This window comes from Triticum aestivum, chromosome 7A, assembly GCF_018294505.1.
Source record: "Triticum aestivum cultivar Chinese Spring chromosome 7A, IWGSC CS RefSeq v2.1, whole genome shotgun sequence".
NCBI classification, from domain to species: domain Eukaryota; kingdom Viridiplantae; phylum Streptophyta; class Magnoliopsida; order Poales; family Poaceae; genus Triticum; species Triticum aestivum.
The window spans coordinates 675981429-676051973 of NC_057812.1; the positions used below are offsets into that span (position 1 = coordinate 675981429).

At 43.9% G+C, this 70545-nt stretch overlaps 4 protein-coding genes, 1 long non-coding RNA gene and 1 pseudogene across 8 annotated transcripts; 1 reads left to right on the forward strand and 5 right to left on the reverse strand.

Annotated features, from left to right (window-relative positions):
- Positions 1–24034: 24034 nt before the first annotated feature.
- LOC123149204 (glyceraldehyde-3-phosphate dehydrogenase GAPCP2, chloroplastic) lies at positions 24035–29445 on the forward strand. 2 transcript variants are annotated; one of them, XM_044568791.1, is made up of 14 exons: positions 24035–24273; positions 24797–24858; positions 25135–25193; positions 25289–25327; positions 25528–25628; positions 26414–26526; positions 27139–27238; positions 27340–27486; positions 27592–27652; positions 27761–27858; positions 27941–28083; positions 28686–28769; positions 28850–28939; positions 29027–29445. In XM_044568791.1, exons 1-14 carry the CDS (start codon positions 24196–24198, stop codon positions 29070–29072), a joined length of 1221 nt encoding a protein of 406 aa, XP_044424726.1. In that variant the 5' UTR covers positions 24035–24195; the 3' UTR covers positions 29073–29445. The 2 variants fall into 2 exon arrangements, with proteins under 2 accessions (XP_044424726.1, XP_044424725.1); XM_044568790.1 differs by having other exon boundaries at positions 24045–24285.
- A 1706-nt stretch (positions 29446–31151) lies between these two features.
- On the reverse strand, positions 31152–32143 carry LOC123154603 (probable E3 ubiquitin-protein ligase ATL44). The gene has a single exon (XM_044573287.1). It carries the CDS (start codon positions 31903–31905, stop codon positions 31384–31386), a length of 522 nt encoding a protein of 173 aa, XP_044429222.1. The 5' UTR covers positions 31906–32143; the 3' UTR covers positions 31152–31383.
- Positions 32144–34307: 2164 nt separating this feature from the next.
- Positions 34308–39282, reverse strand: LOC123153709 (putative disease resistance protein RGA4; annotated as a pseudogene).
- Positions 39283–43133: 3851 nt separating this feature from the next.
- LOC123154605 (uncharacterized) lies at positions 43134–45632 on the reverse strand. Its single transcript, XR_006476940.1, has 3 exons — positions 45445–45632; positions 44397–45289; positions 43134–43407 (listed from the first exon to the last, which is right to left on the reverse strand). It is a non-coding gene; the product is annotated as an uncharacterized lncRNA (long non-coding RNA).
- A 4103-nt stretch (positions 45633–49735) lies between these two features.
- LOC123154604 (uncharacterized) lies at positions 49736–53333 on the reverse strand. 2 transcript variants are annotated; one of them, XM_044573289.1, is made up of 4 exons: positions 52929–53333; positions 51583–51976; positions 51285–51416; positions 49736–50380 (listed from the first exon to the last, which is right to left on the reverse strand). In XM_044573289.1, exons 2-4 carry the CDS (start codon positions 51861–51863, stop codon positions 50281–50283), a joined length of 513 nt encoding a protein of 170 aa, XP_044429224.1. In that variant the 5' UTR covers positions 51864–51976; positions 52929–53333; the 3' UTR covers positions 49736–50280. The 2 variants fall into 2 exon arrangements, with proteins under 2 accessions (XP_044429224.1, XP_044429223.1); XM_044573288.1 differs by having other exon boundaries at positions 51583–53333.
- A 4238-nt stretch (positions 53334–57571) lies between these two features.
- On the reverse strand, positions 57572–70175 carry LOC123154606 (ABC transporter G family member 41). Of its 2 annotated transcripts, none has more exons than XM_044573290.1 (23): positions 69789–70175; positions 69603–69688; positions 69403–69487; positions 69073–69232; positions 68408–68484; positions 67364–67417; positions 67193–67283; positions 66430–66731; positions 65800–66081; positions 62877–63190; positions 62382–62542; positions 62148–62251; positions 61916–62069; positions 61557–61682; positions 61386–61462; positions 60949–61281; positions 60452–60742; positions 59686–59769; positions 59148–59281; positions 58661–58894; positions 58403–58574; positions 58058–58312; positions 57572–57961 (listed from the first exon to the last, which is right to left on the reverse strand). In XM_044573290.1, exons 1-23 carry the CDS (start codon positions 70119–70121, stop codon positions 57692–57694), a joined length of 4179 nt encoding a protein of 1392 aa, XP_044429225.1. In that variant the 5' UTR covers positions 70122–70175; the 3' UTR covers positions 57572–57691. The 2 variants fall into 2 exon arrangements, with proteins under 2 accessions (XP_044429225.1, XP_044429226.1); XM_044573291.1 differs by having other exon boundaries at positions 57573–57961; positions 61386–61459.
- Between the last annotated feature and the right edge of the window lie 370 nt (positions 70176–70545).

Consider the following 70545-nt stretch of genomic DNA (forward strand, 5'->3'; position numbering starts at 1 on the left):
CTCGTGCTTGCTTGTTTGTTTGTTGTTATTGTATCATATAGGTTGCTCACCTAGTTGCACATCTAGACAACCTACTTTGATGAAAAGTTTAATTTGGTAAAGAAAAGCTAAAAATTGTTAGTTGCCTTTTCACCCCCCCCCCCTCTAGTTAACCATATCGGTCCTTTAAATTGGTATCAGATCCTTGTCTCTTTATTAAGGACTTTACCGTCCGAAGAGTATGGTTGATACCGTAGACGGTGTGGAGGAACACTCCGGTGTGAATCCGATCTCGTCTACGGGCGATGGGGGAACCTCGGTCTCTCGTGAGGAGTTCAATGTGGCCTTGGAAACATTGAAAACCTCCATGGCGACCGAGCTTGAAAGCATGTTTACTAAATTCCTTGAAGGGCTTAAGCTATCCACCGCACCGTTGAAAGTGGGTAATCCCACCGACAAGGTGACGGATGCTACCTCCGATAAGGGGGAAGCTAGTAGCGAAAAGGCTCCTTCTTCTAGTGGTAAGAATGGCACCGGCATCTTTGCTCATGTGGAACCACCACTTGTTTATGGTGGACCGGTTCCTTCCACTCATTTGAATCATGCCTGTCATCCCCCTAAGATTGTGAAAAATGAGGAATTTGATTCTTGGGTTTACCGCTTTAAACGTCATTTAAATCATGTGAACACTAATCTTTGGAGAATCATTGAAGAAGGTTTCTATCCGCATGATCCAAGCAACTTCACTCCTCGAGAAGCCGCGGATAATCAATTCAATGAGAATGCTCTCTTCATCATTCAAGATGCAATTCCACTCGAAAATCTACCTCATCTTCGGCCCTTCGCCTTGGCCAAAGACGCATGGCGTTGTGTTGTCTCACTCTACCGGGGAAGCGCAAGCATTCAACGCTCCAACTATGAAGTGGTGCAAGATGAGGCCGATGAGTTTGCAATGAAAGAAGATGAAGAACCTCGTGAGCTTTATCAGAGAGTAACCAAACTCGCGGTCTCACTCCGAGATCACGGGAGCAAGGACACGGATGACAATTGGATCAAGCGCAAATTCCTCAAGGCAATGATGCCCTATCACAAGGCCATGTCCTCCGTCATTCGTCAAAGGCCGGACTTCCACACTTTGACCTCAAGCGAAGTGTTGGATGATTTTGTGGCCATGAACATTTTGGACAAGATCGCCGACAATGCGGTGCTTCGTTCTCAAAGGGCAAAGAAGTCCAACCTTGCATTGAAGGCCAAGCTCTGCGTTGAAGAAGAAGAGGAGGAAGAAGAGGAGAGCAATCCCGAAGATACAAAGTATGCATGTCATGAACACATGGCACTTGCGTCAAGGTAATTTTGGAGCAAGAAAAACTCAAGGCCAAACTTCAACAAAAACAACTCAAGTGGCACAAAGAGCAAGCAACGTGTAAGGACTTGCTACAATATGTGAGTCATTTTGTTGCGGAGTGCCTGTATGAGAAGAGGGAAGACAATTGTGGCAAGCTCATCCGAAAGGACAAGGCCAAGTCATTCCCCAACAAGAGCAACTTCACCAAAAAGACTCCCCCCAAGGCATTGGTGGTACAAGAAGAGTACAATGAGGATGATGACGATGATGAAGATGGTGAGTCGGTTGCCATGGCCTCTGTTGCCATTGCGACGACTCCACGGGTGTCTCTCTTCGACTCACCAAATGAGAGTATCACCGCCAAGTGCCTCATGGCTAAAGCTACCAACAAGGTAACCGCCAACATCAAAACTACCATCATTAATCATCCTTCTTCGACGGATAGCATTGATGAACATGAGGGAGCTAATGTGGAGGTGAATGAGTTTGATGCCTTTATGGACAAACTTAAGGGTAAATCCAAGAAGCACTTTGTTGCTCTCTTGGAACAACTTGGTGAAGCCAATGACATGATCGAGGCTCACGAAGATACCATCTCTAAGATGGAAGGGCATAGTCGTGACTATGTCGATGAGATCTCGGATCTTTCCAATGCTCTTGAGGAAGAGCGTGGTCATCGTTTGACTCTTGAGGAGTCACACAACGTTGATCATGCTAAGTTAAAGAAATATTTTGATCATGCTCTCATTGTGTCTCGTGTGCTAAGATCCGAGAAGGCCGAACTTGAGGTTGATCTTGCTAGACTCAAAGAGGAGTTTGATCTACTTGACAAGGCTCACAAGGTCTTGCAGGGTGCTCATGCTAGCCTCAAAGAGTCTCATGATCAACTTCAAGTAAAGCTAACCAAGGAAAAAGCCACTTTTCCTCGTATGATGTTAATTGATAATGAAAATGCTACTAACCCGTGTTATGAGCATGTGCATCTTGTTGAGGAGAATGCTAAGCTAAAGGTGCAACTTGAGAAAGGTCTTGCGTCTTGCATACAAGGCAAGAAGAACCTCAACGACCTCTTGACCAACCAAAAGGGAGTTGTGGCCAAGGAAGGGATAGGGTACGTACCCGAGTCCAAGAACAAGAAGAAGAATGACAAGACCAAACGACCTCCTCCTCTCATGCAAACCTTTGTGAAGGAGGGAGAGGGTGATTCCAAGGAAAAGAAGAACAATGTGAAGGGTGACTGTGTCAAAAAAGGGCAATGCCACTCCTCCCATCAAAGCCGGCGACTTTAATCCTTCTTATGTGTTATGTCGGGCTAGTGATGGGCATGTCTATGCCAAATTTGTTGGTTCCCCTCATGAGTACATTGAATGGTCTATTTGGGTTCCAAAGACCCTTGTTACTAACATCAAAGGACCCATTAAAAAATGGGTACCTAAAACCAAGCATTGATCTCTTGTAGGTGTTTGCTTCCGGTGGGGGATCATGGTTGCTCGATAGCGGAGCCACAAATCATATGACCGGAAGCAAGGACTTGGTGGTGGACGTGCACAAGATTCCATCTATGCCCACCAATGTCGAGTGGGGTGACGCCTCATCTTCTAAGGTATTGGGACTTGGCAAGGTAGTTATTTCTCATGATCCCACGACCGAGAAGGTCATGCTTATTGAGTCCCTTGCATACAATTTACTTTCCGTTCGTCAACTTGCAATCATGGGCTTTGCCAGTTTCTTTGATCTCGATACCGTGGCCCTCTTGTGGAGCAAGACTCTTAAAGTAGCCTTTGTTGGGCATGTCGAGAACGGTCTATATGTGATTAACTTTTCGGAGCGACCCACTAAGACCGCGACATGCCTAATGGCTAAAGTTGATGTGGGATGGCTTTGGCATCGCCGCTTAGCCCATGTAAATATGAGATCTTTGCAAAGCCTTCTCAAGGGGACCATGTCCGTGGACTAACGAATGTTAGTTTTGCTAAAGATCATGCTTGCAGTGCTTTTATTGAAGGAAAGCTACATGAGAAGGCTCACCCTCCCACGACTATCATTTACTCAAAGAGGCCTTTGGAGCTCCTTCACTTGGATCTCTTTGGGCCTCCATCCTTCGATAGTCTTGGGGGTAGGAAGTATTGCTTGGTGATTGTGGATGACTACTCAAGATACACTTGGGTGTATTTCTTCAAGAGGAAGAGCGAGACCCAACAAACCGTCATTGACTTTGCAAATGAAGCACAACGTCAACACAATGCAAAGATCTTGACAATAAGAAGTGACAACGGCACCGAGTTCAAGAACTGCACCTTGGATGAGTTTCTTAGTGATGAGGGGATCAATCATCAATATTCCGCACCTTACACCCCTCAACAAAACGGTGTTGCGGAGAGGAAGAACCGGACGTTGATGGATGCGGCAAGGACCATGATGGCGGAGTTCAAGTCTCCATACAACTTTTGGGCTGAAGCCATCAACACCACATGTCATGCATACAATCGGCTCTACCTCCGCAAGGGCTTGAATAAGACTCCATATGAGATAATCACCAGTAACAAGCCCAACCTCAAGTATTTTCGGGTGTTTGGGTGTAAGTGTTTCATTCTCAAGAAAGGTGTTCGGCTGTCTAAATTTGAAGCTAGAGCTTATGAGGGCATATTTGTTGGTTATGCTACAAACTCTCATGCTTACCGTGTCCTCAATAAATCCACGGGACTTATTGAGGAGACGTGTAACGTGGAGTTTGATGAAAATAACGGCTCCCAAGTGGAGCAAAGTGGCACTTGTGATGTAGGTGATGAAATTCCTCCTCAAGCCATAAGAAGAATGGGTGTTGGCTTTATCCTACCCATTGAGGAACCCCTTGTGGCCGAAGGAGAAGGACAATGCTCCACTCAAGTGGAGCCATCACCAACCCAAGGCCCACATGCTTCCGAAGAACAACATGTAGGCCCTCATCCTCAAGAACAAGACCAAGGGCAAGATCATGTTCAAGACGGTGTTGACACACCAAGTGATGCCCAAGGTCAAGTTCTCTCCTCTGAGCAAGGACCATGATGGCGGAGTTCAAGTCTCCATACAACTTTTGGGCCGAAGCCATCAACACCGCGTGGCATGCATCCAATCGGCTCTACCTCCGCAAGGGCTTGAACAAGACTCCATATGAGATACTCACCGGTAACAAGCGAAACCTTAAGTACTTTCGGGTGTTCGGGTGTAAGTGTTTCATTCTCAAGAAAGGTGTTCGGTTGTCTAAATTTGAGGCTAGAGCTTATGAGGGCATATTTGTTGGTTATGCTACAAACTCTCATGCTTACCGTGTCCTCAATAAATCCACGGGACTTATTGAGGAGACGTGTAACATGGAGTTTGATAAGAATAATGGCTCCCAAGTGGAGCAAAGTGGCACTTGTGATGTAGGTGATGAAATTCCTCCTCAAGCCATAAGAAGAATGGGTGCTGGTTTTATCCTACCCATTGAGGAACCCCTTGTGGCTAAAGGAGAAGGACAATGCTCCACTCAAGTGGAGCCATCACCAACCCAAGGCCCACACGCTTCCGAAGAACAAAGTGAAGGCCCTCATCCTCGTGAACAAGACCAAGGGCAAGATCATGTTCAAGACGGTGTTGACACACCAAGTGATGCCCAAGGTCAAGTTTTCTCCTCCGAGAAAGTTCAAGATCAAGAACAAGCTCAAGACGTCACTCAAGATGATCAAGTGACCGCTCCTCAACTCACCACCGAGGAGGAATTGGAGCGTCGTGCCGCCAAGATTGCTTCCAAGCTCTCCATCAAGGGTCATCTCATGAAGAATGTACTTGGAAGCATTCAAAAGGGGGTAAGCACTCGTAGACAATTGGCAAACTATTGTGAACATCACGCGTTTGTCTTTTGTGTTGAACCCCAAAAGGTATATGAAGCACTCGAAGATCCGGATTGGCTTAATGCCATGCATGAAGAACTCAACAACTTCAAGTACAACAAGGTGTCGAGATTGGTGCCAAGGCCAACGGGGAACCACAATGTCATTGGAACCAAGTGGATATTTAAGAACAAGCAAGATGCTCATGGGACCATCATTCGCAACAAGGCAAGATTGGTGGCACAAGGCTACTCCCAAGTCGAGGGTATCGACTATGGTGAAACCTTTGCTCCCGTTGCTCGCCTTGAATCCATTCGTTTGTTGATTGCTTATGCTTCTCATCACAACTTTAAGTTGCAACAAATGGATGTGAAGAGTGCCTTTCTTAATGGTCCTATTAATTAGTTGGTCTATGTCAAGCAACCCCCCGGGTTCGAGGATCCCTACTTTCCCGATCATTGTATCAACTCGATAAGGCACTCTATGGCCTTAAACAAGCCCCACGTGCGTGGTATGACCACCTTACCGAGTTGTTACAAGACCGTGGTTTTGAAGTTGGGCTAATGGACCCCACTCTTTTTACTAAGAAGGTCAAAGGGGAGTTGTTTGTGTGCCAATTATATGTTGATGATATTATCTTTGGTTCACCTAACAAAGCTTTCAATGAGGAATTTGCCGCTCTCATGACCTCAAAGTTCGAGATGTCTTCCATGGGAGAGTTGAAGTTCTTTCTAGGGTTCGAAGTGAAGCAAAGAAGAGAAGGAACCTTCATCAACCAAGCCAAATACACTCAAGACATGCTCAAGAGATTCAAGCTAAGTGACGTCAAGCCGGCTTCCACTCCAATGCCCACCAAGTGCCAACTTGACATAGATCCCAATGCAAAGCGGTGGATCAAAAGGTATATCACTCCATGATTGGATCCTTGCTTTACCTTTGTGCATCTAGACCGGATATCATGTTGAGTGTGGGAATTTATGCACGGTTTCAAGCCGCACCTAAGGAAAGTCACTATGTGGCAGTCAAACGAATCTTCCGATATTTGGCTCATGCCCCAAACTTTGGCTTATGGTACCCAAGAGGATCAAACTTCAAGCTTGTAGGGTATTCGGATTCTGATTGGGCGGGAGAAAAAGTGGATAGGAAGTCCACTTCCGGAGGGTGACAATTCCTTGGTTGCTCTTTGGTAAGTTGGTCTTCCAAAAAGCAAAGTTGTGTGTCTCTCTCGTCCATCGAAGCGGAGTATGTAGCGGCCGGTAGTTGTTGTGCATAACTCCTATGGATGAGGCAAACTTTAAAGGATTGCGGTGTCACTTGTGACAAAGTGCCTCTTTGGTGTGACAATGAAAGTGCCATCAAGATCTCTCTCAAACCGGTGCAACACTTCAAGACGAAGCATATTGAGATTCAGTATCACTTCATCCGGGATCACATTAGGCGAGGAGAGATCGAGCTCAACTATGTCAACACTCATGATAACCTTGCAGATATTTTCACGAAGCCCTTGGATGAAGCAAGATTTCGCGAGTTAAGGCATGAGCTAAATATAATTGATTCGAGCAATGTGACTTGAACCCTTGCACACCCCACCATGCTCAATTTGTTGTCTAGTTTAGATGTAGGCATGGACATAGGGGGAGTGTTGTTCTCTCAATGAACTCTCCCTCCCCCCATTATGCATAAATTGATCAAGTCTTTCACATTAGCCATTGTTGATGGTACTTGTGTTTCAAAGACGAGTTTTGGTCATGGGCCCAAGGTTAAAATCTTCGTGGCGCCATACCTCTTGACTCAAACGTAGGTGGCCTCGGCCACCGCCCTCTCTTGAAGAGGTGTGTCTTGGCCTTTGCTGGTGTGCTCTCTCTTCTTGCCTTTTTGTTTTTCTTTCGAGCTAAGTCGTGTTGTTTGGTTGCCATGGCGTGCTGGGCGGTACTACCGCTGGTGGTGCGCGGTACTACCGCTTATAAGTGGTACTACCGCCCCCAGCGCGGTACTACTGCTAAGGGACGGGACCGGGGGGTTATATCGGGGCAGGGGGAGGTTTCTTCTCCCCCATACCCATTCGCTTTGCCCCCTCATTCCTCTTCCTCTCTCCAGCCTCACCTCGCCGCGGGAGGGCTCCGGCGGATCTTCGTCTCCGTGGCGTCCCTCTCCATTTCCTTTGGTGGAGTCGATCCCCACCTCATTCTCTTGCCATGGATGCCGGTATTGCCCCTGTTCCTTCTCTCATTTTGTCTCGTTTTCAGTTCTTGCGTCTTAGGGGCAATGGTGGTTGCATCTCTAGATTTTTGGCTAAATCTAGGCTTGAGTAGGTTGGGGAAGGCAACTAGGCTATCTAGATTAGAGTTTGGTAGGAATATTTTTGAATTTGGCAGGCCGGTAGTGCCGGATCTGACCATGGTAGTAGGGAACTGATGTTTCCCCGCCTCGAGCGGTACTACCGCTCCCTTTGGAGCGGTACTACCGCTTGGGCGGTACTACCGCGTGCATGTCGCGGTACTACCGCTGCCTACCAAGTTCCATCATGTTCCTGCCATACCTTGATCCTTTTGTTGTGTTTGTTGGCTTATGCTCGTTCTTTCTGGTTGTTTTGCGTGTTCTTGTGTTTGGTTCCAGGTGATGAACATCCTGAGCATCAAGCTCGCCGTGTCAACCCCGGGCGTGCAACGTCAAAGCGCTACCGCATCTCTGAGCTAGCAGGTGGTTCCTCTAGCACTCAACCGCCACCAGAAGGCGCATCCGCAAGTGCTCCTCCACCACCTCAGTAGTCGAAGAGATCCGCCAACAAGCCAAAGGGAAAGACTGTGACTGAGATGGCTGCCAAGGAGTTTTGGGAAAAGCGTCGCCGCAATCCCTATGAGGTGGACCAAGATCCCACTTTGGTCAACCGCCCATTCTGGAACCGCTTTCAGTTTGCCATCTATTTTGATGTGATCAAGGCCAAGAAGAATCTCTATGTTGATGTTCGCTCCATCGACACTGATGCCATGGAGAAGGACCCTGAGTACTTTGGAGAAGCCCTTCAGATGTGCAATCAGCTGAACATTCTCAGGATCATGCAGTTCAACAAGGATTTCGATGCAGATTTGGTGGCTCAATTCTTTGCTACCATTCATCTTCGAACGGATGCCGACAGGACTCTGACTTGGATGACCAATGGAAAGTTGCTTTCTGTCAAGTGGAAGGCCTTCATGGAGTTACTTGATGTGGAAGATCGCGGGCTTGAGACTTCAGTAGGTTTACGCCCTCACCGCAATACTACATCCACTCACAGGCAAGCCCTTTGGCCCTACTGCACTGTGAAGGTTCACCCAGTGACTAAGAAGGAAACCTATGAGCTGTCTACGTATCTGGACATTCTTCATCATGTCTTCCGTGAGACTCTCTTCCCTCGCATTGGGAATCTAGATATGGTCCACTCCTATCTCGTGGACATGCTTCTTTTCTGCCAGCATGAGAAGGAAGCAAACACTGGAGAGAGCCTGGACATTTCTCATGTTATGTGGTCTGAACTTCTCTCTACCGTTTCTGAGCGCAAGTGCCCGATATATGGTCCATTCATTATGAGGCTCATTGACAAGGCCTGGGCACATGTCTATCCCAGAGTGATGCTGGAAACTGGAGACTTGATTTCTCATGAGATCAAGCGTTTGAGGAAGAAGGACAATTGGGGCACCCCCAGTGCCTAAACCCGAGGGTCCATCGACTGCTGCTGCTGCCATGGAGACTAAGGGTGGGGCTTCCACTGATGATCACGAGGAGGACTTTGGGCCTTCTAGTGCAGAACCTTCTTGGGCAAAGAAGCTTAAATGCAAGATGAAGAAGCGTTTCTGCATGGAGTCTCATGGTCAGTACATGACTCATGTGGCGGAGAAGCAGGCCAGGGTGCGCCACAAGGAGCTCATGCGTCACCTGGGTGCGACCGTTGCCAGCGGTTCTGAGGGACAGATCACTGAAGAGGAAGAATGGATTCACCAGCATTGCCCTTGGACTGATTCAGATGCCGAGCAGTTTCCGACCAACGACGGAGATGCAGATGATCACGCTGAGATGTGATGTTCGAGATCCTCAGCTTGCCATCACCTGAAGTCGTAGCGTCGCTCTTTGACCTTTTGGTGTCTCGATGCCAAAGGGGGGAGAGTTTAGGGATTTGTGTTGTTGCCGTGCTGCGAGTGTGTCTTTGTGTTCTCTCGTTGCCTTTGTTTCATTGTCTTTGGTTGGTTTGGTTTGGTGCCTGTGAGACCTAAGTTCTAGACATATGGTGTGAGACATAGGCTCCCTATTGCTACCTTATTACTTATGTCTATTCAGTACTGTCGCATCTTATGAGTTGCATGCTTGTCCTGTTTTATACCCTACTCTCCTTTTGCATGTGCTTAGAATTGTTGGACTATAAAATATAGAGGGAGTGTTGATCCGGATGTGTGTGTCTTGCATTCCAAAAGGCTCCACTAACTAGGTGCACACATTCAGGGGAGCCCGTCTATATTTTGTAGTTCTAAGTATATCTCTCTCGATGTGGTTTTGGTGATTGATGACAACGTGTTTGCGGACTAATCGTGTGCTTTGAGTATTTCAGAGATTCATCCTTGGCACGAGACGATTTCTTCCCCTCGGAGTGTCATTCAAGACGGTGTAGCTCTTTCGTTTCTCTTTCGGTGGACTAGTTGCGTAGAGGGCACCGTACTATCAAGAGGGGGTCCGTTGGGGTATTGCTTGGGTGGAATCAACATGTACACATCTGCTTCTCACCCTCAGAGCTCTTTCGCTTCGATGGAGAGATCTTTTCTCTCTTGTGTCTTGTCTGGGTCCCAGCGGTAGTACCGTGCAACCCAACGGTAGTACCGCTGAGGGGTCACAAGCGGCAGTACCGCTCCGCAGCAGTAGTACTGCCGGTGACTCCGCAGCAGTACTACCGCTGGCCTGCCTGGCCCTATCGCCTCGTCTTCAGCTTCGACGGAAAGATCTTCTCTCTCTTGTCTGGGTCACAGTGGTAGTACCGTGCTACCCAGCGGTAGTACCGCTGAGGGGTCACAAGCGGCAGTACCGCTCCGCAGCGGTAGTACCGCCGGTGACTCCGCAGTTGTACTACCGCTGGCCTGTCTGGCTCCTACCGCCTCGACTCGAGGGCTCTTTTTCTCGTGTCGGGTTTTGCGGCACTAGTTGCGGCAGTAGAGGTGGTAGTACCGTTTCGCAGCGGTAGTACCGCCCTTACCACCGCGGTAGTACCGCTCTAGGTCCAGGTCCCTGCTGCTCTCCTCTGCGCGGCAGTACTGCTAGCTGGAGCGGTAGTACCGCTCCCCCAGCGGTACTACCGCCCTCTGCGGGGTTGGTTGGTGGGGCAACGGTTGGATTGTTGCCCCCACTATAAAAGGGGGTCCCCTTCTTCCCCGTTGACCCACCTCTTCCCACTCAAGCTCCATTAATGCTCCAAGCTCCATTTTCGCCCGATCTATCTCTCTAGCCAATCAAACTTGTTGATTTGCTCAGGGGTGGTTAAGAAGGCCCCGATCTACACTTCCACCAAGGGATTTTCGATTTCCCCACTCATCCCTAACGGATCTTGTTACTCTTGGGTGTTTGGGCACCCTAGACGGTTGAGGTCACCACGGAGCCATAGTCCATTGTGGTGAAGCTTCGTGGTATTGTTGGGAGCCTCCGATTAAGCTGTGGAGATTGCCCCAACCTTGTTTGTAAAGGTCCGGTCGCCGCCTTCAAGGGCACCAATAGTGGAATCACGGCATCTCGCATTGTGTGAGGGCGTGAGGAGAATACGGTGGCCCTAGTGGCTTCTTGGGGAGCATTGTGCCTCCACACCGCTCTAACAGAGACGTACTTCCCCTCAAAAGGAAGGAACTTTGGTAACACATCCTCGTCTTCACCGGATCCACTCTTGGTTATTTCCTACCTTTACTTGTGCAAGCTCTTTAGTGTTACTTCTCGTGCTTGCTTGTTTGTTTGTTGTTATTGCATCATATAGGTTGCTCACCTAGTTGCACATCTAGACAACCTACTTTGATGCAAAGTTTAATTTGGTAAAGAAAAGCTAAAAATTGTTAGTTGCCTTTTCACCCCCCCCCCCCTCTAGTCAACCATATCGATCCGTTCACACATGCTTGATTTTCATTATTTTCCTATAGTGATATGGTGTGTTCGTGATGTTGGCCCAACCCATGGGTTGAGGAGCTCAAGCTACAAACAACTTTTCTAGGTTTCTTGGCTAGTGGGTAGCTCTTGTTCTTCTGCAATTATGTACCTCCAACATCGGGTTATCATGTTGACTATTAAGGGCATCATTAATTTTGTAGAAGTGCATGCTCTAGCTAGCCAATGCAATTAACAAACCAATCTGATGAAAGAGACTAGGCAATACATTTATACGTCAACACTCCTCTCACGGGTGGCTCCCTCGGGCCCAAACGTGGACCAAAAATGGGCTGCAATTTAATCGCGTCAGTCGGGTCTTGAACTCTCAAAACCTCTTGGCTTTGATACCATATAGTTTGGCAATGCAACACTCGATGTGTTGATCATGTACAATATGCATGTATATACAAGATGGGCCACGTCCTCAATCTATACAAGGAAACATGAGGTGGGCTTGGTGTACAAGGAAACAATCTATACATGCAATATCACGTATTCAACAAATTTAATGCAGGGCAAAATCTTCCTTTCTAGTAAAACTATTGACGACTCAGTTCTAAAATGAAATATGTTTATTGGATGACATATAGCATTTAGTATTCAATTGGTAAGTGCCATGCGTTGCTACGGGAAACAACACAATTATGTTGAAACAACATCAAGAGGTGCTTAGAGAACATAATTCAAGTGATTTGTTAGGGGAGATTGATATTAAAACAACATCAAGACATGCTAAATACTTGAAAAAGAATTCTCTTTTAGCTAAGTAAATGAAATTTGTCTAGCAAAAAGAATCAATAAATGTATGCATTTCCCCTCTTCTAAACAAAATTGTTGGTAAACTCTTCGCTGTAATGCATGTGCATGCTATCATAAACACATCTTCCGAAGCCCATATAATTATGTGATTCATCTCGTAAAATGAAAAAAAATAGTGAGATCGTACTATCTTTTTACAAAAAACAATGTCATAGCTTCTAAATCGCAAATAACAAGTGATTGGAAATGGCCATTAACTTTTGGTTCGATACCAATTTTTTCTACATATGTTTGTGGATTGTGGTACTGGAACTTTTTCTAGTCAATTCGCGTCCCGCACCTTGATCCAAGAGTACATAGTTGCTCCAGAAGGCCACCAGCTACAGAAAAAGGGACAAAGATAACTAACAGTCGGAAGGAAACACTCGCCAAACTCAGCAAGACCAGAGTGAAAAAGAAAATATTTGCAATCGTTGTAACTAGCACTCAAACAAAATATGATACTCTCTAGTGTCAAAAACGCTCTTGTATTATGAGACGGAGGGAGTAAGTTCTAATGGGGAAAAAAGGTAAGTGTACTCAAGGTCTTGGCAGAGGGCATATATCAGCAAAACAGAAGGAAGATGGTATAGATAATCCACAGAGGAAAAACATCTTGATTGTAGAAAATATAGGGGAGCAACGTATTCAGAAAAATGGTAGATAAGATGGAATTTTTGCCTGAAAGTGATGGCCCTGGAATAGCCATTACTGAGCTATGCATCCATCTGTAAGTGATGGCCCTGGAATTTTTGCCTGTAAGTGATGGCCCTGGAATTTTTGCCTGTAAGTGATGTTAACCTTAATAAAGTAGTTGAAGATGAAAACTTATGGAATCTGACCTTCTTCGGGGAATATTCGACATACAAAGTTCAACTTGATGAATCGATTGCTTCATGAATGAAGCAAGACGTGTGGAACAATTGGGTGCCGTGTGGCTTATTGTTTAAGGCCGTGTTTAAACGGTTGATTAGTTAGATAGGAGATGATGGCCCAACCGTGGATATGCCAACTATGCAAAAGGGATTCAAAGCCACCGGCGTATCATTCTTTTTTAGTGTAGATACACGTGGTGCATTTGAGCTGAAAGCAAGGCTTGGTTGGGAGCTTATCCACATGGACATCATTGATTGGAAGAACTACAACTCTGTCAGAGATTGGTGTCACCCCATGGTTAACAACGACGAACAAGAGATCAGTGGCACCCCATGGTGGCCCCTTCGTGTATCGAATCAAGTTTATGAATAGCAAATACAAATAGGATGTCATAAATATTACTACTTCCGATCCATAATAAGTGTCGCAGACTTGAACTAACGCCAGTTGAAAACTACGACACTTACTTTGGAATTTGGATTAGAAGCAGTATGTTTTTAGATTACCACTTAAAAGAAGTTCTCAATAGTATTATGTTTAGGGTTTTGAATGGTTAGTTTGTGCGGGGTGAGGCAAATGTGTTGGTTGAGGTCTTGTGATCGAAACGCGCTTATTTTCATCGTAACTCCTCTTTTCCCGCAACCCTGGCATGTGGGCCCGTGCCTTGAGCCGACGGGGTCAGGGTTATTTTGGTTAACTATCTTCGGTCAACATGCTTTGACCTAACGAAAACGATGGGTAATTGCATTTTTGAGCATGCGTGTAATGAAACAGTGATAGTTTTAGTGGTTAAAACATTTAGCAGCGAAATTGAAATAGCATGGCACGGTCGGTGGCAAAGCTGATACAACCCTTTTATTATTACATATAAATTATATTTTACTAGTCAAATCTATGATCAAAATTTGATCCAAAATACGAACGCGAGTAATAAATCAAGGACCCGAATATCTAGTGAACGTCAGATTTTTTTAGGCATGGCAAATCAAACGTTTTTCATACAATTATGTTCGCCGAGGATGGCAAGTTTAGTTGATGAGCATGTTAAATCCGTCTTAGTTCATTTTTTTCTTCTATGAAACCGCTGCTTTTACAAACTAAAATTAGCCATCCTCGCGTCAATATAAATTGTCATAAAAAATGTCTGAGTTACCATGCCTAAAAATCAAGCGTGGGATTTTTTTAGCATTTCCATAAATCTAAGCAACGGGCACGTTGCACGCACCGGTTGGGCGCAATGGGGCCCAAAACTCAACTGACGGAGGTGGTCCGAGACCTTCTCCCGTGTCCCGTCCATCTACCTACCCCAAACGGATCCGATTCCTGGAATCCTGGGGTGGAGTTGTCCGCACTCGAGTTGGAATATTCGCCTTGGTCGAGCGCGCCTCCTCCGACACTCTGGGGCCGGCCCACACAGCTTGCTTCCGGGCGGACGCACCGAACCCGACAAACCAACCGCAGATACGCACGCCACGTTTCATCAGCACCAATCGTTTCCCATGCATTGTCATTGTCAAAAGAAAAGAGAAGGAAAAAGTCCAAAACAAACCTTAAACTTGTAGGCGAAAGCTAAATCGAACCCTGAACTTGCAATCCCGGAAATTAGCACACCAAACTTTCTAATTCCGGTCTATTTTAAACCTTAACGGTATTTAGCTGGTATTTGTTGACGTGGCAAGGGCTGGCTGGACATTAGAACAAATTGGGCCGGCGCATTAGCACAGTCGCTCGCTTGCTCTATACTCTGTTGATTTTTTTTTCCAACAAAAAATACAAGCAGCCGCAAAAATAACAGCATAGCCGCTCGCTTACTCTACTCTATAGTGTGTTTTTTTCAACAAAAAATATAAGCAGCCGCAAAATTAAGTTTCGCTAGGAGACTCGAACTCAGGAAAACGCACTAGCACAGATCGCGCCTAGCAAATTACCCTGATGGCTCCTACTGATTATAAATAGCGCGTCGTATTAAAAAACTGTTCGAAGCGTTCATATATTTAAAAAGTGATAGAAGCGTTCCTGAAAAATTTCGACACATTCCTGAAAAAAATTATGAACAATTTTTAAATACTGATAATAGTTTTTTAACAAAAATATTTCACGAAAATACAATTTGTTAAATGTGACACGGTAACATTTTGCCAAATAAGTGTATTACATTTTATTAACGACATAAAGATTTCAGAAAATTATACGACAATTTCTTACAATTGTTTATTTTTTTAAAAAAAAATCAGCTTGGAAAATTTGTCCCCGTGTTTAAAAAAAAAATGTTTCAAACGGTGTTCAGTTTTTCAAAATTGGTTGTTTTTAAATGAATGTTCATATTTTTAAAAAATTATTCAGAATTTTCTAAAATTGTTCCCACTTAAGAAACGGATATTCAAAGATTGTTCGGTCCTGCACGTTTTCAATATTTGTTTGCCCTACAAAAAATGATTTAAATCTCGGCACTGCCCTATGTGGTTTAAATCTTCGGGCCTCACATCATAACATCAACGTCAAATGATTGTAGTGGCTAGTGGGAGCAATTCAGCAGCGTTAGGTTGAGAGCAGGAATCCTAGTTTTCTCTTTTTTATGTGTTTTTTACTATGCATGTTTTACAAAAAAGAAAAAAAAATGCCTCGTGTCTATTCACCCAGACCAGTTGCGACCGTACCCTTTCCGTATTTTTACTTTGCGTTTTACGAAAAAATAAATCCCTCAAAAAAACGAAAAAGAAACAAAATCTTGTTTCGTGTCTGTTGGGCCGGCCCAGTAACAAACGCACACAACAATGCCAGGATTCGATCTGCCACGTTGCCAATCGCTGTTTAGAAATGCTCTGAAGGTTCAAAATAGACCGGGATTGAATAGTTCGGTGTGCCAATTTCCGGGATTACAAGTTCAGGGTTCAATTTAGCTTTCATCTACAAGTTTAAGGTTTATTTTGGACTTTTTCCGAAAGAAAAAGACAACAACCCTTTTGCTGCTCTTCTCGAATGCTGCACTTGGTTTACTATTTGTACTGGCTGATCAGTCCTGCAAATCTCGTCATAAGAACTTGATGCGCCGCCCATTGGTCCAATGATCTTGTCTCTGGGTGCTCTTCAATGGGCGGTTTTGGGTCATTGTTTCCCAATAAGGCCTCCTTTGGTTCATAGGATTGGAAAATCATAGGAATAGGAAAGTCATAGGAAATGAGATGACATGCATCTCAAATCCTATGCATAGGAATAGAAAAAGAGATGCCCTTTGATTCACACCATAGGATTTTTTCCATTGAGTCTAGGCTAATGTTTGTTTTCCTATGAAATGTGGAGGATAGGAAGAATTCCTCCATAGGAATAGGATTTCATTCCTACAAACCAAAGAGCTCTGAAGGAATTTTTCCTATAGAAATCCTATCCTATGAAAATCCTGCAAAATTCCTCCAAACCAAAGGAGGCCTAAACATGCCAATTTCATTTTTGTTGGATACACATCAATTCGATGAAACTAATACAAACATGATGCTGTTAGTTTTCTTTTTTGCAGGGTTAAAAGGATTTTGAAGGGGTCATTGTCCACCCCCTCCTCTGGCGGCGCGCCAGAGTCCACGAAAACTCACCGGCGTCTTGCCTCCTACTCCGGCGATTAACCTCCCTGGTGCGTCTCAGCAGCGCGCTAGGTCTCCATGGCGTCGTTACAAAGGTCGGAAGACAGTGGCGGATCGAGGAAAGCAAAGGAACCTGAGGTTCGGGAGGAAGTGGGGCGCGAGGATGGCGATGCGATCGGGCAATCACCCAACCCGTCCATGGAGTTGCCTGAGGGCTACCCGAAGGAGGACGCGGGCGGGGCAGTTCGTGAAGAGGATGAGGACGGAAATTGGGATCACTACGGCCCAGATCCGGATCTGGAGGATGCGTTTGAGGGCCTGAATTTGCACGGAGAGGAAGAAGAAGACCTGGACTTGTCCGGGGAGGTTGAAGATCTGATAAGAGAAGTTCGTTGGCTGGCTCTGTTTAGGGTTCATACGATGAGGCCGTTTAGTCATGCAGCTCTGTTAAACTCGATGTGGAACGCTTGGTCGTGTGCTCAAGGAGTTACCTCTAACATAAAGGGGCCAAATCTTTTTTTGGCTCAATGCCACTGTTTGGGGGACTGGAAATGAGTAATGGAAGGGGGGCCGTGGCAGTTTCGACGGGATCCTGTGGTGCTAGTAGAGTATGATGGCTTCACAAATGTCACTGAATATGCCCTGAATATGTATCCATTGTGGGCTAGAATCAAAGGGCTGCCGGATGGTCTCACAAGAAAAAAGGAATTGGCGGAAAAAGTGGCAAAGAAGGTTGGAGAACCACCCTTTACTGTAGTTGTTAACGAAGGAAAAATCAATCCCTCAAACTATCTACGGGTAAGGGTTTTTGTGAACGTGAACACCCCACTAGTCAGATTTGTCCCTATAACCTTGAAGGAAAGAAAGAAATATCCAGTGTGCTATGAGAAACTTCCAGACTTTTGCTTCTTTTGTGGATGCATGGGACACGTGGTGGAAGAATGTGGCGATGGAATTCATGCCCCTGAGACTTGTGACTGGGGCGATTGGTTAAACTGGATCAATGAATCTGATGGCAGTGGCTCAAGGGGCGGTAGAGGCGGTGGTCGCGCAAATTCTGGTGGAAGAGGAAGTGGCAATACAGGTCTTGGCCGGGGAGGAAGAATGGGTGGTCAGGGAGCAAGGGGAGGAAGAGGAGGGAGGTCTGAAAGTCAAGGAGTGCGGGGACATGGGGATGGCCCTGGGATGGTAGGCACGTCGAATTTGTATGACCCATCTGCGGGTGATGATGGCAAAGGGTTTCGCAAGAGGCTGATTAGGGAGGATGGCTCCATTAATATCCGTGGCCAAGTCGTGCCAAATCTGCTAGGGAAAGTGTCTAACACAGTGCTAATGTTGGAGAATGGCGGGGAGGAGGCAAATTCAGGTGGTGATTTACCTCTTAGCACAACTCCAGGCAAAAATCCTATTGTCAAGAGAAGAAGACAAGGTGAAGGAAGTGAAGAGGTGGATACAGATATGACTTTTGAGGCGGCCTCCATGTTGGAGGACCGCCGGTCCCAATGAATCTAATAAGTTGGAACTGCCGGGGTGGGGGGAATACCCGGACAGTTCGAGAAGTGGCGACTTTCGTCAAGTCGCATTCCCCCGTTTTAGTTTTTTTATGTGAAACAAGGCAGCCAAAAGATAAAATGAAGAAACACCGGGCAAAGTTTGGCTTGAAGGGTTTTGACGGAGTTGATAGCATTGGCAACAGTGGTGGTTTGGCTTTATATTGGCATGAACCTATTGAGGTGAAGGTTGTGCTTGCAAGTCAGAGATGCATTGATGCACATGTAAAACTTGGGCCTGATGAGGAGACTTGGCGTCTCACCTGTGTCTATGGAGAACTAAGAGTGGAGGATAGACACAAAATGTGGACTCTTCTTACTGATTTAAGTACCCAGTCTAGTTTGCCATGGTTTGTGGTAGGAGATTTCAATGAGTGCCTGTGGGATTTTGAGCATTTCTCTCTGGCGCCTAGACCTGAAGCACAGATGCAAGCATTTCGAGACTCTCTTGAAATATGTGAACTTGCAGACTTGGGTTTCTCGGGAGTCCCACACACCTATGATAATAAGAGAAGCGGCAATAGCAATGTGAAAGCACGACTAGATCGGGCGGTTGCATCCCCTAGCTGGCGCAACTGTTTTGAGCACCCACCTGCGTCGGACCATGTGGCGCTGCATGTATGATGTGATAAGTATGTGGACTTGCATGTAAAAAAGAAGTTTAGACAATATGAAGTGATGTGGGAGAGAGAACCGGCTCTTTAAGAAATAATTGCGCGTGCTTGGGAAGAAGCCGGACAAAAAAGGTGTCTTGGGGATGTCCACGCTGCTCTCAGATCCACGATGTGCAAGCTCTATTCTTGGAGCAAAGAAAAATTTGGAAGGGTAACGAAAGAGATTGCCAAATCTAGATCAGTACAGCTTGAGGAACTAATGCTTATGAATGCAGACAGATGTGAGATTCGGAAAGCTACTGATAGGCTAAATGAACTCCTGTATAGAGAAGAAATGATGTGGTTGCAGCGCTCCCGTGTCGACTGGTTGAAGGAGGGCGACCGTAATACAAGATTCTTTCATGCAAGAGCTATTTGGAGAGCCCGAAAGAACCGGATTAAGAAGCTGCAGGATGTTCTTGGTACTGTCCATACATGGGTAAAAGAGATGGGTGCGGCGGCTTCTGCCTACTTTGAGAATATTTTTAAAGCCGACCCTTTGCTTGACCCCTCTCCAATTACAGAGTTGTTCAGTGCCGTGGTTTCAGAAGAGTCAAATGCTCGATTATGTGCTGACTTCTCTGATCAAGAGATATCTGACGCCCTTTTTCAGATTGGTCCTATGAAGGCACCGGGCCCTGATGGCTTTCCGGCACGGTTCTTCCAGAGAAATTGGGCGACTATGAAGGAAAGCATAATTGCTGCAGTAAAAGAGTTCTTTCGCACTTACTTGTAATATGCCCCCACATATAAATGATACTATTATTGTTATGATACCGAAGGTGGATAATCCGGTGAAGATTACTGACTTTCGACCAATCAGTTTGTGTAATGTTGTCTACAAAGTTGTGTCAAAGTGCTTGGTGAATCGTTTGAGACCCGTTTTGGAGGATATAATCTCTCCGGCCCAGAGTGCTTTCATTCCTGGGCGGATGATCACTGATAATGCCTTCGATGCTTTCGAATGTATTCACCACATAAAGCAGGAAAAGGACCCTACAAAGAGTTTCTATGCTTACAAAGTAGATCTTTCTAAGGCTTATGATAGAGTGGATTGGAATTACCTTAAGTAGATGATGCAAAAGATTGGCTTCGCTCGCCGGTGGGTTGACTGGATAATGACATGTGTGACCTCGGTGAGATATTCTGTAAAATTCAATGGAGCTATCTTGGATTCGTTTGCACCGTCGCGTGGTCTTCGGCAAAGTGACCCACTATCCCCTTATTTGTTCCTATTTGTTGTTGATGGCCTCTCTGCACTTATCAATCAGAGCATTGAGGAGGGAAAGTTATCGCCAATGAAAATCACAAGGAGAGCACCGGGCATATCTCATCTTTTATTCGCTGATGACACACTCTTGTTCTTTAAAGCAAATGCTGAAGAAGCTACTCTTGTCGGGAGCCTACTGGATAAATATGCAGCTGCTACTGGGCAGCTCCTAAATGCCACAAAATGTTCTATGCTGTTTGGTAACTCCTGCCCTAGTGACACTATGGAAGTTGTAAAAAATCTGCTGCAAGTCACTTCAAGTGGGTTTGAGGAGAAGTATTTGGGCCTACCCACTCCGGATGGCAGAATGTCAAAAGGGACATTCCAGAATATACAGGTAAAAATGACAGAGCGGCTGTTTGCGTATGATGGTTATCCCACGCAAGCTGGCAAGGAAGTTTTTATTAGAGCGAGTGCGCAATCCATCCCGACGTAAATTATGAGCGTGTTTAAACTCCCTATGGAACTTTGTGATGATCTAAATCGCATAATCCGCCATTACTATTGGGGAGCTGAGAAGGGCAAGAAAAAGACCCACTGGTACGGTTGGAATAAAATTACTCGACCTAAAACAAGGGGGTTTAGACTTTAAAGATTTTCGCATGTTTAATCAAGCCCTGCTGGCTCGCCAAGCTTGGAGGATTCTTGAGTACCCAAGCTCGTTGTGTGCCAGGCTCTTAAAAGCGAAATATTTTCCCAATCGACAGCTTTTGGACATAGTCTTTTATGGGAATCCATCACCTACTTGGCAAGCGATCACCCATGGCCTAGAACTCTTGAAAAAAGGCATGGTATGGAGGATTGGCACTGGCCAACATGTCCGTATATGGCGAGACCGCTGGGTGGCGCGTGAGCCTACAGGTGGACTGATTTCTGCACGGGGTAGATGCCGCCTTAAGTGGGTCTTGGAGCTTATGGATTTCCGTGGTAACTGGGTCTTGGTGAAGTTACAGCGGTACTTCCTACCGGTGGACATTGTTGAGATACTGAAGATTCGCCTGTCACCTCGAGTTGGGGAGGATTTTCTAGCCTGGGCGCCTGAAAGAAGCGGTATTTTTACTGTCCGGAGTGCATACAAACTTGCTAGCGATGAAGCCTCAAACCATCAGGAGCATTCTTCAAGCTCTTCTCCGGATGGCACGAGAGCAGTTTGGAGTCACATATGGAAAAGCTTGGTTCCCCCAAAAGTTCAGAGCTTCGCATGGAGATTAGCTACTGATTCTTTAGCGAACAGGACCAACAAAGTTAAACGCAAGTTGGAAGTCTCGCCTTTATGCCCAGTGTGCGGTAGAGAGGATGAGGATTCGTTCCATGTCTTCTGCTCCTGCAATCATGCAGTGGTCCTATGGAAATTGATGGCAAAGGTGTGGAACCTTCCTTCCAGGACCATGCTAAAACATGTGGGGCCTGATTGGTTCATCCATCTTCTAGCTGAAACAAATGAGGAAGGCAGAGCTCTTGTGATGATGTTGTTTTGGAGGATTTGGTTTGTTCGAAACGAGTTGGTGCACCATAAAAGGCCGCCACCAATGGAAGTTTCTGTCCGCTTCCTGTCCAGTTACCTCTCCTCTTTATCTGCAATTAATTCCAACCCTAGCGATGATCCGATCAAGGGCAAAGTGATGCTGAATATAGGCCTTGAGAAGAGCCATAAAAGACTCCAGGCAGATGTGGCTGCAGATGCACTGTGGGCGAAGCCGAGTGTTGGACGGCTGAAATTAAATACTGATGCTTCGGTGTTAGGAGAGGAGGTAGGTTGTGGAATGATATTGAGGGACCATGAGGAGTCTATAATTTTTAGCTCCTGTAGACATATATATGGGTGTAATGATGTTCTTGAAGCTGAACTGCTAGCTTTGAGAGAGGGGGTTTCTCTTGCAATCCAGTGGAGCATGCTGCCTCTAGATATAGAATCGGATTGTCTTCAAGCAGTCCAGATGATAGTCGGAGGTTCTAGCAACAAGTCCAAGTTTTCGTTCATCGTGAAGGAGATCATCAGTTTTATGGAGGAAAGAAGCTCTTGCATTACTCATTCTCGTCGATGTTGTAATTTGGCTAGTCATTCCCTGGCTAATTTTGGAAGAACACAACGCCGAACGGTTGTTTGGCTTGGCTCTGGTCCGGAAGTAGTCCGAGATATTGTAGAACGAGAATGTAATCCTGTAAATTGTGCTGAGTAATGCAAGATCTTTTGTTTTGCAAAAAAAAGGATGTCGTCGCCGCCGAGGCCTGCTAGACCTATATTGTCTTGGTCAGGGCCGCCGGAGAACAAAACAACTCTGTCAGTGGACGGTTCATTTCCGACACTTGATGGCACAGCGGCTACAGGTATGATATTAAGGAGACATGATGGGAGTGTCATTTTTGTAGCTTACATATTCTTGTTCCACCGCAATGACACTCTCGGAGCAAAAATACATGCAATAATGCAAGGGATGGCCCTTGCAATCCAACACACGGAACTCTCTATAATTGTCCAGTCAAATTTATCGACGTCTCTTTCTATATTTGCAGGAGATCAAGGCATTACTGGTAGATCGAGACTTTATTCCCCAAAAAGTTCACCGACACCAAAATAGGCCATACTGAAAGTAGCACAGCTGTTTGGCTACACAGAGGGACCCCATGTATGGAGGATTTTTTGCCTCTTGACTGTAACTCTATAATTTTGAAATAAAACTCGCTTTTACCCCACAAAAAAAATACAAACATGAATAATAGAGAGACATGATGATAAAACTAAAAGGATGAAATTCTCCCTGCAAAAAATTGTAATTTGAATTGTCTGTATAACAAATAAAAGTATGCAGGTTACACATGATGATAGCATTGGGAATGAGACATCTTTGCAAAATGCACATATTATTAAGGAGTTCTGGAATGATTACTACGCTAAACTGTTGGATATTGACACAATGGAAAAGACTTATAATGTTGATATTGCCCAAACACCCATTTGCCGTCATCCGCCCTGAAAGCCCCCCAAAAAGCGCGGGCAAGTAATTTATTTAAAAGATAAATGAAATAACAGATTTCAGTGCAACAAAAATGAATAAACTAAATGGGAATTGACACGGTGAATGTGTTTCGCGCCGGGTCGGCCTTCAGGCCTGCTTGCAATGCAACCAGTCCAAATCGCTGCTTGGATCCCCTACTAGGGAAGAAGAAAGACCAAAGAGCAGAGCTAATGATCATTGACCAAATAAACCTAGCATTGCCACCGGCTATTAAGAAAGACTGAAGTATCATGAATCGAGACGAAAGCCGATGATCGGTGTGAGCAAACACCACGGGGTCAAAGGGATATAACAATGACACTCTTATCGTGTGTGGTGCAACATCCATCGCCAAGGCATTACTGCTAATGCGACACATAAAAAAGAGTACAAAATCATACTCCTAAAATGTTGATCCTTGGTTTCCCTCATTTTTGGTGCCAATTTGGTCACTAGAGGCGAGAAAAAGCCGGTGTGACCATCATCGAGGCTTGTTTTTGTTTCCTAGAACTCAAGCTAATGCTAGCTTGTGGGTAGGATTCTTCTAATGCTGCACGATGCGCAATTGCACCGTCTAATTCGGGACGAACACTATTTTAGAATAGAGATTCTCGAAGGCATTGACCGACGAGAGCAAACCATCGATTCGACGGTTAGGGCGAAGGCTTATGTTGATGGACAACTCAAATGGCGCCTCAAAATGGCTCCAAGTATAGATATCGATTCCAGTACCTGCACACAAAAAACTTCAAACCAAGCAACAGATTTTGTGGAGTTCCATTTCTACTCCCTCCGTCCCGTAATGTACGACACTATGTGACGGAGAGAGTATATATCCCGCAATAAAAAAGGAGAGGGATAGTATATATCGGCTTTATTTTTAAGGAATTTCTAAAACAACACTTTGATTGTCATAATTTGCATTGGAAGGGTGGCGAAGCGGGAGAGAAGCAGAAGCAAAGGAAAAGAAAGAAAAGCAGGGAGAAAAGGACTCGAATAATAAAAACTCATAAACAACTCCGCCCTCGGGACCGAGACCGAGACCGAGACCCGAAGAAGAGGGAGATCGCTCGCTCGCTGCACAACGCCCGCCCACGCCGCCGTCTCCCTCTCCCTCTCCGCCTCCCTCCGTCCAACCGCAGCCCGCTCCACCTCATGGCGTCGCTCTCCCTCTCCCTCCGCGCCTCCGCCTCCTCGGCCGCAGCCGGATCCCGCGCCGCCGCCCCAATCAAGGTCTCGTTCACGGTCCGCCCCCTCCCCCCCATCCCGGATCTCCCAACTCCCCCGTGGTATCCTTACACTTGTTTTGATGGAACTCATGGAACTACAATCCAAGTGTTGTTTGCGCGGCGAGAGTTGGCTGCCTGCATTTTTTTTTCTGTTGCGCCAACTTGTTTTTCCTGTTGATATCCGATTAATGGAACCTGGCGTTCTTTAACCGCTTGATTGATAGTCGTATTCCACCCACTCTAGCAGCCTCAGATCCTGAATGTATTCATGTTATCCTGAATCCAGGTCTAGATTGGTTCGTGCTGATTTAGCCAGAAATTAGCGTTTTTTTTTGTTCAAACACAGAGCTCGGTTTTCCTGAATGTATTCATGCTGTCCTGAATCCAGGTCTAGATTGGTTCACGTTGATTTAGCCAGAATTTAGCAGTTTATTTTTTGTCCAAAAAACAGAGAGACCTCAATGTTTTTGCAACTTATAAAACGGTAAAAGTTCTCCTGATGATCTATTTGGTGATATATGGTGCAGGCGTCGTGTGTGAGGAGCAAGGTTACCTGCAGCTTACCATCCATCAGAGCTACCTCCTCACCGTGAGTTGTCTTCTTGTTGCCTTCTTTCATTCAGCTTGTTCAAATGGCCGTCAGCCTGCATTTTTCTGGATGGGAAAGAGTACAACTGAGATCACAAACTTTGGAGGATCTTGCAAATTTCCCGACATCGATCCCTCGTGTTCTCAGTTTGTTGTGTGATTTGACCGCACTAAGCACTCACAGTTGATGGTCATGGTTATTGCATATTATCTGCAAGACAATGTTTTTCTTCCTTCTGTATTACCTGTAACACTGTGCCTTTTTCTTCAACTGTAGTGCTAGAAGCATTGAGCCCGTAAGAGCCACCGCCACACAGGCGCCCCCTGCCACCCCTCGTAAGTTCTTCAATGCACGAAACATCTCTGCTCTGTAGAGATCGGTGCAGCCTGCAGTTGTGTCTGACACAGTTTTACCTTTTCACTTTCCGTAGAATCTTCTAGCAGAGAGAAGACAAAGGTCGGCATCAATGGTGAGTTTCTTAATAGATGCAAAAATAAATGGCATTGTTACAATTTATAGTCTAGACACATTAAGGCTCATAATGTTTACCAGGTGCATTTGGATAGTTGGGCTATGCATTAACCTTCTTCTGTTTTTTAAATTGTTGTATGTGGTCTCTAAATTGTTTTAATCTTTGGTTACAATGGTACACTTACGTTTTTGTTGCAGGTTTTGGGCGGATTGGGAGGTTAGTTCTGCGAATTGCAATTGATAGAGATGACATTGAAGTTGTGGCTGTCAATGATCCGTTTATCGATGCTAAGTACATGGTAAGAAATCAGCACAGAATTCATTTTTAGACTGCACAACATCTGCTGGAATGCTTTGAAATGCCAGATATCCACATTGTGCAACTTTTGTTAGATGATAAGTGACCATACTATTGTTTTTGATTTACAGCTGTTTGATTCTTCATGAAATGATATGCATATCGAGCATGAGGAAGTAATGATCCGTTTTTCAGATCTTCCATATGATTTTTTAGTGAGCTGTTAGATGAGAACTGGTGATCTTCACTGTACTTCTGAATAACTATTCACGATTCCACCACCATATGTTTCCTGTAGAGATATTTCTTGAAACAGGACGAACCGACACACACAACTATTATGCATCACTGTAATTTTATACGCTTCTTGCTTTAGTGAAGAGATGCTTTGTTTGATCTTATCTGACTTGCATATATATGAAGCTTGAACCGAGCATCCATCTTTTGATCTTCATTGCATGCTGGAAATTGAAAAGATTACATCCATATTCTATTTGTTGCCCTAGTTGCTTATGTGTACGGAAACTTGGACTGCACAAGCCATGGTGTGAGCTATATTATATGTTGGATGTATCTTGCCCAAAAATAGGAGCTCAGCCTGTGTCATTATGCTCGTTTAATCTGTTAGGTGCAGTCCTCAGTTAGAAAACTGTCATGTTTACTGTTCTTGTTGTACCTTTGTTATTTTCTTTCATTCAGCAGATTTAAATCTCAAGCTGTATCAGGTGCATCATATTTCATCTGAAGATCCCGTTTGATTCATTCACTATATTCGTCCTTTTCTAGGCCTACATGTTTAAGTATGATTCCACACACGGTCCATTCAAAGGAACCATAACAGTTCTGGATGAGTCAACCTTGGAGATTAATGGGAAGAAAGTCTCAGTTACAAGCAAAAGGTAACAATAGGAGTATAGGAATACTCCAGGTTTAGCTGAATATATAATTATATATTCTAGTAAGTATTGCTCTCTATATGAATGATTCCTCAATGCTTCGTTTTGTCCTTACAGTTTCACTAGCAAGTCAGGACAAAAATCTTCTTTAATTACTTACCTGTAATTTTATCTTAGGTGGTGTCACATATCTCTTTCCTTATCAACCCCAATGCTGACAAGTGTCAGATTCAGATATCAAGTGTTCTTTTCACTGCGAATACATGGACACTCTCAGTATACTTTTCATGTATCATCAAACCTTTATGAATTGGAAATAAGGATATGCGTTGCTTGGCACCTATTATGGAAGTGGCTGAGTGCTCATCTGCAGTTTGGTAGTATTGCATACATGCATGTACAAATAATAATCATTGAAAAATTGAAAGGCAATATATTATTTGATTAATGCTCACTTGGGTAAAATTATGGTGTACATGTTCCTAGAAATTTGCAAGCGTTTTTCATCAACTCGTTGCTTGTGGTATTTTTATCTTGTGGCAATGTAGCTTGTCCCATCTCCCCTAACGCATTGTTGGTTTGCTTTGTTTTATGTGCTTTCACTTTTAATTTCAGGGACCCGTCAGATATCCCTTGGGGTAACTTTGGAGCTGAATATGTTGTTGAATCATCTGGTGTTTTTACAACAGTTGAGAAAGCTTCAGCACATTTGAAGGTCACCTTCTCATTTTTTGGACTATATATTTAATATCCTGGAAAAATTTCCATTTACATACAACAAAAATGTTGAGATTCCATTGTGTGTCACTTAAACAGGGGGGTGCAAAGAAAGTGGTGATATCGGCTCCGTCAGCGGATGCTCCCATGTTTGTTGTTGGAGTAAATGAGAAGAATTACAACCCTAGCATGGATGTCGTCTCTAATGCTAGTTGTACCACCAACTGTCTTGCTCCTGTTGCCAAGGTATACGCTTTATCACTGCATATTATATATATAATACAGTTTTATTTCTTGCAAAATAGTGCCACCAGCTGCCTTCTTGATGATTCTTATGTTTATTGTTTGCAGGTTGTCCACGAGGAGTTTGGCATTCTTGAAGGCCTAATGACAACTGTCCATGCCACAACAGGTTTTCTTTCTCCCTGTTAATACTTGTCATGGGCTGAGAAGTTCACCAATGCTCACATACCAAGTTGTAATTTGTATGTAACGTAATAATTTTACTTGATGTGTCCAGCCACTCAAAAGACTGTTGATGGTCCTTCAATGAAGGACTGGAGGGGAGGACGTGGTGCTGGTCAAAACATCATCCCTAGCTCTACGGGTGCAGCAAAGGTTTATAATTTGCTCAATGAGAAAGAGCAAAATGTTTTGTTTTTGCAGGTTTCTTGTGTTGAACTTCTTGCTTTGATATCAGGCTGTTGGAAAGGTCCTTCCAGCTTTAAATGGAAAGCTCACTGGCATGGCCTTCCGGGTTCCTACACCTAACGTATCTGTTGTTGATCTGACCTGCCGACTTGAGAAAAATGCTTCCTATGAAGATGTGAAAGCAGCTATCAAGTATGTACACCAATCTAACAGTTATTCTCGCAATTTGTTAGCTCCTGATTTGCTGGTTGCACCCCCTTTTCCATCAGTGCCTTGCTCTGTTCTTTCTGACCAAGTCAACTTCTCGTCAACTTTATTATTCCAAGTTCTCTTTATTGGTATAGCATGTGATCTTTTGGCTCTAACTGTTTATAGGATTACTCCTGTAGCTTGTTACTCTATAAACTAAAGTTAGAGGATACAATATGCTTTTCCTTAAGGGTACAATAATTGTCATGTTGTTGAAGGTTAATATTGAAATAGCACTTGGGAAGAAATATATAATGGTGTGCCTGCCCTGGTACCAACTGAATCCATGCATACTATCTGTGTCGTTTGATCATGGTAATGGAGAAGTAGGTCTCACAGCTTACAAAAACAGAGAAACAGGGAAAGTGTTCGTTGGTTGAAATTTTGATGTGAATTAAGGCCAATTTGTTTTCCTAAATAAATGAGTGTAAATATGCCACAGCTGTTTCTTGAACTTTGTATTAGCATTATTCTGTGAAAATTTCTCAGTCCAACAATATGCTTACCCAACTCTGAAAAAAATACTTATTTAACCATTTTTCCAGGGAAGCATCAGAAGGTTCGCTTAAAGGTATTCTAGGCTACACAGATGAGGATGTTGTTTCAAACGATTTCGTTGGTGACACAAGGTAAGTATTTGTATCTGTTCCCATGAAATAGTAACGAGCTGCTGGGAACTTGGGAGTCGCTAAATCTCTCTATACTGAAGGTCGAGCATATTTGATGCCAATGCTGGTATGGGACTAAGTTCATCTTTCATGAAGCTCGTCTCCTGGTACGACAACGAGTGGGGCTACAGGTAAGTGTTCACTTAACCAGTTCAAGCTTTTAATTTATTGCGTATCTTCAGTGTGCCTGATTATGCTGTTATGTTTTCTTGATCCAGCAACCGTGTCCTCGATCTGATCGGGCACATGTCTCTTGTTGCCTAACGATGATGCCACGATACGATTTAGCACAGAAGGTCTCCTCGCGTAGTGTAGGAAGTGAAGGCTGCAATTTTGATGGCCATTTTCGTATCCTGGAATAATAATAATTCTGTACGATGAAAACAATCAAATCAATCGGCGTCGACTTGAAGCTGCAGAACGCTCATGCTGGTCTGTAAAACCCCATAATTGAACTGTTGTGGGTGGACAATAAACCCAATCTCCGACTCGTCAAGTCATAGTGCTGTTACTTTGGCCCTGTGGTGGCATCCGTGTTTTGTTTCCACCTTCATAGAGGATAGGAAATGATGATGATGATGATGACTGTTGTTTGCAGTCTAAAGTTTTTGCAACAATGTTGTGTTGCGCTTCCACACGCAGGTGTTGTGTTGCGCTTTGACACGTAGTTGAGGGGATGCAGGATCGATATCTCGGGAAAGGTATCTGAATTTCTAATCCGAATGCTATGATAGCAATTCAGGAAAGGTGTTCTGGATTTTAGATCCTGATGATACGAACTCGGATGCCGATTGGGTGACTCCGGTGACCGGCAGGGTCGCCGTCCTCATCACATCCCATTCCTGCCTTGCCGTCAAGTGGGCTCTCCGGTGGAGGGGCATCACATGCGGCGGCCCCCAAGATAACCCTGCGTATCACATCCAAATTCTCCTACTTTACCGTGTCATATGTTCTGACCGTGACTTCACTGCCTGTCCTGTTCCTATCTACACGGCTAGTTGCTCAATGTCGCATTCCTCATGCACTCACACAATGGATGCATGGCTAAGAACTAAAGTTAATTTTTTTCCAAGAAGTCCTCTAATCTACTTCCTCCGTTTCTAAATATTTGTCTTTTTAGAGATTTCAAATGAACTACCACATACAGATGTATATAGACATATTTTAGATTGTAGATTCACTCATTTTGCTTCGTAGTCACTTGTTGAAATCTCTAGACAGACAAATATTCAGGAACGGAGAGAGTGTTAACAATATGCAACAACAACACAAAGATTTCGATATGTAATAAAAATTACAACTAGGTCCATGAATCACCTATCGCAAGCCGAAGGTACGTCACTGTCATCATCCCTCCCTCATCGGAGCCAAAAGAAACTTTGTTGTAGACATGTGAGAAAACGAGATGCTAAAGCTCCAAAATGGTAACCACCGTCGACGATGAGAAGCGTAAATTGAAAGGGTCGTATACTCGCAAATACACGGGCAAAAACAAGGGCCAGTCGGATACATATGGATTTGTCGAAGATGAACGCCGACGGATCTAAGGAGATCCACAAATACGGAAATACCAATGCTGACCCGATCCAAGAAGATCCATCAAAGACTCATCTCCGCACGCCCTTGGCCCAAGTAGGGGTAGACAAGGAGGACATTATTGTAACTTTGTAACGTTACGGCCGCCTTGCCACCCCGACCAAACCACTAAAACTAACGTAAGGAAGTATAGGATTCCTCCCGACTGGCGGGACTAGCACCTCCAAGTCTCGTATGGGCACTGGAGGTGGGGCTGACCGACGGTGGTGCTGGCAAGGGCTTGTTACTTGTCGACGTGATATTTTTGAAAATCAAAGTAAAAAGGGGTCACATGTTTGTCAGTTGCAAGTTTTAATAGATTTTCTGGTCCGTAATATTCACATCCAACGGTTCCTGACCGTCTCGTGTCTGTTTGTCATGTTCATCTTGAACCCTCCCACAACTGTCGGCTTACCCCCCCTCCCCCCCCCACCTCCCCGCCCCGCACCACCAACGTGCAGTGCTGCTGCTGCGCACGCCTCGTCGTCCCACCCTTCCTGTCGTATTGCCGCCTCCCCAATAGTCCCTCTAAACCCCGACACAATCTTCGTCACCGGCGACCTCCCCTGCACCCAAACCCCGTCAACCTCTCACTCCCCTCCATCGATGACGACGGTGTCGTGTCGTCCCTGGCCCCTAGTCGCTCCTGACTCGGCCTAGGCTGGCATCCCCGTGCATCGCTCACGCTCGTTGCGGCGTCCCCATCTCTGCCTCAGTGCTTCGCCCAAAGTCGAACGGTGCGGATCGAAATTTCATGCAAGAGATGAATAGCAAATGTGAAATTAAAATCGATGACTTGTCAAAGAATACACAGTAATGTTGAAAAAACTCATGATGATCGTTTATTGCCAAAAATGAAAAAGCTCTCAAGATGACTGGCAAAGCAAACCATCAAACAGGTCATCATCATGGCCGGAACCTGACATACAAAGCAGCACGCCGGGACAGTGATCTAAACTCCAAAGCAACGCAAAAAGAGGCGAATTGATGGATCATATCATCACACGGCGTTCAAAACTTGCAGTTCGCGGCGGTGCTGCCCTTCTCCGGCGTCGGCGCGGTCAGGGGAGAGGCGGCGCCGGCACGTGGGGCACGAGCAGCGCGAGGTGAGCCACCTGTCGACGCAGAGCACATGGAACCGATGGCCGCACACGGGGAGCACCCGGATGGTCTCCCCGTCGGCGAAGTCCGACAGGCAGATGGCGCACCCGGCGCCGCTGGCGGACGCGTGCTGCTGCTGCTGCTTCTTCTCGCCGGCGTAGGTGGCGACGGGCAGCGCGACGAGGGCCTCGCGCTTGAGCCCGGCGTTGGCGCGGCGGTGCGCCACCCATCCGGCGGGGTCGGCCACGGCGCGGCGGGCGCACCGCGCCACGCACTGCTGGAGCACGGAGTTGAGCCCCAGCGCGCACACCAGCGCGCACAGCATCGCCGCCAGGATCACCGCCGCGTCGTAGTCCAGCGCCGCCGTCGGCGGGGGCGGCTCCGGGGACGGCGTGGCCGAGACGTCCATGCAGTTGGACATGCTGGTAGATGCTCCAGCTATCTAGGGTTGACGAGGGTCTAAGCTGGCCGCCGAGCCGCTGAGACGATTGGGCCGGAGAGAAGAAAAGAAGAAGAGAGCAAGAGATGACACAAGTGAAGACAGTAGGACGACAGTGGTCTGCTCCTGACCCTGTCCAGTAAGCTCGTGCTCCACTATATAGCACCAGTATAATTTATTTTTTTGAAAGAAGTCAGTACAGAATCTTGGTGCGAGCGAGTATACTGGCAATGATGTAAAGAAGAGGCTAACTGGTTTGATGCCAAATATTGCCTAGAGATTGGTTACATAACAATTTGGGAGTACCTAGAACTCATCTAGATGAGACGTAATTTGGTCTCATTCACCTAAAAAACAAGAATGGATACAACCCACGTCAGCACACACGCATCTTATAGCATCACATCCAATGGCTATAAAAGATGAATGAGACCAAATTAAATCTCATCTAGATGAGTTCTAGCAAAACTGTAACAATTTTCGTTGCAAATCTCACAAAAGGTTGCCAAATGTTGGTAACTTTTGATTTAACCAAATTTTGGCTTGTCAAGTGTTGGTAGCAAACCAATCAACCTTGAAATCCTACCATGACTTACTGTGATGTACATGTGCTACCTCGGTCTCAAAATGACTGAGAATTAGCTTGGTGATCGTACAAGAACTGAAGCCTACAGAAATATGCACGTGTCCTCTCCCAATTCGTCCCTGAATTTCACTGGGTGGGGGCCGTACGTGCTTTTCAATCAGATGATGCCACGTCACTCTGTACCTCTCATTCCGTAAGGGTGGCATTACTCCTGTTAGAGTAATGTTTTTGCTACTGATAATTCTAAACAGAAGATTTTTTTTTTGCAGGCGGAGCCTAATTTAGGACAATGATAGGTGAGGAAGAGAGCTCGATCATTGCTCGTAATAATTCAATGAAGGAATCAAAGCAACTTATTAGTTGCAACGCGCATCTATTCCTTCTTTTCTTGCAAAAAACGGGAAATGGATTGATAGTGAAACCACGACGGGGCCCGCTTGCAGAAGATCAAAACGGTGACCGACACCACTGTGGGAATTTTTCCTTCAAGTTGAACCCCTAAAGATGCATGGAACACAAACACATGCTTGCCCGCGCAAAATGATACGACAGACCTGGATGCAAATATCAGTTGCGAAGATGGTGCAAGCTTGCAGGAGAAGCGGAGAGCAGAAGGTGGTGGAAAGCAACTTGACTGTAAAATGCTCCTGTACAGGGAACCAAAAGAGAGTTACAGTACCCTTAAAGATGTTTTTGAGGTAGTTAATTAACATGTCATGGACTGTAAAAGAACGTACTCTATATTGCTTTTGCAAAGAAGAACATCACAATTGTAAATGAAGCATAATTAGGATCAAGACAGGCAGCAAAGAGTGCCTGTAACCGGTAGCCAATCCGTGATAATAATTAATTCAAACAAGAGCATCAAAGCAACTCACCATCGGGTTTGCGAGGCGGGCATCCGTTCTTCCTTTTCTCACAGAAGAAACAGGAAATTGACCCGTAGCGAAATAAGGCATGTACTCGATGATCGACCAATGATTGACACAATATGAGAATAGTTCCTTCAAGTTGAACTGCTAAAGAAGGAACATATGCAAGAACTGAACTGTCCACGATGTAAAGGATGAAAGCAACTTGATACGTTAAGTGCACTTGCACAGTAAGTTTAAGCATAGGAGTATAGGAGGATGCAGTATTCAGATAGATATGGAATATAGGTAACGATGCTGTGGTAACTGGTAAGTGATGCCTCTTAATTAGTCGTATTTTTCATTGCTCTCCAGTCCAGTTAGTCAGTGTATTATTCTGTTTTGAAGCAACTAATACTGCTTCTACCGTATTCCCGATGCATGTGAAAAATTCTTCTCCCATTTCTGTCTATTAAAATTGTTGTCCCATACGTGATCATGCGGGCACTGTTATTATCCTCTCATGATTATGTCTCATGTAGTTGTGTTCGTTCGTCCAAAGAATACCGGATGGATCAGTCAAACGTTCACATAATTTCTGGGAATCTTCAAAGAGGCATGTGGAAACTTCGCTGGAAGTCATGCTTTGAAAGAATCTCCTTTTGATTGTCAAGATTTAATCCTTTTCAGGGCAACATGGCAAGTAGTATAACATGCATACAAAGTTACAATGGAGCAGACTCTGGCTCCATTGCCAGCCAGGTATTGCCTGCACAGAAAGGGAAATGTGCAAGAGCCAGCTTCAATAGGCAATGTTCTGCTTGTATCGATCTGCTAATATGGCAACTAAGAACGGAACTGCGGCTTGAAGCACAGTTACTAATAGCAGACAAAAAAGAATACCAGATTAATTCACTGGAGAGGGCGGTCTGGTCTGATCTCCTTGGCTAGCTATCATGCACTTTCCCCTTTCCTATATCTGCTGTTTGCGGTCGGTGTGCTTCTTGTTCCTTGTTTTCATCTCCTGGACCAGATGCAACTGCTGCTGCTGCTTGTCGTTCGTCCTCTGCAGCCATTGTAGCACCTAAACAAACAAAGGTAAAATATATCCGGTCATCATGCAACATATATGGACAAAAGGCAGGAGATTAAATCAAACGACCTTATAAACTGGCAGAATCAGAGTGTTCAAACAAATTAAGACAAAGCTTTTATGCTTGACTTTCTGTACCTTGAAGTATGGTAGAGTAGCTAATATTGGATTCCAGCTTGCCGTTGTCTCTTGTGTATAGAACGTACCATTTTCTTGGGTTGTTTTCATCACATGCATATGCCTTGACATGCTCCACATGGCTGAACTTATCCCACTCAGGACCAGATTGTCCCGTGGCTAACGAAGATAGCAGCCATATCCTGCAAAATAGCTGCAAATGCCTTGGATTTTATATCCCGCATGTATTTGGGGAGTTCTTCCATGACATAATCCTGCAGGATCAGCCTCTCAAGTGCGGGGATACTTTCTAGCACCTTCAGCTTTGGGCAATCGGTGATCGTGAGCTTCTGCAGATTGGGGAGATTAGTGATCCTCTCCATGTCGGGGATTCGAAGCATTGTAAGCTCAACAACAGAAGAAAAGCTCTCAAGGTAGTTGAGGTGTTGAATGTCTTGTAGGAATAATTCCTTCAAAGCCCTTGCATTGGTGGCAACGCCTGTAGGAATATGCCTCAGTTTGCATTTCCTGAGCATAAGCTTCTCCAACCTAGGCATGGCTTGTACTTGCTCCTCCCACTCCCACTCTTCCCATTGCACCATTCCTAGTAAGTACATCTCATTTAACCTTGGAAATGGAGTTGCCGCCGCCTGCAAGAATTCAGCCTCAACACGCCTGATGCATGGAGCACGGTCTACCTTAAAGAACTGCAGGTTCGGGAGCTGACACAACCCATCGGGAAGTTGTGTGCAGCAAGCCAAGTCAACAAACATAATGTATGTCAAGTTATTGAGGGGCACCATGGACGCAGACATCATCCAAGTTGGGAGTTGCTTGCCAAAATAACCACCAATTATAATATTATCTATACTGTGTGGAGGGGAGAGCTCATTGAACACCTTCTTGATTCGCCGCTGCTCTTCCTCAGGGACACCTTCTTTCTCTTTTATCAACCCATCATTTTCCAGTCTGCTGGTGCAGAATAAAGACAATCTGATAAGATGCTTTTTATCACCAAGCCTAGCATTAGCAGCACATGGGGCAGCAGATACGTTCTCCAATTCATATAAAGTAAGGAACCTGAGTTGGGAAAGAGACTCTAACTCATCCAAACCGCACCATTCACCATCCATGTGGGCTCGAAACCAATTTAGTTTCCTCATATTTGTTACGGTACGGAACCCTCTAGGTATCACACTTAAACTGGGAAGCTCAAGTAACCTCAGCTGGCCAAGTTTCACAATGCTACCAGGAAGATTCACCAAATTTTCACATCCATGAAGGTCAAGGAATTGCAATAGTTTCATCTTGCCAATGTCCCCTAGAAGTACAGATATATTGGTATTTACTAGCTTCAAATACCTCAGGTGCTTGAGTTGATGCAACGATTCAACCAGTGAAACCACATTAGCAAATTCTATATGTAGAGTCCGCAGACTAGAAAACATAATAAATGAATCACCAGGTTTCATCTTGATCTGGATAGTTGAGATTAATTTTCTCAACGATTGTTGCTCATGTAGAGATTTCCAGTCAACTTCATCTGATTGCAATTGATTGGTTTCTATGGTCAACCGAAGAAACTTTTGTGAACTAAGTTTAGTAAGAATATCATTTTCTCCATCTTGAGCTATAAGTGCTTCATACTTAGTCATGTAATGAGCAAATGAGCGAACAATATCATGCATGCTGGAAATCCATGGAGCAACATACAATTTATCTGGCTCTATAAGGTTCCTGGATAGCAACTCCTTGTAGTAATTTCTTCCCAATTCTTCTAAATCACTGGAGTTTCCATGAAGAAAACCTTCGCTCATCCACATTGCTACTACTTGATCCATATTATAAGGTTTACTTTTAGGAAGAAGAGAGTAGTATAGAAAGCACTGCTTCAAATATGAAGGCATATATTCATAGCTTAAGTATACTGTATAGTTGATCTCTAGGGGCATTTTAGTTACTGACCATTTAGAATCATCCAAAACATGCTCCCAATCACGACGTAGCCCTCCTCTTTCACGCAATAGTCCTCCCATTACTTTAGCTGCAAGTGGTAAATAACCACATTTTTCTATAATTTTCAGTCCGATATCCTTTAGCGTATTTGTGTGGTCTTCGTCTATCTACTTGAGAGTACCTGCGAACATGGTACAAGGGACAAATATAGTTAATTAACTATGTACCAAGCTCCTCTGAATAAGGCACTCAAATTTACTTCTTATAAGAGGCGGGAGGACTACTTGATGTATCTATCCATTTATCAAGATAGGTTAGACTATGTAAATATTCAAATTACAGAAAGTAAATGTCATAAAGAATTTAAAAAAAGTGTATTTACTTATCTTGCTCATATATACCAAGATTTATGCAATCGATTCCACAAAGTTAACTTTATAAACATTCAAATTACAGAAATAAATGTCATAAATAATTCTTTTTAAATGTATTGACTTATCTTGCTCCTACACACGCACAAAGACGTACGTAGGTACATACATGCGTACATACACTTTATACTGCTCTCTCATCGCTGCTATAAAAACTTGTACTCAGAATTTAGTAGAAATCAATCACTTATTGGTTTTCTTATATTTTACGGTCACGTGAAATTATTTTCTCCCACTCACCTAAAATGTTCAATAGGTAGTAGCCCCAACATTGCTGGCTTGAATTTACGTGCAATGTCTCTAGCAAAACTAATACCAACTTCTATTCTAGTTAATTTTTGTGTTATATTTTTTTGTACCGTTAGGGGTTAACTGAATTGTTAATTTTTCCATCTTAAAACAACTTTTCATTTATATTATGTCCTATGACATTGTTGAGTAGATGAACACTTAGATCTTCACCCGAAAGTTGGAAAACGAGATTGAATATAAGAAAAGCTTATCAATTACATGAATATAACCGATAAATCTTAAGTAGTAAAAACGACACATGTGTCTTGAACGTGTGTAATGTGGGTATAGATAAAATGTGGAAAACCCAATTGGTGTTGTGATGTATTTCCTTGTTTAGCGCTATGCTTTGTTGACACTATCAAAATAACATTGGTCCTGTAAGATTATGATAACTCTTACCTTCCAAGAGGTAATATTAAGCCAATGAATTACATGTAACTAATTTGGAAGCATCCTATAATTTCCCTTAATTAACATAGGAATGTTAATAAATAGATGTAGATAGACTATTCACTTGATTTAGAGATCAGTGTTTAATTAAGTACGGACCTGCCTCTTGAGCAATGACCAAGCATCTTCAGGCAATAATGTGTTAACATGGTGGTAGGGCCATATGGCCACCATTTTTCGAGCTACACCTTCATCTCTAGTGGTGATAAGAACTCTGCTTCCCGAAGCAGCAGCATTGACAAAGGGTATTTTGAGCACATTCTCTCATGCTTCATGGTCCCAGACATCATCCATTATGAGTAAAGTCTTCTGGCCAATCAAGGTGTCCTTGAGGGTTTGGTGAAGCATGGCCTTTACATTCCCAGCTGATGAGTGGTCTCCTCTGGCTTCGATGATGGCTCTTCTCAGCAGCTCAACATCACTGAAGTTTTGGTTGATGCTTAACCATAACTTTTTACTGAACTCACCTTGGATGGTCTCATCATTGAAAACCTTCTGCGCGAGGGTGGTCTTGCCAATCCCGCCGGCACCTACGATGGCAACCACCATGATGTCATCATTGACCTCCTTTCCGGTTTGCATGATCTGGGCCACTAGTGCTCTTGTGTCTTCTTCAATCTTGTCCCCAACTACAGCCGACTGGTCAAAGTCCCCTATCGTCTCCCGGCTAAGGTTATCATGACGGCTATGATCCTCATAGGACCTGAGATTAATAAAGTTGAAAGCAGCACTGCGCTTCTTGATGGAGTCAAGCCTCTGGTTGAGAGCCTTGATATGGGTGCCGATCTCATGAGCATGGAAGGGATTGCGCATGCAGAAAAGCAAGGGATTAAAACACCCTACATCTACGGTGGATGGTCCACGCTCCATGGCCTTGAGCTGGCAAAGGTCGAGGATGTCAGCAGCTTCATACATGGCCCGCTTGAGCTGCCCCACCCACTCTTGGACAGTCTCGTCGGTGATGTTCCTCCTATCAGCGTCAGCGAGGAAGTTCTTGAGGTCCTGGAACTTGTCGCCCAACTTGTCGATCTCGCCAGAGACTCCCAACATTGTTCCCAGCTCTTCCTCTACCACCTGCTTGAGCAAGTCCCTCAGGTAGGATGCAAATGCATCCAGCACCATCGTCATTGTACTTGCTAGATTTTGCTGCAATAGTAAAACTGAGGTCAAATTTAAGCAGGAGTACACTTGAACTGCCTCACCAACATACCTTTTGGACGGATGGATGGATGTCCTCCTGCTCGTTCAGCTCTGGAGACTGGACAGTATGCACCTCAATAATGTTGAAGAGGAAGGGGCTCCCATTCTATATGAATGAAAGAAAGCTACCTAACTATTTGTTTCACTCTATCATAGCATTGGGGTTCTTGTCATAGTATTGTCTTTAAATAAATAAACCAGTGGGCTGTTGTCAGGTTGCTAGTTAGACCACATCACATCTTGTCCTTATCTACACTTGAACGCAATAACAGTGGCAGACAACTAGTTAGACAGAGCTAACTAACTAATTACATAAGTGGGCTGTTGTCAGGTTGCTAACCTTGTTTAATCTTTTCAGTCATAAGTTTAATTTACATCCATATCGTTAGTTCAAACAAAAAGATAGCTGGCATGATGGATGGTGAAGTATTTGTTAGATTCATCCGCCGAAAGGTACTTGCTAAAACCTCAAAGCCTCAAAGGTATAATAAAGAACGTAGTATCTTTATCACCCAAAGTTCCTTTGAGGTTTGGAGGCTTAGTGGAACTTTACAGGTGTAAGAAGATTACATGTATTTTACTAAGCCCCCACCCTACAACAAAGGTCGAATACAGGGGGTATTCATTTCAGGTTGGAAAACAATTTTTAAAACAAGTTATCACGTACAACTTTATACTCTATGGTTTCGTATTTGGAACTGAAATTTTGAGCAAATCTGTATGTGCACCGGGCTAGCATAGGTGCACAAACATTACATAAGCCGACAAATAAACATAACTAGACTCATGTTTTACACGGTCGTCCATGAGAACCAAAATTCACATCAACAAGAGTCAAAAATCATGAACTATAATTACAAAATCATGAGGCGCATAATGCATGCTCGCCTCGTCAACACGCTACATAAACAGAGTTTGGAGTCAGCAACTACTGAATTGTGGCAGGTTTCGACAAAATATTCCCCATATATTCTTGCTAGCATCCTGAACTATTTGGATCTCAAATTTAGGTAAGAAAAGAAAAACACATAGGAGAACTTCCTCCTCTAACCCAGCTAGCTGTCGACATGGTAAGGTCCACATTAAGGTCTGTAGCATGCAAACAAAACAAATAGAGTTTTGTCTCTAAGCCAGAGCAAATTTAAGGAGGCCCTAGCCTTTCCTTTTTTTCCTTTCATAGAGAGAAAATACTCCACAGATAGTGAAGCCGAACAATAAACAGAACAAAATACTTCAATTTGTGAACAGTTTATGCATTTAAAAATGCAGTTTGCGGTTCTTCATTGGCAGTTGGGCTTATCTCTCCACAAAAATTTCTCTTGGCAGTTTCCGGTTCTTTATGGTTATACATATCTACAATTTAGCCATCTAATGAACCTCTAGTCATGGTTACGAACATGTTATGGCACGTCGTAAAAACATGCTCATATTCACATTGGCTACAACCTATGGTCTATGGAAATCTTGACAATTATTAGCTGTATCATGACCCCTATATATGTCATGTTTATGGACATTTTGTTAGCAAGCACATGCAAACTTTCTCTAGATCTGCGCGAAATTGTACGCTAGCTAGCCAAATAGTTTACTCTCTTCTCGTATTCCAACTATCTTTCAACAATAAAACTCAAGAAGCATCTTTCTTATAAGCCTTGTAGCTTCAAGGGACCAGATTGAGGCAGTGTGCCAAAGAAAAGTAGATCGATCTGGCGGTTTGAAGAAGCTAATCTAGGTGGAAGATATCAGTAGCAGTTGGGTGGATCTAGGTGCACTTGCACACCCAAAAAATCTGAGGCCAGTGGGGTTTAAGGCTAACTAATCGTGAATGACGAAATGGTCATACCTCTTTAACTTTGCGAACGAAGGGATGCGATGAGAAACAAAAGGAACAGCGATGGCACCCTCTATGTGCTGCTCCCTAGGGCATCAAACATTCTCCAAACTGTGATGATGGATCTCAAATAATGTTGGACGTATCTGAAGCCCCTTCGAGCCAGGAGATAGTTCATTATTCCCTGGACAATCCACGCGCATCTCAGGTGTAAACTGTGCAAGAAAGATCATAATGCTCATTGGTCAGTTCAGCAATAACCTTCTGTAGTTATCTCTACTCTTATAAAAAAAGAGTTGATGATGATGGTGTTCCTACCATTTTGCAATATAGTCCATTCGATTTATATCTGACGGATAGAAAAGAAACTATGGCAATTTTATAAAAAGATACCCACACCTCTCTCCACATTTGCAAATAAGGCATTCCCCCGTTCATCTTTTTCTCCCATAAGATAAACTACTCATACAATGCATATTGATGTTCCGTGCAACGCATGGGCATCTTGCTAGTTAGTAAAAATATACAGTATGATTTATAGTTGAAACTCTGTAATCCCTGTTCTCAGCTTGCAATACATATGTTTACTCCTCTGATTAGTACAAAAGGTGACTCATCTAATACGCTTGCAACCCTATAGAACTATGATATAGCTCGACCGCATTACCATACATGTCCCTAGTTATTCCACTTAGTGATAGCCGAGGCCGAGCTTAATAAAGCGGTGGAATAGCATGTAAACTACTGACGTGGGACTAACGCAGTGGTAACTATGGATCTGGTTCATCGTCCGTGAAGATAAAACATAATCCGGCACAGCACGCCGTGGAAATCCAGATTGCTTAAATAATTATCTATTATTACTAGTAGAATGTCCGTGCGTTGCAACGGGCTGCATGGACAACTACTTTTTTACCCTTAAAGCTCTCTTCTTTTCTTTCTTTCTTGATTCTCCCAACTAAAAATTATTTATCAGTGATATATGAATTGATAAATTTACGACCATACCAAAATATTAAGAGCTAAAAACATATTTATCGAAGAACATTTCTAGACCATATTTGACATGAAAGTTGTCGTGTCTGAGAGATTATGAACAAACACAATGATGACTTATCACCAAATCCCATTTATATTTTAGAACGTGATTGAAATTATAGCCTTATAGAAAAAAAACTTATCAGAAATGTACTACAAAAATAACATCTTATGCTTAAAGCCATAGAAGCGAAGATCTTTAATAAGGCCATAAGACATGTAGAAAGCAACATAGTACTCCTATCAGTCCTTTGTACTCGCATATAAAATTTGTCTAAAATCAAACTTTGTAAAGTTTACCTACTTTATAGAAAATACAAATAATCACAATATGGAATCAATATCATTAGATGCATCATGAGTTCAACTTTTATAATGTATAACTTTCGTATTGCATAAGTTGATATTTTTTTCATATAGATATGGTCAAAAATATTCTAAATGTCTCAATATTAAGGGTGACGCTATATGTTAACTAAGAAATTTGATGCAAAGTTGATTTTTTGGGGCTGTTGGATCTTCATCGGATGGTTGTTGTTTATCCTCTACCTCCGGCCTCTTCCTCTTACTGAACCGCCAACTACCACCGGCCGATCCACCCGTCGCCGCCACCCCCGACCGCCTTGCTTCCTTGCCCACCCCTCTCGCCACCCTCGACCATCCCTCTGGACCACTCCGGCGACCAGATTTTTTCAGCGAGCCATCGCACCCCCACCCCCACCTGTCAACCCTCTTCCCGCCTTCGACTATGACGACACTCCTCGAGCAACGTTGGATCTTCATCGAATGGTTGTTGTTTGTCTTCTACCTCCAACTTCTTCCTCCTTAACAGCCAACCACCACCCGCCGATCCGCTAGCCGCGGCTGCCACCCCCGACCATCCCTCTGAACCAGCCTAGCGACCAGACTTTTCTGATGAACCACCACACCCTTACAAACCTTCTTCCTTGCCTCCGACTGTGACACCACTCCTCACTACCGCTTGAAGTGTCGTCCTTGTCTCCGACGAGGTACTAGCTGGGCCTCGCAGTGCCATCAACGACTTTGGCCTTATGTTGCACTTGTGTTCTCCCAGAAATCAACTTGCACAGATTCAAAATTGAATTGAATTACGAATAGCTCATGCACAATATTAATCATGTCTAACTTGTTACCTTTAAACACTTACATGGACATCACATTTCTCCCATTGCCCGTGCATTGCAACGGGGGCAGACTTATTCTGGTGATTTAACAATGACCTTACTTAAATCTATCTGCCACCAATACAATGTTGGCATCACCATACCCGACTCACAATCTCTTCTATCCATGCCCCATTCAACCAGAATGGTAATAGTCATTTTCAAACATAAACATCAATATAAATTAACTAAACTGTACTTGATATTGACCTAAAATAAGAAGCCGAAAGATCAAACTTCCTTTTGAACAAGAGCTGTTGTACAAAAGGTTTACCTAGCTAACCATGATTTATAAGAGAGTATGAAATCAGTCAGACAAAAATCCTCAAGAAGCGCCTCCACCCTGTCCTTCTCCCTCTTTCTAGCCATATCCTCTTTCACCCCTCTTCTCTCTTCTCGCATCCATCCTCTTCCTTTTCACATCCATCCGCACTCTACAACCTTCTTCCTTGCCTAAAGAAAAATAGATAATAAGATGTTAAGGTAAAAACGCATCAACATGGAGTCCCAAAGCTGAAAAATGTTATGTAATAAAAATAGATGCATGTAACATTAAAAATGCAGACACCAATATAGAAAGCCTCTGAGTAACTAATAGGTTGTTGTATCAACTACTTGCATGTATACATGAATTCAACTTATATTTCTAAGAAAGGAATGTAGGTTGTGGGGTTTACCGTTATTGCCCTAGCAGCGGAACCAAGACAAAACCATCTATTCCCTGGATCAAATGCTACAGATCACACCCATCCCAAGTGACCACTAATGACCTGTATTACGGAAATAGAAACTGTATTTTATCGCTTAGTGAAAACTAAGGTGCTCTCATAGACCAATATAATTCCAAGAAAATATGCAAAAGAATCTAGAAGATTTAACTATTTTAACCAGTATATAAAAGCTCAGAGTAGGGTTATTGCAATTGCATGCATGATCGAACTAAATCTTATTTTTCTAATCCAAATATGACATTGGTATTTCAAGAACTTATCCGAGGTGCCAAACCTATCAGTTACAACATAAATTGGAAGGTCGCACTTGAAAATCGTACAACAAACAAAATACTCCGATGGATCATGCCATGGAGGTTTAGGCTATTAGTGCAGATGTCAAGAATTTGAAAGACATGAAGACATGGGAAATTTAAAATAACAACCAAAAGTGCACATTACGTCCTAAAAGTACAATGTCCCAAAGTACAATGATCAGACAACCATAAATAGCCCCACGCCTGCTTGTCCTCTCACATGCCACCGCATCCCTACAAAGAGCAGTGATATACATAAGACATTATGTCGTCTGATACCAGCGACGCAAGCATCCATGCCCATGGGCCATGGTTATCCCAGGAGAAGAAAGATCAAGTAAAGAATCAAGTGAATCTGCTAGCCACGTTGAGTCGTACAACCATCAGGGTAAAAGTATAGTACACAAGGCATTACCGAGCATCGAGTTGCAAAGGCTATCCAGGAGCTCGCCTAGTCTGAAATCAACTGAGGTGACCTTGTGGTAGCCTGGTAGGCCTAGTCTGAAAGGAAAAGCAAGGGTTGGTAGTATATATACTCATCTAAAGCTCGAAAATACATGAACAGATTCATAAACATCATTATATGTGACAAAAAATTGTCCAGTGACAAAAGAATGCCAATGTAAATACTAAAAAGAATGTGTTAATCATAGTTGTATGTGTTACATTTTCCTATAAAGAAAAATAAATATGCAGCACTTGGTCGTCAGTGGCAGCATTAAGGACCAACAGAATATGCAAGAACATAAATGATAATGCAGCATCTCGCAAAAAAATATATGCTAATGCGGCAATAAAGTCCATAGTAGAATAAAACAGATACCTTGGACGTTCAGAATCAGTTAAATAAAAAATTCAACCGTCCACCTTTGAAATAAAAATGAATTTTGACCTTTTTTCTAATTCTTCAGATTCCATGAGTTGTATCTTCAATCTCTTGCATTAATCAACGGTTCAAATTGTCATGTTTTAGCTGTGAGTGTAGATCGAGAATTTAAGTCTAGTGAGACCCAGACACAAAAGATGGTCTAGATCTCGAAGAAGAGAATACCCGTGGTTGGCTTGACTGCCAACACCTACGGCCGAGATAAAGAGGCCCCAAAAGATGGGAACAACCACACGGAAGAAACATGTCTAGACTCTATACCCGGGAAAGACACCCCATCAGCGGGAACAAGTTAAGAAGCGGGGGAGGAATAAATCAAAATGCAAAAAGTCAAGGTAAACCTGAAGAACCCAACACATGACGTTTTCCTTCATCAATCTCTCGACGGCGCCGCTACAATTCAGCAGAATTCTTTTGTCCTCCTAAACAAATTCACAAACAATTATTCCAAAGAGGAAACAACAATTAAAAATGGCTTGCGAGAACGGCAAAGTCAAGGAAAATTACTCACAAACAACAGTAAAATCCAGCACCAAATTATCCACAATGGGGACATGTACGTGAGAAGGATGCATACCGTCGTACGTGTTGCAGATCATCAGACCAATCCGAAGCACGGAGATTCAGACTGCTAGCTGACAACGAACCCTGACGCCCCCCTCTCGTGCGCACATTAGAACTGGAAGAAATTGTCCTTTGCAAAATAGATGGGCAGCCAGCATCTCCGTACATATGAATATCCACCAAGCAAGAAGAGCCCAAAGACGAAATGTCACATCCCTGGTCATGTTATGCACTAGGCTAGACCCTCATGCGAGCATCATGTTTTAATTCAAATGAAATTTGAATTGAGGAATTTTCAAAAGCCTCAGAAGACCTCTAAAAATAACCAACATTTAAATCTCATCAAATGAGTCCAAAGAAATATTCCTGTTACTCTGTGAAAATATTGGCATGAGGTACAACTCAAACCAATATTTTTGGAGGCACAGAAATAATTTATTTTGGGCCTTTGATTTAAATCAATAACATATTTGGGTTGGAATTATTTCTGCTATATAAGAAATAATATTCAAATATTTTTGTAAATTTGCTTGTGGCCTTGGACTATCTCTCTGAGCTCACACAAAAATTTACAGAAAGTTTTAAAATGATTTAGTTCTCAAACTAAATCAAAACAAATAACAGAAAATAAAAATAGGAAAAGAACAGAGACTCACCTGGACTTACCTGGCGCCCACCAACCGGCCCAACTCCAACAGCCCAGCCCACAGACCTCCTCCTGTCGTCTTCCTCTCCTCGCCCCAAAGCAGCTCGGTGGCGAGCGCCGACGCTGCCCCGGCCACCTCCTGCTTTCCCGGCCACCTCCTGCTTCCCCGGCCCCTCCTAGACGACGCCACGGAGCGCCACGCAGCCCCTGGCTCTCTCTCACTCTCCCCCGACCCTTTCCCCCTTCTCTGCTCTTTTCCCCTCTCACGCCCGAACGCCTCCGTCGCCGCCGCACACCGCCACCGCGCTCACCGGCCGTCCCTCAAGCAACAGTCGTGCTCGGCGGCTCCGCCTCGTCGTCCGCGTCATCCCAGATGAGCCACGCATCCTCAGGCGCCCTGCAACGTCGCCGCCATCGTCGTCTTCTACCTTCGGCCGCCTGGATCTCCGGCGACCCTGTGCTGCCTCCGACGCTCCCCCGGCCTCGTCTCCGCCTCGAATGGATCCGCTGTGAGCCCCTGCTTCTTCTCCTGTGCTCGCCCCCTCCGTTCTCGCCCCCTAGCCCCATCTCCCACCGCGGCTGAGAGCTTCTCGCCGCCGGCCATGGCGTGGCCGTGGCCACAGCCACCGCAGCTCGTTCCCGAGCCCACCGTCGTGCTCACCATAGTCCCAGGAGCACATAGCACTCACCAACGCCTCCCCTGGCGCCCTGCATCGCCTAACCCGCCGTTGGCCGAACTCCGGCCGCCGCCGCGAGCTCGTTTCCGGCGAGCTCGGTCCACCTCGGCTGCTGCCACTAGTCGTGTTAGATGCGCGCGAGCCTGGGCATCTCGTAGAGCCCCTCCGCCGCTCTTTTGGTCATCGGAGGGCGAATCCCGACGCTCTCCGCCGTCCCTGGCCTTGCCGGCGACGAGCCTCGGGTCAACTCCGGCGAGTTTGACCCGGGTTTGACCCCAGTTTGACTCCCCCTGACTCAATGACAGGTGGGGCCCAGCCCTGCTAGTTAATTAGGATTAGTGCTAATTGAATTTAGTTAAACTAATTACACTGACACACGGGACCCACTGTCAGGTTTGACCGGACAGTGACCTGTTGACCTGCTGACGTCACTATGAGGTCATGCTGACACAATAATTCCTTTCTGGAATTTAAATAAATCTTAAATGATTTATTATTTCCAGAAAATGTTTAAAACTTGTAAAATTCATAGAAATTCAACGTAACTCCAAATCAAACAAATTATATATGAAAAATGATCAGAAAAATCCAATCTATCCATCTGTACCATTTTCATGCATGTTAGAACAACTTATAGCTGCTGTTTAGCACAAATCAATTAAATGGCATTTAAACTCTCACATATGGAGTTTGAATTTGAACCTAGTGTTCAAACCAACCCCATTTAACCTGTCGCTAGATGCATTAGCCCAAAACACATTCATATTGCCATGTCATAGCATGCATCATACTGTGCATTGCATTGATCGTGTTTCTTCTGTGTTTGCCGGTGTTGTTCCCCCTCGGTAGACGATGTACCGATGATGTGATCGTTGACACCGATGAAGATCTATAATATCTTCAGAAGTGCCAGGCAAGCAAAACCCCCTTGTTCATTCCGATACAATCCTACTCTCTCGCTCCTGCTCTCTTTTATTGCATTAGGACAACAACGATTCAACTGTTACTTGTTGCGGTAGTTGAACCCCTTTATCCTCTGCATGACCTGTCATTGCCACAGTAAATAGATGAAACCCACTAGCATGAGTAGGAGTTGTTTGAGCCCTGTTGTGCCTACTCATTCATGTTTGTTTGTCATGCCTGCTATTGCTTAGAGTTGAGTCAGGTCTGATTCATCGGGAATGAATCAGAGGTGTGTGAACATGTCCTACTGTGTGTGAGCTAAGTGTGTGAATACGATTTGGTAAAAGGTAACGGTGAGAGGCCATGTAGGAGTACATGGTGGGTTGTCTCATTGCAGCCGTCCTCAGGAACTGAGTTCTGTGTTTGTGATCCATGATTCAGCTACTACCACGCATTGGGCCCGAAACCAATGGACCCTCTCGGCTTCTTATTCACCCTAGTCCTCTGTCCAGGAGTTGCAAGTAGTTTCTGGTGTTTGTAGCCTACTGGAGGCCGTGGACAGCGCTGACCGTAGGGGTGGGCTGTGATGCGGTAGGTACGTGGCACGGTGTACCGAATGCCCGTTAGGCATCTCGGGAACCCTGTTCACATCGTTTGGGGCTGTGAGCGAAACCCCGGCCGGATCTCCTCACGGATGGAACCCGAATAGGCGATAAACCTGGACTAGAGACTTGAGTGTTTAGGTAGGCCGTGGCTGACACCCACGTTGGGCTTCCGCTTGAAGGTTGTCGAGTACATGTCGTGTAAATGGCGGTAAGTGGTGAGAGCGTGTGTGAAGAAGTACACCCCTGCAGGGTTAACATCATCTATTCGAATAGCCGTGTCCGCGGAAAAGGACTTCTGGGTTGCTTATATCAGTTCATAGACAAATGAAAGTGAATACTCTAAAATACGCAAGATAAGCGTGAGTGCTATGGATGGCGTTCTCGTAGGGAGACGGGAGCGGTTCCATAGTGGTGTATTGGTTGGTGAATATGTGGACTCGTGTGCGCCACCTCAAAAGAGTTACTTGCAGTCGTAGTTCAGGATAGCCACCGAGTCAAAGCTGGCTTGCTGCAGTTAAACCCCACCATCCCTTTTGTTGATAATGATGCATATGTAGTTAGTTCTGATGTAAGTCTTGCTGGGTACATTTGTACTCACGTTTGCCTATTTTATGTTTTTGCAGAGAGACTTCAGTCTCACTAGTAGTTCCACGTGGACTTCGATGTTTAGCTTGTTACCTCAGCTACGATCTTGTGCCCTCGGCAGGATCTGGTAGATAGTCAGGCTTCTCAGCCTTTTTCATTTATAGATGTCTGTACTCAGACATGATAGCTTCCGCTTGTGTTTTGACTTGTATGCTTTGAATGTTGGGTCATGAGACCCCTGTTTGTAATATCTCGCTCCCTGGAGCCTTTTGAATAAATACTTGAGTCGTAGAGTCATGTTGTGATGCCATGTTGTACTTGCACATATCGAGCATATTGTGTGTATGTTATTGAAATGCTTGGTATGTGTGGGATCTGATTATCTAGTTGTTTATCCTTAGTAGCCTCTCTTACCGGGAAATGTCTCCTAGTGTTTCCACCGAGCCAGGGTAGCTTGCTACTGCTCCGAAACACTTAGGCTGGCCGGCATGTGTCCTTCTTCGTTCCTGTGTCTGTCCCTTCGGGGAAATGTCACGCGATGAATACCAGAGTCCTGTTAGCCCGCTACAGCCCGGTTCACCGGAGTCCTGCTAGCCCAGTGCTACAGCCTGGATTCACTCGCTGATGACCGACACGTTCGATGCTGGGTCATGGATGCCTGTCCCTGTAAGTTTGTGCCACTTTGGGTTTACGACTAGCCATGTCAGCCCGGGCTCCTTATCATATGGATGCTAGCGACACTATCATATACGTGTGCCAAAAGGCGCAAACGGTCCCGGGCAAAGGTAAGGCGACACCCGTGGGAATACCGTGCGTGAGGCCGCAAAGTGATATGAGGTGTTACATGCTAGATCGATGTGGCATTGAGTCGGGGTCCTGACACGAAATATCTAGCACAGCAGCCAATGCACCAGCAAAGAGAGGGGCCGCAGGAACTGTCGGCGAGACAGCAGAATTAGGAAGACCGGCAATGGCCATGTGAAACAGAAGCACCACGCGAGGAAGATACAAGACAAAGGCCCGCGGCATAGCACCAGCTGAAACACCACTCAGACCAGGAGGAGGCGTGCCCAAAAATAGACCATCGCAGAAGCCGAGGGAACATACTTTTTCTCTGGAATCTCTCGAAAAGGGTGCTTCCCCTCACAAATATCCCGACGACAGCGGTGCGCCTCAGCAGGATTAACAACTTCATCTGCAAAAATACAATCTTAAACACAAGAAGAACACAACATGGCAAGATGATCCATACTCTATGCCAATCATGCATCCTGATTACAGAACATTATTTTGAGATGTGAATAATAAAACATAGATGTACAAAATATTCGAGCAACTATTCAAGAAAATATTTGTATAAATTTGAATGCCTTAAGTCAAGAGCTTTGACAACTATTATTTGATCCAGGGTGACAAGAAAAGCACATCAATAGTTAGGTTCCGAAAAAGAATAGAAGGCAACATGCCTTGTTGTTGCTGTCGCCGGAGAGTTGTAGCTGCTTGGTACTGCCTCTTGTGTATCCGGGCCTCGATCTGGTAGGTCACATGATTACAGTACCAAGAATCAGCATACTGATTTATGAAGCATAAAGCTGAAAATAAATAATTCAAACAAATCAAAGCCATGAATCAAGATCTCTCTTGTAACACTAAATCATATTTCATTTTCAGCCCGGCAAGTTTTTATAAACTGTACACCACATACTTTTCGACCAGATTTTCCCTTTACTACTGTCTATGACAAATGAAAAACAATACCACATGATGCATTGCTTAAAAAAAATATGAGCTCCGATAATCATATAATCACATAGAATTATCACTCATAAGAAAATTAAGTGCATCATGCTATTACAATAAAATAGGAGATGCACTTGTATAGTGCTAAGAACAAAACTTGGATTGTTCTAATATATTTTATCAGAAGAAATACCATCCTACCATTTACTAAAAAACTTGGGCTAATTAAAAGGGATCACATGTACTTATGTTTATGATAGAAAGAAGTCTAAAAATATTGCAATAAACTGAAACTAATGCAGAAAATAGAAAGTATGATGGTGTATTATGTCATTTGCGGAAACATCTCAATAGTGGCTTTCCCAAACAGTGCCCCCATTTCTTGAATTGATAATGCACAAATTCCACTTCCAGACAAATCAGTAAAACTCAAAATATGTGTTAAAATTGATGGTGTTGTTTTGTTCTCATGAACAACGCTGTTAGCATATAAAAATGTAGGCTCATCTCTAGAAAAAAAGGATCTATTAATGTATCTTCTGGAAGAACAGAGCAGGGAATTTGGAGGTTCAGAGTACTAACGTGTATGTTATCAACCGGGAGCTTCAACTACTGAATATCTGCACACATTTGCCTCAGATCATAGTTCCATCACTACTTCAAATTCAGTAAGCCACATGGAAGATCGAGGACTAACCTGCGGAGCCGATTCCTATAAGAAAGAAGGCGTGTAGATGGAGCAGCACACAACATCAGATCCTTGTATCGCCCAACAGAAGGAGGAGGCTGCGGATCCCGTCGTCGATGTAGGGAAGGAGCAACACTGGACCTGATGAAGCCCATATACAATTTACCAGACTTAAATTCTCGATCTACGTGCCCGGGTATGCTTCATCTAGAAAGATGGTCACCTCCATCATTTACTCATGAATATATGGGCAGCTCATCCTCTTAAAATGCATAGGAAATCTAGAGAACAAAGTAGGTATCTGTACCTGAAGGTGTGTATGAATCTTAGAAACTTATCAAGTTTGTGTCCTTGGAGATGGTTGTTGGTATGGTAGACTGTCAGGCCATCCAAGTTTATCAGCTTCAGAACTCCCATTTGAGTCACAACTGCAAGTATTGGATGCCATAATAAAAGCAGTGACATTCGATGGTACATGCCAGCGAAAAATCGTATCGGACGGTGCTCGTTGAAGATGGCAATGAAGCAGCCGAGCTGCCGACCGTCGATCATCTTCTTGCAGAGTCGCGAACAAACATGACTGCCCATGATGAATAATTGTTTTCTGATATGAGGTCAACCATGAAAAGTTGGGAGTGCAGGAACCATGCTGAATCTATTTTCAAGTGTCTTACTTCTATAATATACAGGCACCAATTTATCTGCAAAGTTTGTAAATAGACATTTACAACAAACATGGTAATATTATGATTAATATATCAAGCTGAAATCAAAACTTCACACGAAACAGACAGTTTCCATAAAATAGTGATGCACTGACTATTTCCTGAACGTGCATTAAATCATAATGTATATTCAAGTGACGATAACATCAGGACATAACTATGATTTACTGAAAGCTCAAGGAAAGTGGCACACCTTTAAAAATAAAAATAATAATACCATGCCATTTTAGATGCAGATAGTTTTATGCATCAGTACAAACACTCAAGAACAAAACTCCACACAATCTCTTTTAGAAACAAAACTCCAAAACACCCCATGTAGTAAAATAAGTTGGTTAAGTAAAAAAGAGAGCAAATATTCGACATGCCTGACATTGACAATACTACGAAATATCACGGCACTGTCAACACTGACAGTTCTCTTGCCGGAAACATTACCTTCACTCAGGGATAGCATTAGTTTAGTCTAGGACATGGTTACAGGCTTCTAGATTAGTGCACAGCAGGAGGAAAACAAACATAGACCTGAATGACACATCAGGAGGAAAACATAGTTATGAACAAGCAACTGGAGTCTGCAGATGTAAATGAACCTGATATTTGTCCCTTGCTCCAGCAGGAATATAGCTACAATTACTAAATTGACATGGGAATCAACACACTTGCAGGGGCATGTAGTCAGCACACATATATGTTTGGTTCATGCAAGTGAAACAAATGAAATTCCATTACAGGTGACATGGTATTTCCCTCTACTGAACTATGATTTAAAGACCTTATTAAAAAATGAACCTATTCTCTTTCAGATCTCTAGCTATTGGTTGATTCAGTCGATCCAAATCCAGATCAGCAAAGAGACGCACAACAAAGAGACGTCGGGGCATCAAACCTAAGAGAGATGAGAGGGGTTGAGGGAAACGAAACATACTTGACATTGGGGCCGAGATGCCGCACGACCGCCGGCCGCACCGGCCGCTATACATGCATGTGCCCACGAATCCATCAAAACTGGTCGTGTAGGAGGAGCTCACCCATGGCGGCGGCTGCAGCTGCAGGCGGCAACGAGGGAGACTTTGAGCCGCCCCCTCCTTCCTCGGTGAAACATGGCGGAGGAAGAGATTCTGGACAAGGTGGGGGATTGGTCTTCCGCGGCGACGGCGGCCACCTCGTGTCCCTTCCGCCACAGCCGTGCAAGCGCAGATCCAGGAGCAGCTTCCTTGACAAGCACGCACAGGTCACGGATGTGGAGCTCCGCTGCCTAACCTTGATGATCTGCAAGCGGATCCGGCAATGGGGAGTAGGGTGGGGGTGGTGGACGTGGCTGAGCGGGAGGTAAGGGAAGGCGGGGGGCGGTGGCGGCGGAGTGAGAGATGGGGGCGGCGCCGCATCGCGAGGAGAGGGAAAGAGAGCGGTCGCTCGTACGTGCGGGCGATAGGTTTAGGTATTTTTGTCGCTGGTTAAGCTTCGTAAGTCTTTTTTCGTTGGTTAATCTTTGTAGATTTTTTTTTGTATGTGGATGGGTGCGGGTTGGGGCCGCAGGAGGAGGTTTTTTCGGTTTCTGGTGAATAAGTCAGAGGTGGGAGGAGGTACCAAAATAAACGAGGGGAGGTGGGACAAAAATTGACCGGCAGAGACTACCAACTGCTCAATTAGGAGTAGAGATTCTGTGTGGGCTGCTTAAGCAGTTGCTGGGTGCATTAGGAGCTAGGTAACTAGTGCCAAATAAACCGCGGCATCTATCCGAGAGGACGTCATGGGTTAACTAATAAAGTTAGGCAGGTAGCTATAGTAGTGGTGAGAATGTAATGTGCTTTTCTTAATTGAGAGTTGCTAACTATAGGTCTAGTTTTTCTTCGAACCAAGATTTTTTTTTCAGATTATAAGTTCATGCTATGGTCTGTGTTGATCGATGCTATGAAAATCAACACAAAAGATTGAATGCTCCCAAGGAAATGTAATGAATCTAACAAACAGTGATGTAAGGGGAAAACGGCGACTGACCGTGCGTACTTGGCCGCCACCACCGCCATTCCACGCACCCTCCTTTGCTGTGGACGATGGGGGCGGGGAAATCCTGCTGCCATCATATGATGGCCAGTGGAGGCTGCATCGCCGGAGACGGCGAGAAAGTGGTGGAGCTCCCCATTTCGATTTGGATTTGGATTTGGCCGTCGGCGTCTCGGCGAGGAAGCTGACAGCAGAGTTGGCGAGTGTGGGGCGCGGGTTTTTTTTCTCGAGAATCAGGGGCGCGGCTATGTGCCGCCCGCTGCGCGTCCACGGCTCCCCTGCAGCAAGCAGGGACTGGGCCGGCCCAGTAACATCATCATCATACTGGCATCATATTACTTTTTTTCTTCAGTTTTTTATTCACATATTTTTTTTATTCTTTCCATTTTTCTTTATTTATAATTTTGTTATATATTTATATTACAACAACCCTTTACATAATTTTCTTTCAAATATTAATCATGCATTTGAAATGTGTTAAACATGTATATAAAATGTTTCTGATGTATGTGAAAAATGTACAATGTGAATAAAAAACTTTTGTGACATTTAAATAAATTTTATACATTGTATTTTTTTCTATAACTCAAAATTATTTGTACATTAAAAATACCTAACATTTTAAAAAATGGTTAAAAGTTTCAGAAAGGTGTTCGTGTCATTTTCAAAACAAATGTTTGTATAATGTAAAAATAGTTTGCATAGTACAGAAAAATTAATTTTATCATAAAAAAAGTTAAAACTTTTATTTTAAAAAATTAACATGTTTTTATAAAATTGTTTAAATACATTTTTTAAATGTGCAACATTTATATAAAAATATTAGGTGCATACCAAAAATGTACAATGTATATGGAAAAGTAGACATCAAAACATATATTATAAAAATGTTAATTATGTATTTGGAAATTGTTAAACGTGTGTAAAAATGTTCTTGTTGTATACAAAAAAATGTACAATACATGTAAAAAATTGTAGACATGTGTTGAAAAAATGACAAAAAAGGGAAGGAAAAAAAGAAAACCAAAGAAAGAAACAAAAAAAAGAGAAATTAACAAAGAAAACTGGGGAAAAAAGAAACACAAAAGAAAAAGGAAACAGAAAGAAATCCGAAGAAAAAAGAAAAGGAAAAGAAAAAAAACAGAGAAAACCCATTGGAAACCTGAGGATATTTGGGCTACAACAAGAGGAAAAAACCAAAAGGAAAAAAATAGAAAAACAAACTCATGCCATGCTACAGTGTTTGGGTTGCCCGCTAGTGCCCGCCTGTAGGCGACTCCTATTAGGTGCCATAAATGCTTTTACTTTTTCCTAGATAGATAGAAAGGTGGTCAAAATGCTAAAATTTTGACTTAAAACAAAAGCTAAATATACACTTATTCACGAACGGAGGGAGTAATGAAGAGATATACACGGGGCAAGACCACATCGCTACTGTGGTAGATGAGTACTACACGAACATCTTTGGATCAATGCTAGATCATGAGCACTCTTTGGACCTGGAGGTGCTGAACCTGCCATCGCTTGAGCCGGCGCACTTGGAGCATCTGTTCGCTCTAGGAAAGAGGTGGAGAAAATCATTAAATCCATGCCGCCGAATAAAGCCCAGGGGCCGGATGGATTTACTGGCCGCCTCTATGCGTCTTGTTGTACCATCATTAAAGGCGATTTCTTTCAGGTCTTGAATCTTACTGCAATGGGGATATGCCTGGACTGCCTTCCATCAATAAGGAGTTGGTTCCGCTACTTCCAAAGATGGAAGGTTCTGTGGACCCGCGAGATTATAGGCCGGTCAAGTGAACAATTTAGATAAGATTCTCTCTTATTCGCTCGCGAATAATCTGCCAAAGTTTGTGACGAATCATCAAAGTGTTTTCGAGTGAGTTCATTCTCTACATGACACTTTTATGGTCGTTCAATGCATGGTGCGCCGATTGCATGTGCTCAAGGATCCTGCGGTTATGCTCAAGTTGGACATCTCAAAAGCATTCAATTCGGTTAAGTGTTCGTTCTTAATTGAAGTGATGAGGATATTGGGATTTGGCCCAAGGCGGGTCTAATGGATATGTAGATTATCGGCAAGTTCTTCCACAAGGATTATGGACAATGGCATGCCTGGAGCACCGATCTATAATTGTGGCCTCCACCAAGGAGACCCTCTGTCACCCATGCTGTTCATATTTATCATGGAACATCTCCAGTGCCTGCTACAACTAGCATCATCATGTGGAATTCTCTCTCCTCTGGTGCGAACGAGTGTGAGCCAAAGACCGTCTATGTTTGCGATGACGTGATGATCTTCCTGAAGCCAAAGGAGATGGAGCTAAGAGCCTGTTCCTCTATGCTAGAGGTGTTTGGAGTGGCTTTTGGCCTACGGGTGAACTTGACTAGGAGCACAACTACGTCTATTAGATGCTCTTATGCATCATCAAGCCATCGACTACCCAATTCTAGGGGCTCGTGGATCAGCTAGCAAGTTGTTTTGCCAAACTGGAGGGCAGCAGCGCTGGCAAAAGTAGGAGACTTCTTCTCATCCAGACCATGCTATGTGCCATCCAAATGTATTGATATGAAAATTCTAAACCAATGCTAGTAATGAAAATAGAGTATTGTGAGTAAATTCACATTGCTACGATGTTTGTTATGTAGGAGAACGCTTCCTTGTTAATTTTATTAAACGAGAGTTGCTTGTCGTCAAATGTGCTTGATCCAAGCATGAATCAGGGGAAAAGGGAAATACGATGAAGATTAAGAATGGGGGAGGAAGAGAGGAAAGGAAAGCAGAATGAATACCAAACATCTTAACTTGCATAGAATGGATAACAAACAATTAAGAAGGAAGAAGGATCACGCTGGCGAAGACTTCCCGTCTGCCTACTACAACAAGGTTTGCCCAACTCCAGTGAGGAAGGGGCAATGACACGCCTTCGGCTCGTTCTAGTACTTGTAGTTATCGCTAGATGGTCTACAGATCTAGATGTAATTTCTATACTTAATTATGGTGTTCTTTATACTGTCATGACAGTTGATGATAGGTTGGAAGTTTCCCCACAAAACAAAAAAGGATAACAACGTTGATCTTGTCGAAGAAATACACATGATGATCGTTTATATTGAACAGAAATATGAAAAGGTTTATTGAATAAAATTGAAAAGCTCACCTGATGGATGGCAACAGGTTATCAGACTGGCCAGGCCAAAAGCCCGGCTGGCCGCCTTTGAAGTTATCAGGCAGCTTTAGTCAGTTTGATTAGGATCAGGTTTTTTGTTAAAAATAAATCTAGGAATTGATTGGTGTCACTTAAAACTAGTCCAAATCAATTGGAAAAATCCCAATAAAAAAGTTTAAAGCAAAGGGAAATTATTTTCGACGCAAACAAAAATTTGTAAAATCATTATATTTTAGAAAATCTATTATGGGCTGTAAATTAATAATTTCCTTAAATAATTATTTTGGGTTGAAATAATTACCATAATGTTTTCGAAGACCCAAGTAATAATTATTTCGAAGGAAAACTCATGTTATTTCCTCTATTGGAAAATCCAAACAGGCTCTCAAGAGGAACAAGGTCAAAGCAAATCAATCAATTCTATTTAATTGGTTAACATTTCAAAAAAATGATTTTGTTGGGGGGATGTTGCAGCTACTGTTTTCCTACTTCGAAAGTTCGAATACATGTATGTTTATCGGCGTTGGAAATTGAGCTTTGAGATGCTGTAACCGAAGAGGACAGCAAAAACTACGGGGAACGCCGCCAAAACCATGGCTGCCAGCGGCAGCAGGTCGCGTCGAAAACCATAGTAGTCCTTCACGAACGTTGCGACGGATTTGATCTCTCCAAACACGACTATCATCCTGTCGTTGTAATCCCCGAACTGTGTGGTGAAGAAGACATTGAGCGACCACGACATTGGGGAGATGTAGTAGAGCCATATCCACCATCTCGGTATTTGCTGACATATGTTCAAGAATCCTTTGTAAGCCCAACACTTTTTATATCTCTAATAATGGTAATAATGGTAATCATATATCTAGATGGCTTCACTTACCGGTGAAGGCACAAGAAAGCCGGAGATGAGGTTCTGTAGGCCGTGGCACACAGATGTAAGTACGAAAGCAAGTTGGATGTTAGGGGTGAGGGACACAATCATCATTCCCAGGTAGACGAAGTAGAGCAGCGTACATGACATGGTGCACATGAACCAGAAGAATTTCGCTGCTGTCCATGCATACCCTATCATCGGATATGCTATCAGCATGAACATCACTACCTGCACCAGGACATAAGGTATCTCCATGGCAACCTAAATCCAAAAATGATAGTTAAGTCAATGCCTGCACATATGTAGCAGTAGCATAATCTATCTGAAAAGCCTTCATGTGATTAATAGGACCTGCGCAAAAGAGTAGGCCCAAGGAGAGTACATCCCTGCAAACCGCTCCCTGTACACGACGGATCGCTCGATGGAGACGAATGGCATCACTGCCTGGCAAATGTTGGTGCCGGTGAACAGAGTGATCCCAAACATGCACCCCAATATGGTGAATAGGCCTCGCTGGTCGTTTCTACCCTCAAACAAAGCAAGCAGCAGCTTCAATCACATGCTTCTACCATATATATACATAATTAAGAGATGGCTTGCATTGCATACATGTGGTTGATGTTGCCTCGCTGCCAGAACAATGTGCCGAAGAAAATGCAGAAACCTAACATGGACGCCAAGCGCACCAGGTTGTAGGAAGGGGTTCTCCAATACGACAGACACTGCTTCCAGAGACAAGCTTTGAATTGCTCCCGAAACTTCTGCGGAAACTGTGTTGGGAAATGGAGGTCACTCATGCCTGGAACTGGTACGCTCAAGCGCTTTACCAGCATGTCCTTGTCCCTTTGATGACCAAATTTACATATCGGTTAGCACAAATATTATGTTAGGATTAGCTTAAAGGCTGAATGAGAGCTCTGTTAAACATGGTATGTGACCCATGCTTATGTTCTATTCTGATCAAAATCGTTTCTGTTTTTCTTAGATATTGTAGAAGGTTGGAGACGCAATTTTTATATGCATAATCTATAGTGTAGTGATTATAATTCACATGTTAAGGCACTATTGCTAACTGAGCTGGTTCGTTGAAACTTACTTGCACATTGACGATGCCCTGTACATTTGTGCAAAATCTGCTCCCACTTGAGCTTGCATAGATGTAGAAGTAACTTCTAGCATCCATGTTGATGGGTTATAGTTGTCCTTGATCCTAGGTATCGCAGGTATTGCCTATAAAAATAAAATAAAACTCACCAGTTTGTATAGCACAGCAACTGGGGAGAAAAGTCAGATGGTGGACTGGTGGTGAACTAAGTATAGCCTTCTCTGATCAAAACATACTACAGCTATGATTAATATAGCTCACCCCCTTCAGTGGTACGTAGAATGCGAATCACAAGGGCTAAATATGGGTTCATAACAATACATAACTTCATGAACTTTTTGTGCAAAAAACAATACTTTTGAAAATACAGAAAAAGGTGAAAACCAAATCTTGTTACGTTTGTTTACTGTTAATGATAGGTTTAATTAAAATGGCCTATATCACATACAAATGGATGATATACAATTACAAAGCATACATGCATTTGTTCAGTCCTTTCGTGCAAGGTTGAGTTAAAATTCCTAATTACCTGGAAATATTGGATGACCTCACAAGAATGATGTCCAACTGGCCCAGCATAGATCAACTCTCCACCTCTTCTCATGAGCATCAACTACATTTATATTACAACATAATTAGTAAATATGGTACTTCACTTCCAAATGAATTATTTTGGTTGAGGAATTTCTTATTAATAGTGTACATAAAGTTATATGGAACTAGGGTTTACAGTTTAGCTGAATACTTATTAATGAAAATGTATGTTACCATATGCATCTACTTAAGTGGCACTGCTAAACCCAACCAAGTGTTGTAGATATTTTTCTCTATTCTCCTACTAATCTGGGAATTACCTACCCCATGAAACGAATATGTCAGCACATTTTAACATCATCTTTGTTAATGATACAATAGAGGTTTCGTGCCATTCATATAGAAAATTTCACTGTTAGCTCCTAGAAAAATTAGTTGAGGCAGACTCTGCCTTGGACTTAATTTGGGGTTCTTTCAGTTCTGGTGGATAAAGTGATGATTCTCTATCTGGGGTAGCATGCAATTTGTTCCATGTCTGATGGTTAATTGTATGACCTGGCTTCTTTATTTCAGGTTGTGGTACTACCACTTTAATTCATGTTTGATTGAATCAAAACTTATTTTTCCACATACTTATCCAATATAATATATTTTTAAATCTATATTAGATTTTTAAATTATTACTTAATACACTATGTCTTGGTGCCTAGAGAGAGAATCTTGGAGAAGGTCAGAAGGCTATATATATGTAAAGTAATTACCTCATCAAATGCCTCAAATATATCGATACTTGGTTGGTGAATGGTGCACACGACTGTTCGACCTGTGTCTGCAACGTTCTTGACTGCACGCATGACAATAGCAGCTGCCCTTGCATCCAAGCCTGATGTTGGCTCATCCATGAATATGATTGAAGGGTTAGACACAAGCTCGACTGCTATAGTGAGTCGTTTCCGTTGCTCCGTCGACAGTCCATTTACCCCTGGTATTCCAACCAAAGAATCTCTAATTTCATCCAACTCAATTGTTTCAAGAACTTCATTAACAAATTCCTGCAAGGGTAAGGAATATAGATGAGCTCAGAGTTTCATATCTCAACTGTTTCTGGTGGCTAGGATGCTAGTATGCAAACCATGTACACTATTCCTCTGTCCCAAATTTAAAACGTCTTATAATTTGGGACGGAGGTAGTACTTTCTTTCCATATATATTTTCATATTGTAGCTTATGTTTCGTTGCAGAAACAAATATAGCTCACATCTCTTGCTTTTGAATCAGTTTCTGGTGGAAGGCGCAACCAGGCTGAATATGCAACTGATTCGCCCACTGTGATTTGTGGGGAATGAACATCAATCTGTTCACAGTAGCCTGATATCCTAGCAAAAGTTTGCTGAATTTTAGGATAACCCCCTATTCTTATGTCCCCTTCAATAACCCCGCCTGTTTTCCTTCCAGCAAGAACATCAAGGAGTGTTGTTTTCCCCGCTCCAGTAACCCCCATGAGTGCCGAGAGAACCCCTGGCTGAAATGCTCCTGTGATATTATGGAGTAGTTGCAGTTTTGTTTCCATGTAACCATGCTCCCTCATTTCCTGCGATGAGGAAATACTTAGTTTTTAGTTATCAGCCCTTGCTATGACTCTAATTAAGCTCTTCAGCCATGTGTGCATAGATGTTCGAGCTACATAAGAATTACCGCGGGGGTGTCTACATAGTAGTTGACATCCTGGAAAGATATTGTAAGGGGTGTGAAAGGCAATACCATCCTCCCTGCTGCACGAGATTTAATATTGATGAGTCAAATCTTGATTATATTCCAACGATAGTGTGAGTTGTGTTTAGTTGCGTCATGGAAAATTCAACTAACCAGTGCTATTGGGTAGCCATGAAGTTTCTGCATGTAACTTAGGCCTCCCATTTTCCGTATCCTTATCTTGGTTTCTTCCACCAACTGCGGTAATATTATTGCAAGCGATAATAGCACGAGAAGATGCTGGAACCGAGAGTTTCAAAGGAGATTAGAACAGATGGCATATCTAACAAGAGTGAACAACATGTTCTTCCGAATTAATTGAAGTATTTTGTTCCATTTCTGATGTTACTTTTTTCTCTAGCATATATATGCTTAATTGAGTTCACATTCATGCTATACTGTTAGAAAGAAAGTACAGTATTTAACTTATTTAGCTAATTAGCTTAACATAATATAAGCCATGTCGTACTTACGGTTTTTAATGGTCAAGAAGATGGCAAAGCCTACATTGAACAACAAAGTAAACCCAAGCAATGCTCCAATTGAGATCCAGTAGAAGTAGCTGGGGAAGTCTAGACCTTGATCCATTAGTATCCTCCTTCCAAGTGCTACGCCGGATATTGTGATCTATCAACGCAGGAACTTCAGTATTGTTTGGGATTGCATTTTTTATAGTTAATTCATACTTGGTATGCCAAAGTGTACCTCTGACCATCTTGGTGCCAAAAACTCATTTCCAGTCAAGCCTATCTCCGCGTAAGACAATGGAGATACCCAAAATACCCATTTTAGCCAATTAGGCAGAAATGCTGTAGTGATATGGCACTGAAATTGTTAGTGGTGCTTGTTTAATAGTTTAGCACGACACGCGTTTGGAAGATATTAGGACATGTCACTTGTTAGCAATATGAAGCTTATGAAAATAAGGGAGTGTCTTACAGCGAGGAATTAAGAAACCCCCAAATAGAAGGGTGAATAGAAATGCCAGAGTACCACCGACAGAACCAGCCACCATTGTTTGACAGTATGAGGCGACACAACGAAACATTGATAATATTACTGTGTGCATCAGGAAGAGGATGAGGAGCTGACAGAAGAACCTGAACACAAGAATCGTGGGTCTTAAGTCTGAACACAAAGTCAGGATTGCATCTGAAACCTAGGTTTCGTGGAAATAATCAAAGAGAAGTAAAGATAGTTGAACATTGATAATAACTTCAGTACACCCAGATCACTACAAAACCAATATAAACAATCATTTATACTCCAAGTTTTTTTTTCACTTGGTGATTATACTCGCATCTGAATGACTCGGAATGGGTGAATATATAGTGATATATAATTCCTGAATGATGACAGGAAATGTTGCTGTAGTTGAATTAGTGCTTCCTTCCCATCAACTAATTAGTTTCTACAACAGAATGATGACTTTACCTGGATGCTTCTGGGGTATGGCCAATCAAGTAGTAGGATATCGATGTCAAAGCTACCGACCCAACTAAAGAGAATGGAATCTTTAGGATAAAAGATGGTATTGCATAAGCCCATGCAGGATAGAAGTAGTTGTCTCTATGTTTGTAGAAGACAGGCAGTCTTTCGATTGTCATGGCCATGTCAGGGAATCCATTCACTATCAGCAGCAGGAGTGCATAGAAGAGGGAACCCATATAATAGTTGGCATGAATTCTGTCAACACCCATACGTGTCCGCAGAAATACTGTCCCAGTAATAAGACCAAATAGTCCAAGCTGCAGCGAAAACACGTAGTATATGCTAGTTAATGGTGGTTAGGTGGTCATGTCAAAAAAAGGTACAACATGACATAGCTGTAATTGCGTTGATTTTTACAGTGAAAACTGCAAGAAATACTTTAAGAAAAACAATATAGTTGTCCCACTATAGTATAGGTAATGATAGAAGCCCACGAGCATTTGAAGTCCTCAAATTGCACACTGAGTAAGAACTGAATGTAGAATAAGATGCTGACATGCTGGGCAAGATCCTGCTGTAGTATTAGAGTACGTAATGGGCCTAATGGCCTGGGCTGGCGGTATAGTCCGCTAGTCTTAGTGTTAATTAGAGATAAGGGTCGCTTGCTTAGGGGTCAAATAAGCCTTGCTTGGGAGTCAAGTAAACCTCTCTATATAAAGGAAGGAGATGTATCAATCTAATCAAGCAAGAATTAAGAAGGAAATCCCTTCCATCTTGCCTGGCCGTGGGCAAAAGGCCCCCGGCCGGCCCTCCCTCGTCCTCCTTCTAACAGGACCATAACAATTTGGTATTAGCTAGCTTTGGTTCGATCATGTCTTCACCGTCGCCCAACCCGTCTCTTCCGCTGCCGGTCACCTCGTCGCCTCCCACGACCATCACGATCGTCACCCCGCTCCTGCCCGCGCCGGGATCCTCTGTCGCTCCTGCCCCCGCCGTCCTCACCCCAGAGGAGGTGTCCGAGGCGCTGCGGGACCTAACCCAGGCGGTCCAGGAGATCCGCCTGTTCTTGGCCGGGTCCTACAGGCCGCACCCGGCTGCGCCGCCCATCGCGCCGCCATGGCTACCGTGGCAGCCGCTCCACCAGGCGGCCTCCGCCGCACTCGCCGGGCCGCTGCAGCTTCCATCCACCGCCCCGCCTTGGCTGCAGTGGCAGCCGACGCTCCTGGCGGCCTCGGTCGCGCCCGCCGCTCCGCCGCAGCAGCCACTGCCGCTGCCCCAGGGCGTCCCCGCCGCGCTCGTCGGGCCGCTGCAGCTGCCATCCACCGCCACCACCGCCCCGCCCTAGCTACAATGGCAGTCGCCGCTCCTGGCGGTCTCCGCCGCGCCCGGCGCTCCGCTGCAGCAGCCACAGCCGGTCAGTTTCGGCCCCGCATCGACCGCGCCGGCGGGAGTCCCGATCCACCAGATCAAGTTCCCGCCGTCGCCATTACCTCTTCCCCAGGGCGTCCCCATCCAGTAGATCAAGTTCCCGCCGTCGCAGTCACCGCTTCCAGCTTGGATCACTACCCGCCACGTGTCGGCGGCGGTGAGGCTGCAGGCTGCTGCGCGCGGCCTCCTAGCGTGTCGGCGTGTGCGGGATATGCGTGGGCTGCAGCTGCCGCTCCTCCCAGCTGCGCTTCACTACGCAAAGGACCTCAATTTCATCCGTTGCGTCGGGGATCTTGGGCATGTTGTTGTCCCCGTGGGCAACGACCTCAAAGTCTGCGACATCGGCGGTTGGGGGGCGCACCCCTCCTCGTCATTCTCCATCGCAAGCCCTGCACTCTTCTCCGTGCGGTGCAGACCAACAGCCGTCTGGCGGGGAGAAGGCAGGATGTCACCGACAGGAGCGCACCGCGTAGCACCACTGCATTCTGGCGGCCGCCACGAGGGCTCCTCTGCTGGTCGCTCCTGTGACCACTTCCAGGTGGCCATACACATGCACTCCTTTTGTCCAGATGGTGTCCATGGGATCCAGGTGGTTGTACACGTGTACGTCCGACGTGCGGATGGTGTCCAATTTTTGTTAAGGGGTCTAAAATAAATCGTCCCAGTCCATTTCAGGTTGAGAGTAATAAAACAAGCCGAGATGTAAGGCTTGTTTTTAGGTGTTAGGTTTGTGTTGCGTCGAGTCATGGTTATAAGTTGGTTAGGCTGCAGCTCGACGTACTCTAACATGTAGACTTGTATATGGTCCGAGAGTTCAATGTTCTCAGTGTACCGAAGAAACTACTGCAAAGATGGCTACAAGCCCATGTGCCCTGTGTTAAGCACATACAGCCCCCAATCCTACAACATTTCGCATTTGAGCACACCTAAAGCTATATACGACATCAATATTTCCCTTTATTGTCTACTATATGCATTAATGCTGCAGTTCACTTGAAAGCTGAAAGCGACACAAAATGTGGATGTAAATATAGCTGACAATTTTTAGTGCAAAGGCTTTATTGATTCAAAGGAGTTCCATAGGATTTTTGAAGGATTTAGATCCTTAGTAATTTTTCCTATAGAGGTTGTTTGATTCGCAGGATTGGAATCCTTAGTAATTTTTCCATAGGTTCATTAGTACTACATTTTATTAGAGGAAAATTTCCATTCACTCAAACCTCTTGGTAGAATTCATTTGCTTTTCCAGTTCTATCAAAACCTCTTTCATCCAAATTCCTATAGTTCTGTCTTGATTACTAGTTTTGCTATATTTCTATCCAAACTAATAGTACTAAGCACAAAGCATGTAATTTGAGGATTGTGCATACAGACTAGAACTCAATTTACAGTCATAAACACCTAGCATGTGACATTCGAGATAGCACTGCAAAACTAGGCACACATCTCCATGTATCAGTCACATTTTTCTTCCAAAAGATAGCTTCGACTTGCTTACCTGAGCGGCTTTTGTTATGTGGATGAAGGCATTCCTTTTCATAAGAAGAAGCTCACGTGCAAAACATGCCTTGAGGAGATCCCACTTGGATAATGAGTAGATACTGAAGAACAGGGCATTCTTATGCCCTTTTGATTCAGCATACGGCTTTGAAAGCTCCTCAGCAAGATTCTGACCAGTTTGAGATGCTTTGAACTTATCACAGAATTGGTCAACTGTAACAAAATTATATCTTTCTTTGGTGCAGCTCCAGTATTGTTGTTGATCCTTTTTTGACAAGACCTATGTATACATAAGTTTTTAAGAGTGGACTACTTTATGATGGTAAGAAAGAGTACAAATAAGCAACACAAACTCAGGTTATCATAATCTATACCCAATTACTTCATATTAACAATGTTTACTTTCAAAGAATGCACACCCAAAATAGTAGTTGTAACTCATACTTCGCACAAATGTTGAAACCCAAAACCCTGTACAAGAGAATTGCTATATAACAAAATCAAAGTATGTAAATTACTCCCTCTGATTCAAAATAAGTGTCACAGTTTGGAACTAAGGTTAGTTCAACCTTAGTTCAAAACTGCGACGCTTATTATGGGTCAGAGGGAGTAGTATTTTGCTAAATACCTCTTGAAGGAAGTCAGCACTTCCTTTTCTTTCTGGGCACTTGAAGCCACATGATTCAAAGAAACTCATGATGCAGCTCTTAGGGCCATGGTATACAATTTGTCCTTCAGCCATCAAGATAATATCGTCAAAAAGTTCGTAGGTCTCTGGTGTTGGTTGAAGGAGTGAGACGAGTATGGTAAACTCTGATATATGAGCTAGCTGTTGGAGACAAGAAACAACTTGGAAGGTGGTGGAGCTGTCCAGCCCGGTTGATATTTCATCCATGAAGAGCACTTTCGATGGTCCTACTATCATCTCTCCTGCTTGTAAGACATTTTTTACAAGTGAGAAAAAATTAAGCTTCCAGTATCGAAATATTTTTATTTATTTTATCCTATATACACCAAAATTAAGGTTGGGATTATATAAACTGAATATATCACACTACTAACTAGCTACATTCTACAAGTAGAAAAAATCATACTAAGTTGATTCCCATCAGGGTGGCTTGCGCGCTTTCATCACAACAGAAATTTGTGGTTTGTTGTGACAAGATTTTCATATCGGTTCATGGTAATAACAAAGTACATAAAACATTCGGTGAAATCAATTAGTCACCAGAAATGAGGTGTGTACCTTTCAATACGAAGTTAAGGAATTTTAGTCAATGAATCACACAACTATTAATTTATTTATTTATCTTGCAAAAATAGTATTTACAAGATTATATAGTTGAGATGATAAAACGATCCTGAAAATGTGATATGTATTGTGAATTCACCTGTGGTTAGTCTTTTCTTCTCACCGCCAGAAATACCTCTTCTCATGGCATCTCCGACTAGTACATCAGCGCATGTGTCAAGTCCCATTATCTGTGTGGCAAGAATAGATTATGCATAGGCAAAACATTGTACTCTGGAACCAGTGGTATTCTTCTTCGGACATTATTTACCTTCATAATGTAGTCTGTTTGGATGCTTCTTTCCAAACCTTCCACAGATAGTGCCTATAAAAAGTGCATACCAGTTGTAACTGTATATTTGGTTCTATGAATTTTTTTTCTTAGAATCAATAGAAAGAATCCCGCTGAAAAATAATGTTAGCACTTGGCAGAAAGGATGACGTTTCCAAATCGATGGAGAGAAGGAGCCGGCAGCGTGAATCGGTGGAAAAGAGCGTGCGGGCAATGGTGCAGTTGAGGCCAGCAACGCGGTGACCATGGAGGGTGGAGGTCCGTGCCCCATCCGACCGTGCCGCTAGGGTCCGTGCCCCATCCGGCCGCGCCGCTCGCGTCGGCGTGCAGCCGCCAATGCAATCCGAGGCCATTCAGGCGGCGTAGTCGGAACAGAGCAGGTCGCAAACATGGTTTAGGGTTCGTATGTGGCGTTTCACCATATGCGCTCTGTTGGATAGGATGGTAGAAAAGGCCCAGTAGGCCCAATTGAACATGAGACACCCAAAAAAGGCACCGGAGCAGCGGCCCGAAATGCCCAGCGCAGTCTGACGTGCGAGTTAGCGCCTGCGTACGAGATTTAGGTGGGACTAACAACGAATCCGACGGTCAAAAAAGACTAAAAATGACGATCTAACGGCTAGAAATGCTAATGGCCTGAGAGGGTTGGGAGGGTGCTCGGTTTTAATCTTCTATATCTAAATAGCTAGCCCCCACTAACATATTTCTCTCAACATGCAAGCATGCCACATCATCAAGCAACATGCATGGCAAAAGGACCACCACAACATGTATTCATGCATAAGAAAATGTCCATCTCAACATGCAAACATAAATGAGATATTTAATAAATATTTTACAATACATTAATCAAACACAATAAAGCATCTGAATTTACAATTTTTTAGTTTTCATAGTATTACTATTCACATTCCATACAAATCAAATATCATCGAAATATAATGCAAATATTTCCGCAATAACGTGCGGGGTATCATCTAGTATATCTAAATTATCAAAGAAAGGGTTTCCATCAGCACACACCTTCATGTAAGTATCTATGTCGGGGTCAGGTGTGATCCCGGCCTCCTTCTCCCTTCTAATGACCTCCTTCATGATTTCTATTTTGCACAAGAAAGGCTCCCCATCAGCACACACCTTCATGTAAGTGTCTATGTTCATTTGATAGAATGAGTAAATGATATTTCGTTCATGTCAATGTCCTCATGACTTTTGGGCATTTGCTTCCTTTTACTAGTGAGCAGCCTGATGTCCCACCAAAACTCTATGTTAACCAGGTCCCGAAACAAAACAAAAAATGGTCAGTTATTATATTTCAGCAAATCAAGGTCCTTATGACTTTTGGGCATTTGCTTCGATTACTAGTTAGCAGCCTGATGTCCCACCAAAACTTGTATTTTAACCAGGTCCCAAAAGAACACAAAAAATGGTCAGTTATTATATTTCAGCAACTCGAGGTCCTTATGACTTTTGGGCATTTGCTTCGATTAGTTAGTAGCCCTGTTGTCCCGCCAAAACTTGTATTTTAACCAGGTCCCAAAAGAACACAAAAAATGGTCAGTTATTATATTTCAGCAACTCAAGGTCCTTATGACTTTTGGGCATTTGCTTCAATTAGTTAGTAGCCCTGTTGTCCCACCAAAACTTCTATTTTAACCAGGTCCCAAAAGAAAAGAAAAAATGATTACCTGCTCTGCTGCCAACGCCCTGAAATCTCGCGGAGAAGTCGAGCGTCTCCCTGACGGTCATCTCAGGGACATGAAGATCATACTGGCCAACGTAAGCTGCCGTCTTCTCTGGAACGAAATCTTGCAGCTTGACACCATTGTATTCAATTTCCCCTGTTACCTATGCACGCACACAATACATACTTAGTATGTGAGTAAAGGAAGTAGTGAAATACACGGCACGCGGTGTTTTCTTTGTGCAATTTCAGATCTATGTAGAGCTTATTGTAAGTGGCAATACAGAAAAAAGAGAATTAACGGCAGACGACGCGGACCGATCGACGGGGATACCTTGAGATTTTTGTTGAGCTTTCCAGCAAGTGCCTGCAGAAGGGTGGTTTTGCCACAGCCCGGGGGTCCAAGGAGCAGGGTCATCCTGCATGCATATATTGTTTTAGAGGAAAATCCTGCATGCATATATCATTTGCATATGTACTGTACTGATGGCGATGAAGGAAGGAAAGAGGGATAGCAGGAGGAACCTTGATTACCTGGAAGGCTTTAGGATGCCGGTGACATCTTTGAGGATGCAGATCCTTTCTCGGCCACGGTTGAGCCCCAGCATGGTGGTGAGCAGCTGCATGCGGGTCGCAATGGCGGCATTTGAGCGAACAGGTGGCGAGTGGAACTGTAGGAGTACGTACGGAAGAGTAGTAAACACGAACGGAGTTACGTACGGAGAGGCCGGAGACGGCGGAGTTGAGGAGCGTGGGGAGCGGCTTGCCGCGGACGAGCTGGCACTCGGCCTCCACGCGCACGCCCCGCCACCGCACCTCCACCGTCGGCTGCCGCACGCCCACCCTGTCCATCCTGCGGCGCTGGCGCCGCAGCAGCCGGAGGTTGTCCCCGTGGACGTCGTCGGCGACGAGGGCGTGCACCAGCCCCCGCCGGCCGGCCGCCCTCAGCCGCCGCACCGGCTCCGAATGGAGAGGGAGCGCCTCCTCCTCGTCCTCCGAACCATCATCTATAACCTCTTGTTGCTCCTCGCCTATCATCTCCACCTCGCTCATCGCCTCCTAGCCCTAGCTAGCAGTAGCAACCAACCTCGATCGAGCTCAGTTTCCTCCCTCCCTCCCTCCCGCCATTGCACGATTGTTTTACTACTATAGTAGTATTAATAATTGGTTTGATGAAACAGTCACAGTCTAGCTCTGAACGTACGTAGCGGGTGCAACGACGTTGATACTTTGAAACTGACATAGTACGTATCATGTGCTTCACTTGTCAAAAACTAAGTTAAAATCACGGTCCAAGCCAGCTAGCGACCAGCTACTGACTTGACTGAGTGAGTGAGTAGTAGAAGAAGAACTCATTCCACGCCGACGGCCAAAGCAAGTGTGTTCATATGGATGAATATGGAATTAGGAAACTCTAGCCGCCCGGAGGTCGTACGTGGTATATATGTACAGAGAATGTAGACTTGACTTCAAGTCG

What these genes read in the sequence shown, in the direction of transcription:
- LOC123149204 (XM_044568790.1), top strand. Translation starts at nt 24,196, where the DNA reads ATGGCGTCGCTCTCCCTCTCCCTCCGCGCCTCCGCCTCCTCGGCCGCA. An exon ending in GTCTCAGTTACAAGCAAAAG is followed by an intron (nt 26,527 to 27,138) that starts GTAACAATAGGA and finishes TTTTAATTTCAG; the next exon opens with GGACCCGTCAGATATCCCTT. An exon ending in AAGCTTCAGCACATTTGAAG is followed by an intron (nt 27,239 to 27,339) that starts GTCACCTTCTCA and finishes TCACTTAAACAG; the next exon opens with GGGGGTGCAAAGAAAGTGGT.
- LOC123154603 (XM_044573287.1), bottom strand. Translation starts at nt 31,905, where the DNA reads ATGTCCAACTGCATGGACGTCTCGGCCACGCCGTCCCCGGAGCCGCCC.
- LOC123154604 (XM_044573289.1), bottom strand. Translation starts at nt 51,863, where the DNA reads ATGGGCAGTCATGTTTGTTCGCGACTCTGCAAGAAGATGATCGACGGT. An exon ending in AGATTCATACACACCTTCAG is followed by an intron (nt 51,417 to 51,582) that starts GTACAGATACCT and finishes GGGCTTCATCAG; the next exon opens with GTCCAGTGTTGCTCCTTCCC. An exon ending in TATAGGAATCGGCTCCGCAG is followed by an intron (nt 50,381 to 51,284) that starts GTTAGTCCTCGA and finishes GTGACCTACCAG; the next exon opens with ATCGAGGCCCGGATACACAA.
- LOC123154606 (XM_044573290.1), bottom strand. Translation starts at nt 70,121, where the DNA reads ATGAGCGAGGTGGAGATGATAGGCGAGGAGCAACAAGAGGTTATAGAT. An exon ending in AGCTCAACAAAAATCTCAAG is followed by an intron (nt 69,233 to 69,402) that starts GTATCCCCGTCG and finishes GTGCGTGCATAG; the next exon opens with GTAACAGGGGAAATTGAATA. An exon ending in GAAGAAAAGACTAACCACAG is followed by an intron (nt 66,732 to 67,192) that starts GTGAATTCACAA and finishes TCTTACAAGCAG; the next exon opens with GAGAGATGATAGTAGGACCA.